At 71.2% G+C, this 55759-nt stretch overlaps 5 protein-coding genes and 1 long non-coding RNA gene across 10 annotated transcripts; 2 read left to right on the top strand and 4 right to left on the bottom strand.

The window, feature by feature from the left end:
• The first annotated feature begins 11582 nt into the window (after positions 1-11582).
• On the top strand, positions 11583-12663 carry LEP (leptin). Its single transcript, XM_075026749.1, has 2 exons — positions 11583-11737; positions 12298-12663. Exons 1-2 carry the CDS (start codon positions 11594-11596, stop codon positions 12661-12663), a joined length of 510 nt encoding a protein of 169 aa, XP_074882850.1. The 5' UTR covers positions 11583-11593.
• Positions 12664-14564: 1901 nt separating this feature from the next.
• On the bottom strand, positions 14565-21182 carry RBM28 (RNA binding motif protein 28). Its single transcript, XM_075024492.1, has 19 exons — positions 21019-21182; positions 20211-20396; positions 20007-20104; positions 19758-19833; positions 19543-19635; positions 19289-19360; positions 18954-19125; positions 18604-18734; positions 18348-18429; positions 18099-18208; positions 17935-18008; positions 17537-17672; positions 17384-17448; positions 17111-17269; positions 16584-16718; positions 16045-16119; positions 15663-15970; positions 15322-15415; positions 14565-15080 (listed from the first exon to the last, which is right to left on the bottom strand). The coding sequence occupies exons 1-19, from the start codon at positions 21167-21169 to the stop codon at positions 14952-14954; spliced, it is 2346 nt and encodes a 781-aa protein (XP_074880593.1). The 5' UTR covers positions 21170-21182; the 3' UTR covers positions 14565-14951.
• An 8285-nt stretch (positions 21183-29467) lies between these two features.
• Positions 29468-33216, top strand: LOC142030461 (uncharacterized). The gene is made up of 4 exons (XM_075026695.1): positions 29468-29970; positions 30850-31203; positions 31911-32620; positions 32721-33216. The coding sequence occupies exons 1-4, from the start codon at positions 29468-29470 to the stop codon at positions 33080-33082; spliced, it is 1929 nt and encodes a 642-aa protein (XP_074882796.1). The 3' UTR covers positions 33083-33216.
• An 876-nt stretch (positions 33217-34092) lies between these two features.
• IMPDH1 (inosine monophosphate dehydrogenase 1) lies at positions 34093-44611 on the bottom strand. 5 transcript variants are annotated; one of them, XM_075024495.1, is made up of 15 exons: positions 44402-44593; positions 42533-42631; positions 42152-42200; positions 41649-41750; positions 41327-41401; positions 41033-41239; positions 40505-40592; positions 40048-40247; positions 39564-39579; positions 38881-38976; positions 38652-38795; positions 37864-38008; positions 37631-37774; positions 37470-37553; positions 34093-34684 (listed from the first exon to the last, which is right to left on the bottom strand). In XM_075024495.1, the coding sequence occupies exons 1-15, from the start codon at positions 44527-44529 to the stop codon at positions 34663-34665; spliced, it is 1599 nt and encodes a 532-aa protein (XP_074880596.1). In that variant the 5' UTR covers positions 44530-44593; the 3' UTR covers positions 34093-34662. The 5 variants fall into 5 exon arrangements, 4 of the variants coding, with proteins under 4 accessions (XP_074880596.1, XP_074880595.1, XP_074880594.1 ...); XM_075024494.1 differs by having other exon boundaries at positions 39564-39624; XM_075024493.1 differs by having other exon boundaries at positions 39564-39654; positions 44402-44587.
• A 1811-nt stretch (positions 44612-46422) lies between these two features.
• Positions 46423-47093, bottom strand: LOC142030510 (uncharacterized). The gene is made up of 3 exons (XR_012650199.1): positions 47051-47093; positions 46772-46792; positions 46423-46510 (listed from the first exon to the last, which is right to left on the bottom strand). It is a non-coding gene; the product is annotated as an uncharacterized LOC142030510 (long non-coding RNA).
• A 170-nt stretch (positions 47094-47263) lies between these two features.
• LOC142030462 (cadherin-related family member 5-like) lies at positions 47264-55114 on the bottom strand. Its single transcript, XM_075026696.1, has 13 exons — positions 55042-55114; positions 54506-54610; positions 53755-53858; positions 53111-53170; positions 52926-53018; positions 52243-52329; positions 52032-52142; positions 50540-50710; positions 50361-50451; positions 49625-49731; positions 48666-48866; positions 47940-48071; positions 47264-47452 (listed from the first exon to the last, which is right to left on the bottom strand). Exons 1-13 carry the CDS (start codon positions 55112-55114, stop codon positions 47264-47266), a joined length of 1524 nt encoding a protein of 507 aa, XP_074882797.1.
• Between the last annotated feature and the right edge of the window lie 645 nt (positions 55115-55759).

Raw genomic sequence — 55759 nt, forward strand, 5'->3', positions numbered from 1 at the left:
CCGGCCGCCGCGGCTATTTTTAGCTCTCGCGTGTTTCCAGGGGAACCCTGATGACGCAGTGACGTCAATGCGGGTCAATCGCCGCCGCCAGGGCTCGCGCCGCCGCGCGCCGGGTCCCCCCCCCCCCAAAAAAAAAACCCTCCCCCCCACTCCACCCCCCCCCGGCCCCGGCGCAGCGCGGCGGGCAGCGGCAGGTAGGACCGCGGGGCGGGATTGGGGGGGGGGGGGCTCCGGGATCCCCCTGTCTGTGTGTGTCCCCCCCCCTCCCGCTCCGCCCCCGGGGCTCCCCCCGCCCCGCAGGACTCCCCCCCCCCCCCCCGCGACACCCCGCAGCGCCCGGGGATGCTCGCCTCCCCCCCCCCGCCCCGGGCCGCCCCCCGCCGCCCCCGGGCAGCACCGCACCGCCGCCGGCCCCCCCCGGGCCCCCCCTGACCCGCGGGCCCCCTGCACTGCACATGGAGGGGGGGGGGAGCGGGCCGGACCCCCGCCACGGCGCCCCAGGGTTCCCGTGCACCCCGCGGACCCCCGCCGGGCCCCCCCCACCGCAGCACCCCGGCACCCCCCGCACCGCATCCCGGGGTCCCTGGTACCCGTCCCCTGCACCCCGGGACACCCGTGCCCCCAGGTCCCGCCCCCCCCCCGCAGCACACTAGGACCCTGTGAAGTGCACCCCACTGCGCCCCGGCCCCCCCCGCCACCGTGCACACCGGGGCCACCAGTACCCCCCTCCCCACCGTGCCCCAGGACCCCCGGGTGTCACCCCCCCACGCCACCCCCCCCCCCATGCGCTGCTTACTGGGCCCACCCGTGCACCCCCCCCCCCACTGCTGCACCCCGGATCCCCGTGCACCCCGCAGCAGGGCCACCCATGCCCCCCTCCACCCTGCGTGGCCCCCCCCGCAATGCTCCCTGCCCCCCAGCCCCCCCAGCCTGCACCCCGGTCCCCCACGTCCCTGCACCCCACCGCTCCCGGTGCCCCCCACCCAGGTCCCCTCCATCCCGGGGTGCGCGGGGGTCCCCCAGCTCCACGCAGCCGTCCGGGGGGCGCGCCGGCCGGCCGAGCCACGGGGGTCCCCGTGCCGGGCTCCATCCATCACCAGGGTGGGGACACGGTGGGGCGGCAGCCCCCTCCCCGCACCGGTGACGTGCCAGAGGAGCCAACAGGCCCCGAAACCGGCCTCGGAGCCTCACGGTGATCTAGAAAGGTCTGTGCCGCGCACGCCACGGGCGCAGGCACGCCGACACGCCGGCTCGTCCGCGCCCTCGCACGCCCGCGCCCACCCCCGGGTGCCGGCTGGCCCCTCGGAGCTGGGTCCCCGGCTCTGGGGGTCCGGCGGGGAGCAGGGGGGGCTGGTGGGACCGGTATCCCCACCGGTCCGCTCGGCTCGGGTGGGCGGCGGGGCGGGATCCGGCCCCTGCTCCCAGGGGATGCTCGGCGTGCCCAGGCTGCATCCCTGCGTGGCTGCTGGCACCCAGCAAGGACACCCTCGTGTCCCCTGCGAGCCCTGGGGTGTCCCTGGGGTGCCCCCGGGTGCAGGTGGGTGCGAGCCATCCCCTCGCCCTCCCGGCACGGCCCGGCATCGGGGGACGCAGGGACGGGGCATCGCAGCCTGCAAAGCGTCACCTTCCCTGCAAAGCGTCACCTTCCCTGCAAAGTGTCACCTTGCCTGTCACCCTGCTTGTCGGGGCTGTGGGATGGAGAAGGGACCGTGGGATGGAGACGATGGAGGGATGGAGATGATGGAGGGATGGAGATGATGGAGGGATGGAGACGATGGAGGGATGGAGATGATGGAGGGATGGAGATGATGGAGGGATGGAGACGATGGAGGGATGGAGATGAGACTGTGGGACGGAGAAGGGACCACGGGATGGAGAAGGGACACGTGTGCTGCTGGCAGGGGATGGTGACATCTTAGCTCGGGTTCAGTGTGACACCCGGTGAGGAGCCGGGCTGCCTCGCTCTTGCTCCGGGAGCCTTTTTTTTCCCCCACTGTCTCCCAGGGTTTGCACCTCTGCAGCAGCCCCGTGCCGTGGGTGGCAGCACCGGTGCTGCCATGGGTTGTCCGGAGCAGGCGGGTTCCTGCTGTGCCACCGCCGGGTGCTCCCCACCAAAAGGCCCTCGGGGAGACCCATGTCACCGGTACCCTGAAAACCTCCGACATCTCTCCTAAGAGCCGAGCCCGGAGGGACCGACACCGCCCGGCCACGGAGCCACAGCCTCATCCTGCCGCCAGCCCCGGGGATATGGCTCGGAGGCACAGAAATTCGGGCGGCCCTCGCCCCGCCGCCCAGCAGCCAATGCCACCGAGGATGGGAGCGCTGGTCAGCAGCATCCTTCCGGAGCTGGAGGATGGTTAAACCCGGGAGCCCACGGTAACACCGAGCACCAGCTATTCCTGCTGGCTCCTGCGCTCCTCCCTGCGCCCAGCTGGGTTTTTCCAGCACCCGAGGAAAAGGACCTGGGGTTTGCCAGCAGCATCGGCGATGCCCGGTGCGGCTCGCGGGGCGACGGCAGGGATTTGGGGAGCACCCCGCTCGCTGCCGATGGGAAACGGCGGTGCGGGTCGCCGCCGATCACGGCTTGTCCTGGGCTGGCAGCAGCTGGCGAGCATCTTCCACCAGCAAAACCCTGTCCAAGACGGGATCCCGCGTTCCTGCCTGTGCCACGGCCACATCGGGCTGGGGCGAGTGTGTCCCCATGGGTCTGTGCCACGTCCCCATCACCCTGTGCCACATCTCCCCTCGGTCAGGGACGTGTCCCCTCGGTCTGTGTGGCTCCAGCAGTGCCAAAGTCACCCGAGGACCCAGGCGTCACGGCTCCTGGCACGAGGGACGCCGAGGGACCGGGAAGCACCGGGACCCCCAGCCTGGGCAGGGTGCTGGGGACCAGGGTGCTGCAGGGACCCACGGTGAGTTCCACCCCCCCATGTCCCGTGGGTGCCTGCGCCACGGCGCTGCACACGTGGGTCTCACACGGGGGGGTGGCACACGGGTGACACCGGCCACCGTCACCCCCACCCACCCACCCCGTGCAGGGGACAGCCTGGGGCTGGCGGGGTCCTCGGGGCGCGGGGGCCGTGTCCCAACTGCAGGACCCATCCCCGGGGGCTCTGCGCAGCATCGGGCATCCCAGACCCCGCGTCCCCGTCGTCCCTCCTTGTCACCTCCCGCCGCCGCAAGTGTCACCGCGGCCGCCCCTGTCTCTCTTGGATCTTTTTGCGGTCTGGGCTTGCTGTTCCTCCCGCCAGCAGTCAGGAAGCCCTTACCCCAAAAAGTATCTGCGAGGGATCACGTCAGCGGGGAGGCCTGGGAGGGACCCGCAGCCCAGGTAAGTGGGGGGGGGGGGGGCTGGGGAGGGGCGGTGAGGGGCTGGGGGGACCCCAACACCCTGCCCTCAGCCTTGGGGTCCTGCACGCAGTCTGGGGATGGAGGGAGGGCAGCAGGCACGGGGCAGGCACAGAATTGGGGGGGTGCACAAAGCCACCCCACTGGCCAGCAGGGCCCCTTGGTCATTGCCGGGGGGGGGTAGCACTGGAGCTGCCTGGGGGACACTGGGCTGGTCGAGAAGCCCTTTCCTTCCCGGGGTGGGGACTTGGGTGGGAAAGGGGGTCCTGGGGTGACCCCCAGCCCTGCAGTGGGGCAGCTCCCCCCGCAGCTGGCACCTGGGGGTCACAGCACCCTTGGGGCACCCCCTCGCTCTGTCACGGTGGCTGCACATCACCACGGGGTGACAGCACTCATCTGGATGGGGATGACCAGCTTGGCCCTACCGATGGGGGGGGGGGCTTCTTCCTGCCCAATTCCCATAGGGGACCCCAGCACCCCATCGTGCTGGTGGGCTGGGGGGGTGCGGGGACCGCTCGGCACGGACCCTTGGGGCAGGACCTGGCACCTTTGGGGACTCGCTGCCAGCGGGGAGGGACTGCGGCCACCGCGTGCCCAGCCATGGCCAGACCTGGCACGGCCACCTCCCGGGGCATTTTGGCCTCCCGGGGCTTCCCATGCCCACGTGTGTGTGTGCACAGGGTGTGCAACACGAGGGTGCGCAGCCCCACAGCGTGCACTGGGAGCTCCACAACCCACTGCACGTACCCAGGGGTGCACAGCCCACCGCAGCGCATCCCAAGGGGCCGTGCTGGGAGCAGACCCACAGTGCCACCAGGTCCCTTGTCCCCACGCCAGCGCGTGGCCCTGGAGCACCTCCTGCCATTGGCGTCCACGTCCCCAAGCAGAGCCGGACTCTCCTCATCCCGCAGCAGCATCCGCCGTGACCTTCAGGCCCCGCTGCACGGCTAATGATGGCTTAATTACCAAATTACGGGATGGAGGCACTGCACAGAAATCGTTGCTTCGCGGTTAATGGGGAGATGTCACCGGGATCGATCGCCCTGTCCCCTGCCCGGGGACCAGAATCGCCCAAGTGACACCCTCTAATTGCAATATTCATTGCCTGGATGCGGCCGGCAGCGCAGCATGCCTGGGGTCTGGCAGAGCTCCCGGCAGCGGGCAGGGGAGGGTGCCCAGCTCCCAGGAGGGGGGGCGCACAGCAAGTTCCCAGTGCTCCCAGTTTGGGTGCCCATCGCATCCCCAATTACCAGCACGGGCCCATCTGTAACCTGCTCGTTAAGGGTTTCAAGTGGCGCTTGAAGCACGCAACGCTGAGCCGTGCTGGTGGCAGAGGGTGGCCCAGGGGACGCTTGTCCCCCCCCAGCAAAGCCCGGCTCTGGGGCTGAGACCTCCCCGAGCGGAGCAAAGGCACCCGGCGCAGGGGGCAGCCGGGCGGGGGGGGGGGTGGCTGAGGGAATTGCACACCCCCTCCCCGCTGCCCCGTCCCCTCGCCACTCACGGGTGGCCTGGCCAGGGACCTGGTGGGGACTGGGAACGTGGGTGGGGGGCGATGCTGGCTGGGAGGGACGGGGATGGGGGACACGAGTGATGCTGGCTGCGGGGGGACAGGGCCTGGGGACCTGAGCCATGCTGGCTGGGAGGGACAGGGCACGGTGACAACGACCAGGCAGCCGTGCTGGCTGCGGGGGACCCCTTTTGGCATCGGTGTCCCCGGGGCGACCGCTCGGGGCCCTGCCAGCAGCTGCCCGGCAGCCGGTGACGCCGCCGCCCTTTCCTGGAAGGGCTGTGTCAATGTTTGCAGAGTCCGGCTCGCTTGGGCAACTCGCGCTCCGGCCACCGGCACCTTCCCGGTGACGGCCCCGCCGCAGGGACCGGAGCCTGGGGGACACTCTGCAGCACCTGGCTGGGTGCCCTGACCCCCTCCCGGGCACCCTGGGGAGGGGGCTGAGGACACCCGTGGGGCCGCGTGCTCAGTTTTGGGGGGGCTGGGGGTGCATCGGGGGGCTGCGGTGTATCGGGGGGCTGTGGCACATACCGTGCTCCTCGGACACCCGTGCCCAGCCGGCTCAGCCGGGAAGGGTGACAGGGACACGGGATGGGGACACTGGCCATCCTCTGCTCATGGCTGTGACCCCAGGCCAGATCCTGTCTGCCTCACCCGCCAGCAGCCAACGCCGTGGGGATGCTCCGCTCCCCCCGTGCCACCCTGGCTGTATCCCCACCCGACCCCGTGTGCGGACCCAGGGATGGGACCCTGCGGGTCTGGGGGGCTCCAGCATCCCTGGGGACACCTGGGACAACGACCAGCCTCCCCCCCACTGCACCCAGCACCCACCCAGGGTGCAGAGACACCCTTAGGGGACCCCCGCCACCCTCTTGGCCTGGGTTTGAAGCCCCCTGGGTGGGCTCTGTCCCTTGTCACCATCCCTGGTTTTGCAACAGGGAACAGCACCCCGTCCCCGTGTCCCCCCGCTCGTCGGGGACCCCGCAATGGGGCCGGTGTCAGGCGGGGTGAGCCCGGCAGCCCCAACCGCAGGAATGTGGGTGCTAATCCAGGCCAGCCGCAGGCTCCCCGGGGACAGCCGGCACTCCGGCCGGCTCCGGCCATCCCGTAAAAGCCATGAATCAGCTGGGGCTTCTCCGCACCAAAAATAACAGGGACAGGGCGGGGAACACGGCTGGAGCACCCGGGAGCATCCCAAGGGATGGGGTTTGCCAGCTCCCGGCACGCTCCCCCGGGCCCCAAGAGTCCCTGCCCGGGGATGAATCTGGCCTCGGTCCTGGCCCTGGAGGGGACCAGGCTCTGGGGGATCCCCCCCTTGTTGAGGGGGTCCGGGGGTGAGGGGCCACAGCAGCCCCAGGGGATGGGGACATGGAGGACTCAGGGAGGTGGGGGCCGGCAGCCTGTGCCCCCGCAGAGCTCATAGCCGGGCTGCTCGGGGCTCTTGGTGATAGCAGGGACCTGTCCGCATCCCTGTCCCATACCCACTCCGTCCTGGTCCCCATTCTGCTCCCCATCCCATCTCTACCCCCACCCCATCCTCACCCCATCCCACCTCCAGCTCCATCCCATCCCCATCCCCATCCCCGTCCTCACCACATCCCATCTCCAGCTCCATCCCATGCCCATCCCCGTCCTCACCCCATCGCATCTCCAGCTCCATCCTCATCCCACCATCCTCCCCGTTCCAACGCAATCCCACTCCCTGCCCTTGCCCCCACCTCATCCCCACCTCCATCCCATCCCATCCCAGCCCCATCGCAGGTCGGCCCTGCAGACAAGGTGCCCGTCCGTGTGTCCTGCCTGCGGTCTGTCCCTGTGCTGCCCAACCTCTGGACCCATCCCAGGGACCAGGCTGGAGCAACTGGGGACCCCACTGCTCTGCGCTGCCCGGGGGCCAGAGCCCCCCATGGGGCTGTGCTGTGCTGGGGGTGCCCGAACACCCACCCCTGCGCCGGGGCTTGCTGCCATTCCGGTGCGGAGCTGGGGCTGCCACTCCACGGCACGGCTGCGTGGCCTTGAGCACGTTCCCCCGCTGTGCCTCAGTTTCCCCTTGGCTGGGGAGGGGGCGAAGGCCAGGGCTTGGCAGCATCAGGCTCCTCGTGCCGCATCCTGCCCGGGCAGCGCCAGCACCGTGTGCGTCAGGCCGTGAGTCACCGGAGAGGGCACGGGCAAGCCCAGCCGGTGGGATCGGTGCTGGGCTCGGTGCCGGGCTGGGATACGTGGGGAGCACACCCAGGGGACTGTCCCCTCCCGGTACCAATGACTCCAACCAACATGGCCCCTGGGCATTTTCCGAGGCTGGACCGGCTGCGGAGCAGGATCGGACCCGCCACAGCCACCGTGAGCTGGCAAGGCCGCCGTGGTGGAGGGGAACCCCTGCCCTTGCACGTCCCGTTGGCATCCCCACTGTCACGGGGCACACAATGTCCCACAGTGGCATCTGGTCCGGAGCAATGGCGAGGGGGACCCCCCCCAGCCCGGGGGCAGTGGTACCCAGCTGGGGGACAGGATGGGTAGTGTGGGGGGTGTGCTGAGCACCCTGTCCCAGTCCTGGGGTGCCCAGCAGCTTGTTGGGGTCCCCAAGCCTTCAGGTACATGGGGTGTCCCATGCTGGGGGTGGCTGTCCCAGGCAAGGCACAGTCCTGGCACTGTGGGACCCCCGGCAGTGGGAGCAGCAGCTCCGGGGGGGTCCCCAACCCCTGGGTCCAGCCTGTCCGTATCACGGTGACAGCCGGGCTCGGGGGTGACAATCCTGGCCCTGGGCAATTTGTCACCGTCTCCATCCCCGGTGTGCCCACAGGGGACGAGCCGCCAAAGCGCAGGGGAGGTTGTGGCCACGGTCGGAGCCCGGGGACCCACCAGCACCCTCCGGGGGGACCAGAGCTGCCGTGGGGCACAGCTGCCTGCCACGGGCAGGGGACCGTCTGCCCAGGTCCTGGTGGCCCCGTCACCCCCCTCCCCAAGCTGCAGCAGGTCCCTGGGGGATGGAGACCCCCAGGGTAATCCCAGCCCTGGGGCGGGGGGGGGGGGCTTCTGTGTTGAGTGCAGAGGGGTGCTGGGGAGCTCGAGTGGGTGGCACTGCCCAGCACCCCCAGCACCGGCCTCCGACCCGCTGCCGGACCCCACAGCTCCTCTGCTGGTTTTGGGGACACCGGGCCAGCCTGGGTGTGCACGAGCGTGCACGTCCCCAGGGTGCGTGTGCCAGGTGAGTGCTTGCACGAGTACGTGTGGATCTCTGTGTGTGCGTGGACCTAGATGTGTGCGTGTGCACAGAAAAGTGTGTGCCCAGATGTGTGTGCCCTGCTATGCATGTGTCCAGGTGTGCGTGTGCCCAGGTGTGTGTGCCCAGGGGTGTGTCCGTGTGCCCAGGGGTGTGTGTGCGTGCTCAGGTGTGCACACGGCCAGGTCTGTGTGTGCCCAGGCGCGTGTGTGCCCATGCCCAAGTGTGCACAGGGGCAGACCTGCGTGTGCCCAGGTGTGTGTCTGCCCAGGTGTGTTTGTGCCAGATGTGCATGGGCCTGGGGGGGTACCCAGATGTGTGGGCATCCGGATGTGCGTGGATCCAGGTGCATGTGCTCGGGGGGGGTGTTGCACACTCCGGACACCTGTGTGCACACTCACGTATGTTCCACCCTGGGTGTGCACTGCTCACCTGCTCCGTCAGTGCCGCCTTGAGTGACCTCGGTGCTGGGACCCCCCCCTCCTCCCTCCACGACCCCCCCCCCCCCAGGGTGTGCGTGCACCCAGCGGTACCTGCAAGGAGCGTGGGTGCGACACGCGGCCCCGCTCAGGCAGGAGCACACGTGCAGCCCCGGGGGTGTGCGTGTGTGTGCACCGTCGCACGCACGCCTGCCCCGACACCCTGCCTGCGTGTGCACACGGGTGTGCGTGCCCGTACCTGCAGCCTGTGCCCAAGCACCCCCGCAAGGAGGGGGGGGGGGGTGCGCCCCACAAAGCCCTGCACACCCACCCGCACCCGGCCCGTGGGGTGCTGGGTCTGGGTGCTGTGGGTGCCCCAGCCTGGGGGCCTCTCTCGCCCCATTGTGTGCCCCCCCCCCCAGCTTGGGCAATCTGGGGCGGACTGGGTTGAAAAAGGGGCAGTTCAGGAGGGACACGGGGTGGGGGGGGGGGGGCACCCCCCGCTCCCTGGGGAGCAGCCGGCCCGGCGGGTGCGTGTGCGTGTGTGCACGGCGCTGGGTGTGCGGATGTGTCACCCCGCACACGGGCGGGGGCTGCCGCTCCACCTGGGCACGTATGCGTGGGGGGGGCTGCTCGGCTGTGGGGCAGGCGGGGGGTGTGCTGGGGGTCACGCTGGGGGGGGTGCCCGGGGGTCCCCGGGTTCTCCGGTCCCGGGCTCTGCTCCCCCCCGGTGCAGCTCGTCCCCTCCGCACCCCCCCGTGTCCCGGCCCCCCCACCCCCCCCGTGCTCGGTGCAGCCCCGGGACCCCCCCCCCCGCCCCGCGTCCCCCGGGACCCTCCTGGCCCCTGTACCCCGGGATTCCCCCCTCCCTCGCTCGGTGCATCCCCGGGGACCCCCCCCCCGCCCAAAGCTCCGTGTGTCCCTGGGACCCCCCCCGTGCTCCGTGTGTCCTCGGGACCCCCCCCCCGCTCGGTGCATCCCCCTGCTCGGCGCAGCCCTGGGGGGCTGTAGGAGGGCGGGGGCCGGGCCGGCCGGCCGGACAGACGGACGGACAGACGGACGGACAGACGGACGGACAGACGGACGGACGGACGGACAGCCAGCCGTCGGGCCGGGGGCGGGCGGGGAGCGGCGGGCGGGGCCGGGGAGCGCCGTTGTGCAACGGCCCCGCTCCGCTATATAGGGGGGGGCCGCGGGGCATGGAGCCACCGCCGCGACGGGACGGGACCCACGGGGCGGCCCAGGTAAGTGGGACATCGCCGACTCCCCCCCCCGGAACACCCCCACCATGGGACACCCCTGGCCCAGGGACCCCCATTCTCCCGGGACACCCCTTTCCCAGGACACCCCCACCGCGGGACATCCCTTTCCCCAGGACCCCCCTTCTCCTGGGGAGCTCCATCCCCAGGGATGCCCCCACCATGGGATATCCCTTCCCCAGGGACACCCATTCTCCTGGGACACCCCCCGCCATGGGACCCCCCTTCCCCAGGACCCCCCTTCCCCAGGGGGCCCATGCTCCAGGACCCCCCGTTTTCCTGGGACACCCCTTCCTCAGTGACACCCCCGCCATGGGACACCCCTTCCTGAGGGTCACCCCACCGTGGGACACCCCTGCCCCAGGACAACCCCACTCTGGGACACCCCCACCCCAGCTCCCCAGGCTGCACCAGCCCAAGGGACCCCCCCGAGTGCCGTGGGTTGCCGAGCCGGGGGACCCCAGTCCCCCCCCCATGACACCAGGGGACACGCAGGGACACTGTCCCCAGGGCCTGGCTGGGGACCACAGCCCCCCCCCCCGAGGTCTGTGCCCCCCCTTACCCCTGGGCAGGTGGGCAGCGGGTTGAACCGGCCTCACCTGCCCGATGCCCGGCACAGCCCCGGCACAATCCTGGCACAGCCGCCGGCCTGGCCCGGCACCAGCCACCTCCGCTGGGCTCAGCACCTTGGGGACGGGATGTCCCTGTTTGTGTGTGTCCCCCCCCGCACCCCATCTCCAGGGACACGTGCCAGCCCCCCGCCCTGGGTAAAATCGGCACTGCCCAGGCCACGGTAGTGCCGCCAGCCGCGTCCCCCAGCACCGGGGGGATGCCGGGGGGATACCTGAGCATCCTGCGCTCCCCAAGGGGCCGCCTGCCCCCCCAGCCCTGACGGCCCCCCCCGTCCAGGCCAGTGGGGTGGTGACACTGTGGGGGTCCTGGCAGAGGTCCCCGTGTCACCCCTGTCCCCAACTCTCTCGTTCCAGGCTCGGTGAGTGGGTACGAGTCTCTGGTGAGTACCAGGGTGGGAGCTGCTCCGCTCCCCCCCTGTCCCCGTGTCTCCCCCCCCCCCGGGCTCTGTCCCCATCCCCAGGCAGCGGGTGATGGGGACACATGCCATCCAGGGGTCCCTCCACTACCCACGCTCTTTTCTTGGCCTCATCCTGCCCACAGAGGATGGGGATCCCCAGGGAATGAACACGGCGCTGGGGAGCCAGCACTCACCCCCGGCCCTCCGAGACTTCCCCCCCCTCCCCGCCAAAGCAGTGTCCCCCGGCCACGTTGTCACCAAGGCTCCGGTGGCAGCCCTGCATGGTCACGGCCACGGCTGGGGACACTGGGCCGTGGGTGGCCGGGGCGGCGCTTGCGAAAGGGCAGCTCCGGGAAGGTGGCGGGGCACGGCCACATCGGCACGTGCTGGCGGGGGCACGGCGGCACGGTGACGAGGACCCGGCTCCGGTTGCCCCAGGGCTGGCACAGAGCGGGGACGTGGCCGTCCACGTGCCACCCTGGCACCGCTTCTCCCCCGTGTCCCTGGTCATGTCACCGCACCCCTCTGTTCCCATCCCCTGGGGAGCACCGGGGGTGGGGGGGGGGGCACGCACACACACAAAGCTTGGGGACACCCATCTTAGTGTGTCCCCCTCCCTGTGACACCCCGCCACGGGAGGATGCTCCCCACGGCCCCCAGGATGAGGATGTGTCCCCAGCGAGGGGGTCAGAGCATCCTCCGTGTCCCCTCTCGGGGAGGGGTGTCTGTGGCATTTTTGGGGTGCAGGGGACCCCCCCCCCCCCCGAGGCACCTGACACCCCTGTGCCACCCGGCGCAGAGCCCGGCAGGATGCGGTGGCCCGGCGTGTCCCTCTGGGGTCTCCTCTGGCTGTGGGTGCCGCTGGCCGGTGGCCGTCCCGTCCGGCTGGAGAAGGTCCAGGCGGACACCAGGAACCTCACCCGCACCCTCAGCACCCGCATCCAGCAGCTGCAGGTGAGGCCCGGGGGGGGGGACGGGATGGACAGGGGGGGCTTGGGGGGTGTCCCCCCTCCTCCCAGGGCCACCCCATAGGGTTCACTGCATGCCCCGTGTCACCCAAGGGAGGGGGCTGGGCTGTGAGGTGAGGGGCCCTGCGCCCCAGGGTGGTCGCTGGGGGGGGGGATGATGACACCCAGCGTGGGGTGGGGGGGCTCTGTGCTCCAGATTGGGGGGGGCGAGTCCCCAGAGAGGGACACCCATGGCTGGGGTGGGGGACCCTGTGCCCCAAAGGGATGCCCAGGGCTGGGGGGGGACTCTGTGCCCCAGGTGGGGGGGTCCCCAAAGAGGGATGCTGGGGGGGTGTCTGTGCCTCAGATGAGGGGGGCTCCCAGGGAGGGATGCCCATGACTGGGTGGGGGACCCTGAGCCCCAAGGGATGCCCGGGGCTGAGTTTGGGGGGGGTCTCTACACCCCAGCTGGGGAGGGGGTTCCCCAAGGAGGGTCTCCCACAGCAGGTGGGGCAGGACCCCTGCCCGAGGAGCGGGCAGTGGGTGCCATGCCTTCGCCCCCCCCAGCTCTTCCCCCTGAGAATGAAGATCAGCGGGCTGGAGGCCATCCCGGGGGAGGGGGCTCCCGAGGGGCTGGGGGCCATGGACCACCGTCTCCAGCTCTTCCAGCGCCTGCTGGGCGGCCTGGCGGCCGGCAACCTGCCGCTGGCCCAGATCGCCAACGACATGGAGAACCTCCGCAGCCTCCTGGCCGCCCTGGCCACCCACCTGGGCTGCCCCCCGCTCCGCACCCCCCCGGGACCCCCAGGACCCCCCGCTTTATCCGACTTGCTGGTCGAAGCACCCCACACCGCCGCCGGGCTGGCCCTGGCGCGGCTTCGCGTTTGCCTGGACGGCATCGCCGCCCGCCTCGACGGCCTCCCCGCCTGCTAGGGACGCCCTGGGGACCCCAGCCCCAGGGTGTGGGGGGGGGGACACGGGGACGGGACACCGGGCTGACCCCCACCCCGGGGCCATGGCTGTCCCCATGCACCGGCATGGCCAGCCCGGCACAACCAGCACCAGAGGGAACTCCAGTCTTGTGATTGCCTCTTTTTCTATTATTATTATTATTATTTAATGTTATTAATTATTATTGTTATTATTTAGTATTTGTATTTATTTCTCCCATGTTAATTTAAAATAAAGCAAGTTTTCCAGCAGCCCTGTCCCGTGTCTCTAACATCCCCGCTCAGCACCAGGCTGGGTGCGAGCCGGCAGGCTGGGTGCTGGTGTCACCATTGCTGGGGTCCCCAGCAAACGGGGGCTCGGTCGGGCCGGGGGGCGGATATCAAAATGTGTCCCCATGGATGTGTCGGGGCAGGGAGGGATAAATCAAACCCAAAATATAACCCATGGGGTGAGCTTGGCTGCTGCGACCCCCCAAGACCCAGTGGCTTTGCCGGTGGCTGCTGCAGCTCCAGCTACGGCACAGCAGCGGGGTGCAGGGGAGGGGGTGTCCCCCCCCCCAAACCACAGCGATGCCCCAGGCTGGACCGGGGTCCGTGCTCCTCCTGAGCCCAGTGATGGGGGACAAGGGACCCCGGGGACACGGGAGCGTGCGAGGACATGGCACCGGCTGACTCAGGCCCCGGCGGCTCCGCGGTGGTTTACGAGCTGGTCAGTGGCTTCGCGGCTCAGCTCCCCCCCCCCCGGCCTGGTGTGACCCCAACACCTCCGGCTGCTGGGGGGGACGACCCGAGGGGACACGGGGACACACAGCAGGAACCCTGTGGGGTCCCCGGGGCTGGCGAAGCAGCCGTGGGGCAGGGGTCTGGGTGGTGGGACGGGTGGCACCCAGCGCCCAGCCCTGGAAAAGCTGGGGCAGGGATGGGGACAAGGAGGGGACAGAGCCCAGAGCCGATTCGCTGCCACCCGGGCACAGGGGGCCGTGCACACGCGTGTGTACACGTGTGTCACTGTGTGTGTCTGTGCGCTGTCCCTCGTCCCCAGTCACTTCTCCATGGTCACAGTCCCCATCCTCCATCTCTAGCTCTTTGTCCCTTGTCCCCAGCCCTTGTCCCTGTCCCCAGTGCCACCCCCCCAGCCCGTGCCCCCCCCTCACCCTCCCCAGCAGAACCACAGGAGGATTTTTTCCCCCCGACCTCAGCCGGCAGCTGGAAAGTTCCTGCTGCGGTGGCCGAGCCAGTGTCCCATCCCAGAGACCCCCCCGCAACCCCCCAGTGTGGACACCCCAGCTCGGAGGGCTCCCCAACTGTGGGGTCTGGGGGGGGCCGTGGGGCAGTGCCGGGTCCCCGTGGCCCTGGCGCACGTCGCTCACGCGGCGGGGGCTGCTGGAGGCTGCGGTGCCGCCGGCCAGGTGAAGCTGGCCTGGCCCCGAGCCCCGGCATGGCCGCAGCGGCCGCTGACTCAGCCGGGACCCCGCCAGCCCCCCTCTGCTGAACCGTGTGCCGAGCGGCACGGGCACCCACCGTGGGGCTGACCCGCGGGCCCAACTTTGTCCTCTCTGACCCCCCCCCCCCAGCTGGGGATGAACCCCCCAAGGCCACAGGCACCTTCTCAACCCCCCAAAAACCCCTCTTCATCATCTCTGCCCTCCACTCCCACTGCAACAGCCTTAAGCAATGAGGCACCCCCCTTCCCTCACCCCAGAGGCACCCCAAACACTCCTTCCCCCCCCTCCAGAGCACAGCACCCTCCCTGGGGGCACCCCCAGACCCTCCATCCTCCCTTCTGCCCCCCCAACCAAGACCATGGGGCTGCAGCCTCACAGCACCCTGAGCAGTCAGGGCCAGGGGACTGCTAGCACCCCAGGGTGGGTGATGGCGAGAGGATTCTTCCTCCAAAAAGCTTTTTATTAAAATATATTCCTATACTTTTACAACACCCTGTCACCGACAAGGTGGGGGGTGCTGGGGGTAAGGGGAGGGTGCCTGCCCCTCCCTCCAGCCCTGCCCCAGAGGGTCCCAAACCACACAGCACCCCTGGGAGAGGAGGAGGAGAGAGGGGGGCACCCCCAGAGCCCAGGGTGGGGGACAAGGGGAGATGCAGGACTTGGTCCTTCCCCCCTGCGGGGTCCCGGGGCTGAAACAGAGACCCTAGGGTCCCCCCACGGAGCAGCACCCTTACCCCCCCCCCACAAGGGGATCTGAGGCCCATGACTCCCCCCCAAACAGCTCAGCACCCAGGGGTGGGGGGGTGGGTGGTGGAGGGGAGGGTCCTCAGCTCTCGAACCACTTGCTCCTCTTGGGTGCGGGGGGGTCGCTGCCCAGGATCTTCCTCTTGTACCGCTCCACCAGCTCACTGAACCGGGCCTCGGCCCCCCCGCCCTCCCACCGCCGCCGCTGTGCCTGCGGGCAGAGGCGAGAGGGGAATATGGGGGTCCCCAGACCCCCCCATGTCCCAGCACCAAGCTGGGCACAACCAGAGCCCAGGAGCACCGCTGAGGGGGTGCGTGAGGGGAACAGGGGAGCCCACAGGGTGCAAGGACATGGGATGAAAGAGAGAGCCCACAGCCCCCCCTAATTAGAGGGATCTGACCCCAAAACCAGCCCGGGGGTGGGGGGAGCGTGTGACCCCCCATGTCCCTACCTGGGTGGGGGCCACCTTGCGCTTCTCCTTCCGTCGCTGGACTTTGGCCTTGGGCTGCTTGGGGAGGGGCTTCACCTTCCCCTTGTCGCGCTTCCTGGGTGGGGGAGAGCAGAGGGGGCACCCATGGGTGCCAGGTACGCCCGTGGGCGCCTGCATGCACCCATACGTGCTGCCCGCCCCCCCCCGGCACCCAGAGGGGACGACGTGGCCCAGCCCTGGGCCCCAGGGGAAGGAAAGGAAAAGCCAGAGACACCCACACCAAGGGGGAAGGACCCTGGGGGGACGCTGAGGGTGGAGGGAGAAGGGAGTGTCCGTCATTCCCCCCCCTCCCTGCCCCATACCTGATCTTGGGCCCACGGTGCGAGGGCAGCGCTAACACCTTCTTCCTCGTGGTGCCATCCGGCAGCTCCACACGCTCCACCTGCGCCTCCGTACGGAAACCGGACCAGGGCATGGCAGGAGCTGGGTGTCCCGGGGGAGCCGGGGCAGCCTCCTGCCCCCCCGCCAGTGGTCCCCCGGAGCCGTGGGAGCCCTCAGACCCCTTGGAAAGGGGTTTTTTCCTTCCCTGATGCCTCTTAGGGGGTTCCGCTGGCTCAGCTGCCCCAGCAGCAGCCGGCTCCTTCTCCGCTGGCTTCGGTTTCAGCTTGAGCTGTGCCAAACACCGGGTCAGCGCAGGGGAGAGAGGGCCAAGGGTGGGGACACACACACACGCCGCGCTCCTACCAGGCTGCGCTGCGCTCGCTGCTCCTTCAGCTTCAGCTTCCGCCGATCCTCCAGCGAGAACTCCACGATGGGCCTCTGCAGGCAGAGCCAGGGGTGGGTGGCAGGCCTGGGGGGGCTCCAGCCCCCCAGTAACACCAGGAGCACCCCCAAGAATCTCCCTGCCTGTGGCCCCAGGGGAGGCAAGTGGGGTGATGGGGAGAACCCGTGGGGTGAGAGCCCACAGGGCTATAGGGTGATGGGTGGAGGGCAACCCAAATGAAGTGGTGGGCAACCCCATGGGCAGAGAGGGAGGTGTTGGGGAGACCCTGGTGCTGGGGGGGCTGGATTGGCAGGGCCTAAGGGTGGGGTTATGGGAAAGACCCCAAGAGGGCCAGCCCGTAAAGTGTAGGGTTTTGGGGGGACCCTACAGGATCCCACACAATGGGGTTATGGGTGACAGGGAAGATGTGGAAAGAGGGGGACATGGTAAACCCTCTGCACCACCCCACGGGGGTCCAGCCCCTCAAGATACCACCCCAACCCTCCCCTCAACCACCCACCTTCTGAGCCCCGAAGAGACGAGGATTGTTGTTGATGCTCCGCAGGGCGGCCAGCGCCTGCTCGTGCTCCCCAAACTCCACGAAGGCATAGCCCAGGGACTGCCCCTTCCCTCGCAGCTCCCGCATCACCCGGCACTTTTTTGAAGGGGTGGGGGGCATGGCACCAGCTCACCAACCTGCGCTGGGACCCCCCGCCACTGCCGGGACCCACAGGTCCACCTCACTGTAGGACACCCGCCTCCTCTGCACCCCCAAACCCACAGCAGAGGGGACATTGGGGGGGACAGCCACCTCCTCTGCACCCCCAACCAGCCCCCAGAGGGGACACTCACCTGCTCTGCACCCCCAAACCCACCCCAGAGACAATGTAAGGAAACACCTAACTCCTCTGCACTCCCAAACCCTCCCCAGAGGGGACACAGAGGGGGACACCCACCTCCTCTGCACCCCCAGCCACCCCCAAACCCTCCCCAGAGGGGACACAGAGCACAGGGGGACACGGAGTGGGGTGGGGGGATGACACCCACCTCCTTGATGTGCATGGCCTTGCCCCCGCCAGCCACCTGAAGCAGCAGACGCCGGAGCCGGGCACTGTCCACGGCCTTGGGCAGGTTGTGGATGCAGAGCCGGGTACGGGACACAAAAATGTTCTGGTCCCGCAGCTTCTGGTACTTGAGCTCCTCAAACTGGGAGAAGCGGTGCCATGAGGGGGGAGTCGTGCCCCCCACCCCTCCCAGGAGGGCCAGACGTGCCGTCCCTAAGCTGTCACAGCCCCCAGGGTCTGGGGTCTGCTCACTCACCCGCGCTCGCTTGGCCATGTCAGCGTCGCTCACGCCCTCCGCAGCCTTCGTCCCGGCCCGGATCACTGCCAGGGGGGGCGAGATGGGGGATGTTGGGAGAGCGAAAAGGGGGTGTTAGGGGTGCCCAGGACCCCCACCAGGGCCGGTACTCACAGCCTTCGCGGGCCAGGTAAAGGTTTCGGGTGCCCGTCGGCTTCTTTGCCTTCTGCCCACGGAGTTTGTGGGCCTCCTCACGGCTCACGGCTGGGTCGATGCGGAGCAGCCGCCCATCCAGCCGCAGACCCCCGCCCTGCGAGAGGACAGAGCTGGGGCCGGGGGGCACAGCCAGGATCCCACACCGCCTGGGCTGAGGGTCCCAGGAACTGAAATGACCCTGGAGAGAGGGGGATGAGCCCACAGGCATCCCCCAAACCCAAGGCGGGAGGGCTGGTGCTGTCCCCAAACCCCTGGGAGGTCCTTTGTTGCCCCTGGGGGCGACCCTGGTCTCCCCATGCCCCCAGGGGGGGTTGCCCCTGGTTTCCCCTGGAGGGGTTCCTCATCACTCCGCTCACCTCACTCTCCTCCTGGGCAGCCTGGAGGCATTTCTGGGCGGCTTCTTGTGTCAGGAACTGAGCAAAGGCACAGCCTGGGGACAGAGGGGAGTTTGGTGAGGGGACAGGGACAGGAGAGGGTGTCCACCCCCCCCCCGCTCCATGGGACCCCCCACCCAGGTTACCTTTGGAGTGCTCTGTGTCGGGGTGCAGGACGACACGGACGTACTTGAGGTCCCCAAATTGCTGCAGCATCTCCCCCAGCGCCTCCTCCTCCGTATCGAAGGAGAGGTTCCTGTGATTGGGGGAGGGGGGACCGTTGAGGGCAGCCATGGGGCTCAGCCCCCCTCCCCGGCATCCCCCTGGGCCCAGATCCACCAGCGTGGCAGAGAGGGGGCCCCCCCGCTCTGCCCTCCAAGAGACCCAGTGCTCACCGGATGAAGACGGTCCTGCCCTCGTCCACGTCTGAGGGGGGCTGCCGCCCCTTCCCCTGTTGCTTCTTGGGCACGTCCCCCCCTGCAACCACAAAGGAGCCGGCAGTCGGTGCCTGCTGGCCACACCGCAATGGCTTCCAGACCCCAGGGGAGCCCCCCCAGACCCCAAGGAAGCCCCCCCCAGTCACTAACCCAGTCACCCTGCCTGCAGCAGCCCACCCTACCAGCCTCACCCACAGAGCAAAACAGACCAGACCTTCCTCCTCCTCTTCCTCCTCCGAGCCCTCCTCCAGCTCGCTATCATCCTCGCTGCCTCCTTCGTCATCATCTTCTTCCCCATCTTCCTCCTCCTCGCTGCTGTCTGCAGCTGCCGTCCCCTTCCCAGACCTGCAGGAACCAGGGCAGAGCTGGCCTGGCCCCACAGCAGCCCCAAGCAGTGGTGGGGGGACAGGACAGGGCTCTGTCCGGGGGTCCCACAGGGGGACAAGCCCAGGGCTCTGTCTCAGAGCCCCACGGGGGTGGGCGTCTGCATCCCAGAGCAAGGCCAAGACCCCCCCAGATCAGCCCCATTCCTCCCTAGTTGGCACAGCCCCTTCTCTCGCTCACCGGCCTCGTGCCTGAGATGAGGAGGGCTTGCTCTTCTTCATCTTTCCAACTGCTTTTTTGTTTTCCTCCTCTTCCTCTTCTTTTTCCTCCTCCTCCTCCTCCTCTTCCTCCTCCTCCTCAGCATCACCCGGATTCTGCTCTTCAGCCTCCCCAGGTTTCTCCTCCTTGATTTCTGCAAGGCGGGACAAAGAGACAGGGACGAGGGGACAGTCACCCCCAGTGACCCTCTCTCTCCCCTCAAGCCAGAAGCAGGGTGCAACTGCCTCCGACACTGCCAGTGCGGGGCACCCAGCTGGGCCCAGAGCTGTGCTGGGAGGGGGGGTTAGGACCCTCACTGTCAGGCTGGCTGCCCTGCGTCGCCCGGTACTTGTCCTTGGCCACGGCCCAGTCCACTGCCACTGGCCGCCCTGAGGAGGCAAATGGACACGGGGACACGCCATCAGCATCCCCCCCTTCTCCCCCTTGCAAACCAAAGCTGCCCAGAGAGTCTCCTGAAGTTCCCCAGGGAAGGGGGAAGAAGGCAGGGAAGATGGGGCACCCCACAAAGCTCCCCCTGCAGCAGGAGAAGTGGGGAGAAGCACGGTTGAACCTTTGATCTCTTTCATGTTCATCCCCCGGAGCGCCTTGGCTGCTTCCAGCATGTTCCTCAACTGCACGAAGGCGAATCCCCGCATCTTCCCGTCTGCAAGAGCCAGGAATGCTGCTCCACACCTGCCGGCAGCTGCTCCCCACTCCACAGGCAGGGCCAGGTGGCCGGCATGGAAATGCCACCACCCCAAAAACGGTCCCTGGCATGGGGCTCACCTGGCTTCCTGGGGATGTTCACCTCCAGCACAGTGCCGAAGGGCGAGAAGAGAGATCTCAGGTCGTCCTCGGAGCACTGGGGAGGGACCAGCTGGGTGAGGGAAGGGGCTGGGGGGGCCCCAGGAGCCGGCAGTGCCTGCCGGGATGCTCCCCTGGGACAGGCAGGGATGTGGGGATCCTCTCCCTGCACCCCTTGGGGTCATGCCAGCGCTGGCTGGGGGCAGGGTGTGGAGCTGGACCCCCCCGTACCTTGAAGCTGAGGTTGCGGACGATCAGCCGGGCCTTCCTGGAAGCGGCTCTAGGCTTCTTCGGTCTCGGGGGGGCTGCGGCGGTGGCCTTGGGGGCACCTGCAGTGGAGAGAGCAGGTATTTGGGGACAGCACGGCCTGGGGACAGACCCAGGGCAGCTGCTGGTCCCTGAGAGCGCAGGCAGGGGACAGGACTCGCAGCTCACCCGCTGCCGCCTCCTCCTCCTTCTCCTTCTCCCGCTGCGGCTTCTTCCTCCCCTCCCTGGGCCTCTGCCGGGCTAGTGTCACATTGAGCCGGCGGCCACCGAGGGTGGTGGCCTCCTGCAGAGCTCGCTGGGCATCCTCGGGCAGGGAGAAGGTGACATAGCCGAAGCCACGGCAGGTCTTGGTGCCTGGGGGTAGTGGGGGGGAGCAGTGAGGCCCTGCAGCCCTCCCCCATGCGCCCCCTCCCCAGCTCTCGCCATCAGACTGTCCCCGTCCCACGGGACCACACTCAGCCTGGTTCCCAACTGCCCCTGAGCCTCCTCCTGACAACCCCCAATCTACCTGTGTCCCACCCCCAGTCCCTCCCAGTGCTCACCAGTCCGCCCTGAGCCTCTGCACCTTCCCTCAGCCCTCACTCCCCGCCCCCCCAAACCCACCTCTGTCCCGCCATCTCTCACCCTGGATAACTGATACTCCCGACCCACCCCCATCCTGCACCCCAACACCCCCCCAACTCCTGACACCCCCCCCCCCAAATTCCTACTCCCAAACAGTTCTTCTCCCAGCACACACACCCCTGCACCCCCTCCCCCAATTCCCAGCCACCCCCCCTCCGCACCCCAATCCCAAATCCTCCCAACCCACGGCTCCCAGTATCCCCACGACCCCAGGCCTCCTCCCTACCTCCCCAAGGCCCCCTCAGTCGCCCCCCAGACCCCGGTCCCAGGCCTCCCCAGGCCTCAGCCCCCGCGTCCCCCCCGCCAGGCCTCAGCCCTCGGCTCCCCCACGCCGCGTCCGGCCTCCCCCGACCCTTCTCGGTGACAACAAAGCAGCGGCGGAGGGGCCCGAGGCGGCCGAAGAGGCTCTCGAGTTCGGCGGCGGTGGCGGCGGCGGGCAGTCCCCGCACCAAGACGGTGCGACCCGAGACCGGGCCGGAGCCGCCGCCGCCGGCCGCCGCCATCTTGGGCACGCGCCGCGCGGGGGCTGCCGGGAAGGGGGCGGGCAAGAGCGGCGCACGGCGGGACCTGATGGAACGGGGTGGGAGGAGAGCGCCCCCTGGCGGCGCGGCGGACAACTGCAGGGTCAGGGAGGGGCCGGGGGGGATTTGGGGGTCCCATGGAAGGGGGGGGGGGGGGGCTTGGGGGGTCCCTTCCCAGGGGCTGTGGGGATCAGGGGGGCTTGGGGGTCCCGTCCCAAGGGCTGGGGGGGATCAGGGGGTTTGGGGGTCCCAGCGAAGGGTCCTTGGGGTTGGGGGGGGGGCGCTGGGGATCTTGTCCCAGGGGCTGGGGGGGTTCAGGGGGGCTCGGGGGGGCTGATTCCAGGGGCTGTGGGGCAGCAGTGGGGTACAGGGGTCCATCCCAGGGGACATGGGGACGGCGGGGGTCGGGGGTCCCGTCCCAAGGGCTGTGGGTTCGGGGGAGGGGGGGCTCAGGGGTCCCATCCCACTGTGTGGGGCACAGTGGGGCCGGGGCGGGGGGGGGAGTCGCGGGGGTCCCACGGGGTCACACTCACATCCTTCGCATGTGGCACTTTATTGGGTACACGGGGGGGGGGGGGCTAGCCCTAAATGCCCCCCAGCACTGGGGGTGCGGGGGCCTCAGCAGAGGGGGGGTCCCTGGGGCACAATGGGGGACTCAGGGGTCTCCGGAGTGTGGCATGTGGGGGGGTCAGTGATGTGGTGGGGGGCCGGGGGGGGTCCATGGGCCATGGCGGAGGGCCAGGGGGGCTGTGGGGTGCCTCTGGGGCCTGGCATGGAGCTGGGGGGGTTTCAAGGCACGGCAGGGGGGAGACTAGGGGGGGCGCTCAGGGACCTGGGGGGTGCCCAGGTTGTCACCAGGACTTGGGGGTCTCAAGGACCTGGGAGCGGCTGGAGGGGTCCCCAGGTTGCCACCCGTATTTGGGGGTCTCAGGGATGTGGGGGCTGGCCGGGGGTCTCTGAGGATGGGGGGGGGCTCTCCAGAGTATGGCAGGCGTCTGGGGGTCCTGGGGGTCTCCTGGGCATCACCATTTGGACGGGGGGTCCCCTGGCCAGGCGGGTGCCAGGGGTCCCGGAGGCAGCGTGCCATGGGGGGCCGGGCCGGGCTCTCTCCATTGCCCCCCCCCGGGACAGTGCTGACCCCACTGGGGTCCCACAGCAGCCGGGGGGGGGTGGGGAGGGTAGGGGACACCCCACGCCCTACAAGTCTATGGTGTCGCTGCACTGGCTGCGGCGGTCGGCGCCAGGGTCACCGGGGGGCTCGGGGACACCCCCGGCAGCGGGGACCCCCCCCTCAGCCTGTCCCCCTTGGGATCGGGGGGCCGGCGGGGGATGGGGGCTGCCCCCTGCCCAGCTCCGGGAGGGCCGCAGTGCGGGGGCTGCCTGGGGGGTACCCCGTGGCGGGGGGCTGGGGTCCGGCACCGCCGCCGGCCCCCCCCGGGACAGTCCCTGGGGTGAGGGGCTGCCACCGCCACCGACGCCCCGACGCCCTCGCACCCCCGGGGACGCGGCGGACCCCCCCCCGCAGGAGGCGGCACGCTGCAGGGTCGAGGGTGCCGGCGGCGGGGGGTGGCCCGCGGTGCCGGGCTCCGGTGTGCCGGGCTCCGGTGTGCCGGTTGTACTGAGATCTGGTGTAGCGGTTGTGCCGAGACCCTGTGTGCCGGTTGTGTTGGGCTCCGATGTGCTGGTTGTGCCGAGATTCGGTGTAGCGGTCGTGCCGAGACCCGGTGCGGTGGTTGTGCCAAACCCTGCTGCACCGGTTGTGCCGAGGGCCGGCGTAGCGGTTGTGCCGAGCCCGGGTGTGCTAGCTATGCCAAGACTTGGTGTGCTGGTGGTGCTGAGCTCCGGCGCGCTGGTTGTGCTGAGCTCCAGCATGCTGGTTGTGCCAAGCCCAGATGTGCTGGTTGTGCCGAGACTTGGTGCGGCGGTTGTGCCGAGACTTGGCGCAGCGGTTGTGCCGAGCCCTGATGCGCTGGTTGTGCTAATCCCTGCCGTGCCAGCAGCGCCGAGCCCCGGCGTGCCGGTTGTGCCGAGCCCCGCGATGCTGGTGGCCCCGAGCGCTCCCGTGCCGGTTGTGCCGAGGCTTGGCGTCGCGGTTGTGCTAATCCCCGCCGTGCCGGCGGTGCCGGGCCCAGGTGTCGCGGTCGCGCCGAGCCCCGCCGCGCCGGTCGTGCCGATTCCCGGCAAGCCGGTCGCGCCGATCCCACGCGGGCCGGTGCCGCCGCTCCCCGCCGCGCCGTCGGTGCCGGTTCTCGCCGCGCCGATGACGCTGATCCCCGCCGCCGTGCCGGCGCCGTGGCGGAAGATGCCGGGCCGCGCTCCCAGCGCCTCGTCGATGCTGCGGCGCAGGTCGATGGGCGAGGGGGGCCGGTAACCGGCGGTGGGGTCCCCGTCGGCCTCGGGGGGCTCGGGGGGGCCCCCGCAGAGCGGCAGCGCCTCGGCCTCCCCCCGCGGCCGGGGGGCGCAGCCGTTGGGGGGGTCGAGGGGGCGGGCGTGCCGGGGAGGGGGGGCCGCCACCAGCGCCAGCACGGCGAGGGGCAGCCCCATGGCGGCCTCGGCCAGGCGACAGCCCAGCTGCAGCCCCCACCAGGCCCAGGGGCCCGGGGGGGCCGGCCCCCCCCAGCCCAGCGCCTGCAACGCCCCGAAAACCTGCAGCCCCGCGCTCAGCACGGCCCCCGCCGCCGCCACCCCCACCGCCGCCGCCGCCCCGCCGGGCCCCCCCCGCCCCGCGCCCCCCTTGCCCCGGGGTCCCCCCCGGGCCCCCCCCCCCCCGCAGCGGGGCAGCACCCAGAGGGTCAGGGCGGCCGCCAGCCCGGCGAAGAGCCCCCGCGGCAGCAGCAGCAGCCCCGGCAGCCGGCCCAGCGCCGCCACCGCCAGCACGGCCCCCAGCACCCCGCCGGCGTGCAGCACCCCCAGCGCCGCCACGGCGGGGGTCCGGCAGCGGCGGGGGGGCCGCGGCAGGCAGAGGGCCAGCGCCAGCCCCCAGCCCAGGCAGGGGAAGGGCAGCTCGAAGAGGAGGCGAGCGGCCGGGGGGGGCAGGCGGCCGCGCCGCTCGTAGGCGTCGAAGAAGAGCGGGAAGGCGCGGGCGGCTCCCGCCACCGCCAAGAGCCCCCCCAGCAGCCGGGCGGCGGGCGGGCGACCGCGGGGACCCGCCACCAGCACCAGTAGCCCCAGCAGTCCCAGTAGAGCGAAAAGGCATCCGACCCCGTAGACGTGAGCGTCCCAGGCCGGGCCCCAGGCGGCGGTGGCCGCCGACCAGCTGGTCTGCAGGGCCACGAAGTGGGGGGGCCAGGAGAGGGGAGCGCCGGGGGGGTCCCGGGGATCCGGCCCCCCCGAGCTGCAGGCGGAGCCCGGGGTGCAGGCGGAGGCGGCAGCGGGGGGGGGTGCGGCGCCCCGGGAGGGCTGGCGGCCGGGGGGGTGGGCTGCGGGCGAGGAGAGGGGTCAGGGCGGGGGGCGGCGTGCGCCCCGCGCCCCCCCCGCGTGCACCCCACGTACGCCGTGCGCCCCCCTTCCCCGTATCTCCCGTACCCACAGGCTCCCCGTGCACCCCCCACGTCCCCCCAGCTCCCCACCCCGGGTCACACCAGCCACTGTGGGGGTGTCAGGATCCCACACACCCCCCCCCCCGCCGGACCTGACCCCCCTCACCTGGCTCAGCGCCGCTGCCGGCCTGATCCTGCTCCTGGGACCCGTTGCCCCCCGGCGCCTCGTGGCTGACCCTGGGGGGCACCGTGGGCACCAGGAACCCTGTGGGGACACACACACACACATGGTGGGGGGTCCTTCAGTATGGGGGGGCCGCGTCCGGGGACCCCAGCCCGCCTCGGCCGTGGGGCACTCACCGGCGGCGCTGAGTTTGCTGGCCAGCTCCGAAATGCCGGCCTTGATGCCGGGGATGAGCGGGATGGGGCGGCGGGGGCCGGGGGGGACCCGCAGGAGGCTGGTGGGGGGCACTGCCCCCCCCGGCCCCGCTTCGGGGTCCAGCCCCGCCGTCAGGTCGATGGCGATGTCCAGCTCCAGCTCCTTGTCCCTCTCCCCGGCCGGGGATGCCGGGGGGGCGATGCCGGCATGGCCGGAGGGGCCCCCCCAGCCCCCCGCTTCCTCCGGGGGGGTCCCGGAGCCCGGCTCGTCCCCGGCGTCAGGCCAGCCCGAACCCGACGGCGGTGGCAGGGTGGGGGGCACGGGGGTGCCGGGGGGCAGCGGGTGGGGGGGCCCCGGGGGGGCGGTGGGGGCGGCGAGGCGGGGGCTGCCCTGGCTTCGCACCTTGATCTTGAAGTTGAGGCCGAGGTTGAGGGAGAGGACGGGGGCTTCGCTGCGGGGCGCGGGGGGTCCCGGCGCCGTCCCCGGGGGTCCCGGGAGGCCGGTGGGGGCCGAGGGGGGCGGCGGGGCAGCGGCGGGGGGGAGCAGGCACAGCAGCAGAGCCAGCAGCAGCAGGCGGGGGGGGGCCGCCCCCAGCCCCGTGGGGGACGTCGGGGACATCGGGGACGGCGGCACGGCGGGAGCAGCGCTGCGGAGAGGGGCAGAGGGGACGGTTACCTCGGCACCCACCGGCACCATAACCCGGCACGTGGCCCACCCCACGGCACCCAGCCAGCCCCCCCCCGGCCCCACGGCACCCTAAGCACAGCCGGCCCCACGGGGCTCAGCCGGCCCCATGGCATCGATCCAGGCCCCCCCCCCCACGGCACCGTCCCAGCCCCAACGTCCCCGGCAGGATGGTGACATGTCGGGGCTGATGGCAGCTGGGGTGGCTCTGCTGGGAGGGGGGGGCATGACTGGGGACATCGGGAGGACAGGATGGGGACAGGAGCATCCCTGAGGACAGGAGCATCCCTGGGGGGGGGGGACAGGAGCATCCCTGGGGACAGAAGCATCCCCGGGGACAGGAGCATCCCTGGGGGGGACAGGAGCATCCCTAGGGGGGGACAGAAGCATCCCTGAGGACAGGAGCATCCCTGGGGGGGACAGGAGGATCCCCGGGGACAGGCAGCCTGCCTGCACCATGCCCTGCCTGCGCCAGCAGCCTCTGCCCGGACCGGATCAGGCAGGACAGACAGACAGGGTGCGCCGGGTCCCTGTGGCACCCCAGGGCTCCCCCCCCCCCCCCCGGGCCTGACGCTGCTCTGCCTGGGTGGCTCCGGCACCCGCCACCCCCCCGGGGCTGAGGGCAGGGCAGGCAGCGTGGGCCCCGGGGGGGTGTCGCGGCTCGTCCCGCCACCCTCGTCCCGCCACGCTCCCGCCACCCCCGCGGCACACGGTGGCACATGGGGATGGGGGGGGCACATGGGGCAGGCCCCCTCCCTCAGGATGCCGAGGGTGGGGAGGTCCCCTAACCCGAGGACACCCGAGGGAGTGGGGTGCCCCCCCCCCCCCCCCCCGGTGCCAGGTCCCTAATCTTTGTGACAAGGCCTGTCTCCGCGGTGTCACATCGGGGCACGTCAGGGCGGCGGCGGCGCGGCGGGGACGGATGCGATGTGACGGGGGCTCACGGGGCACGCGGGGACCTGTCACACCCGGCACCCACCGCTGCCAACGTGCCCCAGCACCGCCGGCGAGGGGGGCTGCCGGGTGCCCGCGCCAGGGACCAACCCCCCCCCAACCCAGCACCCACCACCCCCCGCCGCCCTCGTCGGCGCTGGTCCCCTGGGTGTCGCACGCCGGGTCACGCTCGTACGCGCCCTGGCACGGCACCCGAGGGTGACACACGGCACCTCGCACGGGCATGGCCCCCCGGCCCCCCCCTCCCCCAAGGTGTGCACAGGCGTGTGACAGGGGAATCGCAGCATCTCCCGTGCGCGCGGCGTCGCACGCCTGCCCGCGCACACGCACGCAGAACCCAGGCTGCGCGCACCCCCTTGCGCGCACCTACGCACGCCCCCGTGCACAGCCCGGGCTGCGCACGATGCACACCCCCGCCGTGCACACCCCCGTGCACACCCGCGACCGTGCACGCCCCCCAACACGCTCCTGCCACCTTCTCCCCCGGCCGCCCAGCGCAGCGCAGGTGTGCGGGTGCGGGTGCGCGTGTGAGCACGTGCGCGTGAGCCAGCCTGCGTGGGGGTGCGGTGGGGGGGCCTGTCTCCGTGTGTGTGTGCGTGTGTCGCTCGGCTCAGCCCGAAGCCCTGGGTGTTCAGCACGGGATGCACGCTCACTCGCACTCGCACGCGCTCACCCCCAGCCCTGCTACACCCACTCGCACACCGTGCACACTCAGGTCCCGCACGGTCCCGCTGACCCAGCACCCCAGAGCACCCTCAGCACCCCTGTGTCCCTGCGACCCCCCTACCCCAACAACCCTCCACCCCGAGCACCCCAGCACCCTGCACCCCAGGCACCCAGCGCCCTTCACCCCAGCACCCTTCACCCCAGCACCCTGCACCCTGGGCACCCAGCACCCTTCATCCCAGCACCCTTCACCCCGGGCACCCCAGCACCCTTCACCCCAGCACCCTTCACCCCAGCACCCTGCACCCCGGGCACCCCAGCACCCTGCACCCTGGGCACCCAGCACCCTTCATCCCAGCACCCTTCACCCCAGCACCCTGCACCCCGGGCACCCCAGCACCCTTCACCCCAGCACCCTTCACCCCAGCACCCTTCATCCCAGCACCCTTCACCCCGGCACCCAGCACCCTTCACCCCAGCACCCTTCACCCCAGCACCCTGCACCCCGGGCACCCCAGCACCCTTCACCCTTCATCCCAGCACCCCGTCCCCCGCGCACCCCACTCAGGACTGTGCGGGACAGACCCGCTCAGCACCCCCGCCCGCACCCACCGGCCTCCGCGGCGGCTCCAGCCCCGGCCCCGGCCCCGGCCCCGGTCCCGGTCCCGCTCCGTTCCGCTCCGCTCCGCCACCGGCAGCACCGGCAGCGGCACCGGCAGCACCGGCAGAGCAGCGGCGGGCGGGGCGGGCGCGGGCTGCCCCCCTCCTCCTCCTCTCCACACCCCCCTCCTCTCCAAACACCCCCCATCCTCCTCCTCCTCCTCCTCCTCCTCCTCCTCCTCCTCCTCCTCCTCCTCCTCCGCTCCCGGCCCCGCCGCGGTGGCCGCGGGCAGCAGGACCCGCCGCGTTTCGGCTCGGCTGGGTTCGGCTGGGTTCGGCTGGGTTCGGCTGGGTTCGGCTGGGTTCGGCTGGGTTCGGCTCGGCTCGGCTGGGTTCGGCTGCGTTCGGCTGCGTTCGGGTCGGCTGGGCTGGCGCTGGCACACGGACATCGCTCCCGCTGCACGTGGCGTGGGTGCGCCGCTCACGCTGCGTGCACGCGCCGCTCACGCTGCTCACGCACCTTGCACGCGCTGCTCACGCTGCTCACGCACCTTGCACGCGCTGCTCACGCTGCTCGCACACCTTGCACGCGCTGCTCGCACCGCCTAGAGACGTTGCACACACCGCACGCACGGACACAGAGCCCCTGCTGCTCACGCTGCGCGGTCACACACTGCACACGCTGCTCGCACACGTTGCACGGACACACGCTGCACACAGACGTGCCGCGCACACACGGTACAGACACGGTGCTGACACACACACTGCCTGGACACGTGCTGCTCACACGCTGCTCACGCTTGCGTGCTGCTCACACGCTGCTGACACATTGGCATGCTGCTCGCACGCCGCTCGCACGTGCGCTGCTCACACCCGTCCCATGCACCGCTCCCCCGCCACACGCCCACGCTGCGCACAGCCCACGCTCCCTGCACACGCACCCCTTGCACATCCCACACGCGCTGCATGATGCGCTGCCCGCTGCCCACCTACAGCGCGTGCACCCTTTCTGCGCACGCTGCGCACGCCCGCTGCGGGCACTGCATGCACGCCCTCACTGCAGGCACACGCTGCACGCATTCACTGCACACCGCGCGCACTCGCTGCGGGCCTGCGCCGCGCACACTCGGTGCACGCACGCACTGCGCACGCTGCAGCCAGGCACTGCGTGCACACACTGCATCCGCTGCGCGCACCCGCTCATTGCAGGCACACGCTGCAGGCATGCACTGCTTGCACGCACTGCGCACGCTCACTGCACGCACTGCAGGCGTACACTGCATGCACACCCTCACTGCACACACCGCACACACTCACCGCATCCCCTTGCTCACTGCGCACACTCACTGCGCACACTCGCTGCCCCCTCCCCGTGCCCCCCAGCAGCCCCCCAAACCCTCCGGCAGCCCCCGGGGGTGGGTGACACGGGGCAGGGCCGGGGGGGGGACAGAGGCGCCGGGGTGGGCGCAGCCGCTCGATGGCCCCGCCGGAGGGGACCTGGGAAGTGGGTCACCGGCAATGCGCGGTGCACGCTCGGGCGAGCCGCCACGGCCATCCAGGCCGCGCCACGGCACGCCGGGCGCTGCCAGCCCCCGAGGGGGGCTGCAGGGGGGGGGCCGGGACGGGGACACCCGCTGGGGTCACCCCTGTTTGCGGGCAGCCCCGCCGCGGGGGGAGCGGGGGCAGCGCGTGTGCCATCAAGCGTGCCACCACATGTGCCACCGCGTGTGCCACTATGTGTGCCGCCACACGTGCCACCGTGTGTGCCGCCAAACGTGCTGGCGCCTGTGCCGCTGCATGCCCCCCCCCACGTGCGCTGCCGTCTGTGGCAGTGCGGGTGCCACCGCGGGTGCCACCACGGTGGCCCCTCCGTGCTCACTCTCGTGCTCCCGTACCCGGCAGTCAGGACCCCAAAGATCCAGGGGGGCCTTCGCTGGGGTGCTGAGGCTGAGCCCCCCCCCCCAAGCCCTGGCCTGGGACCCCAAGGCAGAGATTGTGGGGGTCCCTGGAGGGGGTGCAGGGTGGCACCCTGCCTGTTGCACACCCTGCTTGCACACCCCTATTATACACCCCCCCGCACTTCTCCATTGCACACCCCCCCACTGCACACACACCCACCCTTGCACACCCCTCCCTTGCACACCCCCATTATACCCACCCCCCCTTGCACACCTCCATTACACACCCCCATTGCACACCCCCCCCTGCACCCCCCCATGACATAGACCCACCATTGCACCCCATCACACCCCCCCCTTCCCCTCCCCCTTTGCACACCCCCCATTGCCCCCCCCCCTTCTCAGCCCCTCATCAAGGTGCCGGAGCAGGGGGGGCACTGAGGACCACGCGGGCTCCCAGGGGACAGCGGGGGGGGGCTGGGGGCCACGGGGACCCCGGGGGGGCTGTGCCTTGAAGCCGTGGGGTCCGTGGGACTGAGAGCAGGGGGGGCTGGGGGGGCTGGGGCTCTGCCTCCAGCATTGGGGCGGGGGGGGATGCTGGGGTGGGGGGGTGGCAGTTGTCACTGGGTCACCGCTGTCCCCCGGGACCACACAGTTGGGGTTGACATAGCAGGGGGGCATGGGGGGGGGCGGTGGGGAGCTGTGGGGGTCCGGGGGGGGCCAGTGGGGGGCCATGGGGAGCTGTGGGGGGCCATGGGGGCAGTGGGAGTCTGGGGGGGGCCATGGGGAGCTGTGGGGGGCAGTGAGGGTCTGGGGGGGCCATGGGGGGCTGTGGGGCAGTGGGGGACCACGGGGGCCGTGGGGGGCCACGGGGGGGACAGCGGGGAGGCCGTGGGGAGCCACGGGGGCTCGTCGCCACGCCAGCGGCGGTGGCGCGGTGCCCGCTGGCATTGTGTAAGGTGTTTTGTAACCGCGGCCTGGCCTAATCCGGGCTGCCGCCAGCACTGCCTGGCGTCTCCGGCACCCACCACCACCGCCGGCACCCACCGCCGGCACCCGCCCTAACACCCACCCCGACACCCACCGCCGGCACAGCCGGACCCCGGCACAACCGGACCCCGGCGCAACCGGACTCGAGCTCAGCTGGATGCCCCCGCACAGCCGGACCCCCAGGCACAGTCAGACCCCCCCAGCACCGCCGGACCCCCACGGCACACCGCAGCCTCCGCCGCAGCTGGACCCCCCGCCGCAGCTGGATGCCCATGGCACAGCGGCCCCCCCGCCGCAGCCGGACCCCCTGACGGAGCCGGACCCCCTAATGCTGCCGGACCCCCCCGGCACAGCCAGTGACACCAGGTGAGCGTGGGGAGGGGACACGGTGGCCGGGGGGGGGGACACTGGGGCAAGCTGCAGGGACCTGGGTGCCCCCAATGCCCCCCCCCCCGGACCCAGCCTGTGACGGGTGCCCCCAGGGTGGGGGGACATGCTGGGGTGGGGGTGTGCGGCCCCCAGGGTAGGGTACATGGGGGGGGGGGGGTCCAGGCTGGCAGTGCTGGGGCACACGGGGGGGGCACAAGGTGTGGGGGTGTCACCAAGTGCCTGCGGGACACAGGGAGCTGCCTGCAGGGTGCAAATGGCCCCACAGTGGTGGGGGGGGGTGTCCCATGGGGGGGGTCCCAGCCGGTCCTGGGGCAGCACAGGGGGGCCAGACCCTGCCCTGGGGTGGGGGCCAGCAGGATGGAACCCCCTGGCCCCACCCCCCCGGGGTGCTGGTGCTGCCTCGCAGGGCTCCAGATTTGGGTGGTGGTCCCACACTGGGGGGGTGTCCCACGTTTGGGGGGGTGTCCCACATTTCGGGGGGGTCCTTCATTGGGGAGGGATGTCCCACATTTGGGGGGGTATCCCACGCTTGAGGGGGGGGGTCCTTCATTTGGGGCGGTTGTCCCACATTTGGGGGGAATCCCACATTTGGCAGGGTGACCCATGCTGGGGGGGGGTCCTTCATTTGGGGGGGGGAAGTCCCACATCAGAGGGGTCCCACCCCCCTGCCCTGTCTCCCGCAGGGAGGACGAGGGGCAGCACTGGGCCCCCCCCCCGTTGCCCCCCGTCACGGTGACGTCCTTCTCGCGGACCATCCGCCTCTACAGCAGCGCCGTCGGGGGGTCCCCCCCCGGCAAACCCCTGCTGCTGCTGCTGCCCTGGCTGGGGGCGCAGGCGCGGGGGCTGGCGCGGTACCTGGCGCTCTACCTGCGCCGCGGCGTGGACGTGCTGGTGGTGGGGACGACGGCGTGCCATGTCCTGTGGCCGTGGCAAGGGCAGCGCCTGGCGGGGCGCCTGCTGCGGCTGCTGGACCACGGCGGCGACGGCGGCGGCGGTGGCGTCGGAGGTGACGGTGGTGGCAGCGGTGGTGGTGGTGATGGTGGTGGCTACGGTGGCAGCGGTGGTGGCCGTTGTGGTGGCAATGGTGGGGACGCTGGTGGCGGAGGTGGCACTGGTGGTGACGGTGACGGCAATGGTGGTGTCGGTGGTGGCAATGGCGGTGGTGACATTGATGTCAGTGGTGGCCCCGGTGACACCGGGGGTGGCGGTGGCGGCAGCGGCCTGGCCACCCGCCCGCTGCTGGTGCACGCCATCTCCGCCGGCGCCTACACCTTCGCCCAGGTGCTGCTGCTCCTGCGCCACCGGCCCCGGCAGTGCCGCCGCCTGGCACCGCGCTTCCGCGGCATCGTCTACGACAGCCTGGTGACCGGCGGCATCGGGGACATGGCGCGGGGTGAGCGTGGCCGGGGACGGGGGATACCCGGGACGGGGGATACCCGAGGCGGGCGCCGCCGGGGACCACCGCCGGCACCGACGCGGCTCTCTCCCCGCAGGCATCGCCGGCGCGGTGGGCACGCCGTACCTGCGGGCCCTGGTGCGCGCCGGCGCCCGGCTGTACCTGGGGGTGCTGGGGTGCTGGGGAGGACGGGAGTTCGAGCGGGCGCGGGGCGCCTTCGCCAGCCCCCCCCTGCGCTGCCCCCTCCTCCTCTTCTACAGCCTGGACGACGGGCTGTGCCAGCCGGCGGTGCTGCGGGCGCTGCTGCGGGGCTGGCGGGCGCAGGGCATCCGCGCCCACGCCTGCGGCTGGCCGCGGTCGCGCCACGCCGCCCACCTTCGCCAGCACCCCGCCGAGTACCGCCGGGCCCTGCTCGCCTTCCTGCGCTCGCTGGAGGGACCCCCCAAAGCCAGGCTCTAGGGGGGACCCCACCCCAGGACGGACGGACCGACCGACGGACGGAGCGACGCAACCTGCCCGCGCGGGGCCGTGGGGCTGCTTTGCCCCCCGTGCCCGGAGCGGTCTGGGGGGTAGGGCAGAGCCCTGTGGGTGTGCAAAGCCATGGCCATGGTGTGCGAGGCTGTGCCCACGGTGTGCGAGGCTGTGCCCACAGTGTGCGAACTCACGCCCATGGCGTGCAAACCTGTGCCACGGTGTGCAAAGCCGTGCCACGGTGTGCAAAGCTATGCCCACAGTGTGTGAACTCATGCCCATGGCGTGCAAACCTGTGCCACAGTGTGCAAAGCTGTGCCATGGTGTGCAAAGCTATGCCCACAGTGTGTGAACTCATGCCCATGGCGTGCAAACTTGTGCCATGGTGTGCAAAGCCATGCCCATGGCATGCAAACCTGTGCCACAGCGTGCAAAGCCATGCCTCAGTGTGCAAACCTGTGCCACAGCGTGCAAAGCCATGCCTCGGTGCGCAAAGCTGTGCCCACAGCGTGCAAACTCATGCCTGTGGCGTGCAAACCTCTGCCATGGTGCGCAAAGCTGTGCCGTGGTGTGCAAGGCCATGCCCGCAGTGTGCAAACCTGTGCCACGGTGTGCAAGGCCATGCCACGGTGGGCAAAGCCGTGCCAAGGAGTGCAAGGCTGTGCCACGGTGTGCACAGCCGCGCCGTGGTGTGCGAGGCTGTTCCGTCGGGTGCAAGGCCATACCCACAGAACGCAAACCAGTGCCCCGGTGTGCAAGGCTGTGCCACGGCGTGCAAACCCGTGCCAGGCTGTGCCAAGCCGTGCCCACGCTGGCCACGCTGTGCCACGGAGGCAGAGCTGTGCCAGGCTGCGCCAAGCTGGGCCATGGCATGCAAGGCTCTGCCACGGGTGCCACGGTGTGCCGACCCGTGCCGCGGTGTGCCGACCCGTGCCGCGGTGTGCTGACCCGTGCCCGGCGCTGCCGGCGTGGGCAGGGAGACAGGCCGGAGCAGTGCCAGATGCTCCATTACTTTATTAATACCTGGATACAGTGCGGTGCCGGCCCCGGCGCCCCCCCCACTCCAGCCTGATGGGGGGGGGGGCGCGGGGATGGGGGGGTCCCCCAGGATGCAGGGGGGGCTGCTGCTGCCCCTGCAGTAACCCCCCAGGATGGGGGGGACAGGGGCAGCCCCCCCAGCCCCCCCAACGCCGGCAGGGAGTCCTGGCGGGGGTCTGGGGGGGGGCAGTCCCTTTCCCTGCTTCCCCCCCCCAGCAGGGGCGAAGTGGGGTTCATGGGGGGGGGCAAGCAGCGGGTGCTACGTCCTACCCACCCCTAGAGGGTGCAGCACCCCGGGGCCCCCCCAAAAGCCCCGTGGTCCTAGGTAGGTGCCGGGGGGGGCAGGCGGGGGGGCCCCGGCAGCCCTATAGCCGTGGGGTGCCGGCAGAGGGGGGGCTGGCCAGGGGTCCAGCCCGTAGTGCAAAGCCAGCCCCCGCGGCATCCCGGCACGGCACTAGCGGCGGCGGTGGCGGGGGGCCGGGGGGGGTCCGGCGGGGTCCGGGCGGGGGGGCCCGGCACGCGGCCCCTCCTCAGTACAGCCGCTTCTCGTAACTGTGGGGCAGAGGAAAGGGGGGGGTGAGCGGGGAGGGGGGGCCTCCTGCACCCCCAGATCTTGCAGTTGCCCCCCCCACTGCCACCGGCACCACGTCAGATCCTGGCTGGGAAATGGGGGGGTTCCCCCCCAGCACCTGAAGCCCCCCCGTCTCCATCCGGGGGGTGGGGGGCTGCAGGTCCCCCCATCGCCGGCAGCCCCCCACGCCCCCCGCCTGGCCCCCCCCCCCGGTCACCCCGCAGCCCCGGCGGGAGGGGGGCATGAGCCAGTACTTACGTGGCAGAACCGTAAAGCTATGGCGGCGGCATGGGCAGGAAAGAGAGAGAAGGTTACACGGTCACCCCGGCCCGGCACGTGGCAAGGCAACCCCCCCGGCCCCCCACCCGGCCGCACCGGCACCGGCACCACAATCTGGCCAAGCCGCCTGGCACCAGCACCGTGATCCGGACGGATGGCAGCACCGCGGTCTGACCCTGTGACCTGGCACTGGACCCCGCTCCGATCAATCCTCCCAGCACCGGCACCACCCGGCATCGGCACCGCGCTCTGGCCAAGCCGCCGGGCACCGGCACCGTGATCCAGCTGGACATCAGCACCGCGCTCCATCCCTGTGACCTGGCAGCAGCACCGTGTTCGACAGAACCTCCTGGTATTGGCACCATTTGGCAACAGCACCACGCTCCAGCTGAGCCGTCCGGCGCCGGCACTGCGCTCAACCCAAGGCTCCTGGCACCGGCACCATCCGGTACTGGCACTGCACTCTGACCAACTCTTTAGGCACCAGTACCATGCTCTGACCGAGCCTCCCGGCACCGGCACCACCCGGCACCGGCACCATGCTCCGACCAAGCCTAGCTGGCGCTGGCACCATGCCACGAGCAAGCCACCTGGCACCGGTAATGCACTCTCACCGGGCTGGCTGGCCGCCAGTACTGGGCTCTGAGTCACTCAGCACCGGCACCATGGTCCAGCCAAGCCAGCCGGCACCACGCTCCGACCAAGCCACCCAGCACCGGCACCCTGGGTCGTTCCCCACCGAGGGAGATGCCAGGCAGGTGCCACAGCCGCGGGGCTGCCGGTGAGGATGTGCCACCTCGAACCACTGCTCGGCTTCACCCTGAGCAGCGCCGGCAGCGCCACGACCGCCCGGGCCTGACCCGGCCTTGTCTGGTCATGGCTCATGGAGAACACGGCCAAGGCGGTCAACTGGCCAACCAGCATCCTGGTCAGCAACCAGCCAACTAACGAGCAACCCAGCCAGCTGACCAGCCAACCAGCTGCTAACCAGTATCCTGGCCAAAGAACCAGAGAGCTAACCAACCAGCATCTCAACCAGATGACCAACCACAGCCAACCAGCATCCTGGCCAGCCAACCAGCACCTCAACCAGCCAGTTGACCAGCATCTCAATCAGCCATCCAGCATCTTGGCCAACGAGGCAACCAACCACAGCCAACCAGCACCGCAGCCAGCCAACCAGCATCTCAACCAGCCAACCAACCACAGCCTACCAGCATCTCAACCAGCCAACCAAACATCAGCCAACCAGCACCGCAGCCAGCCAACCAGCACCTCAACCACAGCCACCCAGCATCCTGGCCAGCCAACCAGCATCTCAACCAGCCAACCAACCACAGCCAACCAGCATCCTGGCCAGCCAACCACAGCCAACCAGCACCGCAGCCAGCCAACCAGCATCTCAACCAGCCAACCAACCACAGCCAACCAGCGTCCTGGCCAGCCAACCACAGCCAACCAGCATCCTGGCCAGCCAACCACAGCCAACCAGCATCCTGGCCAGCCAACCAGCATCTCAACCAGCCAACCAACCACAGCCAACCAGCATCCTGGCCAGCCAACCAGCCAGTCAACCAGTATCCCAGTCAACCAACCGCAGCCAACAAGCACAGCAGCCAGCCAACCAGCAGCCCCACCGGCTGGCCAACCAGCGACTGGCCACGAGCCCGCCACCCAACTGGCCAACCAGCTCTACCAGCCACAAGAAGCCCCGCCCACCTCACACAAGCCCCACCTCCCCACGCACCCCAAAACCTCCTGCACCATCTCGGGGGGACCCAGAGGAGAAGCCCCCGGTGCAAGCGGGTGCCGCCGAGGCGGGGGCAGACGATGGGGGGGTGGGATGGGGGGACCCGTGGGTGCTCCCCCCCAATCCCGGTGCGGGCACCCCACGGGGTGAATTAAAGCCATCGCTGCACCCTGCCTGCTCCCCGACTGTCACCTGGGGGGGGCAGGGGCAGCGCTGACCCCCGGCTGGGGGTCTCCCCTTCCCCCAGCCCCCAGGCTTTGCCTGGACCCCGCCGTGTCCCGGACCCCCACTGCGTGCCTCTGGCTCCCCATCCCTCCAGGCTGCTCCCCCCGTCCCAGTCTGGACCAGCACCTCCAGTATTGGGGTGTCCCCACACTGGCACAGCCCGGGGGTGCCCCACAGATTGGGGGGGGTGGGGCTTGGCTAGGGGCTCATCTGATCCTGCAGCCCCCAGTATGGCCATGCTGGCACGCACCCGGCACTGGGGCAAGGGGGGGCTGGGGTCCCCCAAAAGCCAGTGCTGGGGCAACGGGGCACCTGCCCCCCCCAGTACCTGTGCAAAGGGGGGCCTGGGACCCCCCATACCCAGAACGGGGGCAACGGGGTACCCGACTGCCACTGCACCCAGCACTGGGTGCCCCCCTCAACACTGTGCCCTGGGGGGGGCACACGACCCAGATCTGACGTGGTGCCTGCCGCAGCATCCCCGTGTCCCCCCCCCCCGATCCCCCACTTACGAGTGGAGCCCGTGGACCCCCCCCTCGATCTGCGCCGCCATGGTCCTCTTCTCGAACTTCAGCTCCCCCGAGTACATCATGGACCTGGTGGGGGGTGGCGGGGGGTCAGCAGGAGCCGGGTGACACCCCCCCGTTTCCCTTGTCCCCCCCCCCCAGCTCACCGCAGCACGGAGAGGCTCCTGGCGCCGATGTCCTGGCAGCCGTGCTGGATCCCCGCGATCAAATAGGGGACGAATTTGTGGATGGAGCCCTTGTCCTGAACGGAGCCCGACACCCCCTGTGCCACCTTCACCTTGTCACCCTCGCTGGTGGGGGGGGGGGGGGGGGCGGAACAGGGGTCAGGGCTGGGGGTCAGAGACCCCCCTGGACCCCCCCCCACCCCGCCGTGATGTACCTGAAGTAGCGTTTCTGGCTGCTGCTGCTCTTCTCCATGGCGTCCAGCGAGCCCATGCCCCGGTACTGCTTCAGCCGCACCCCCTCCGAGAAGAAGAACTCCCCCGGCGCCTCCGTGGTGGCCGCCAGCAGGGACCCCATCATCACTGGCGGGGGGGGGGCAGCCATCAGACCCCCCCAGGGTGGGCACCAGTATGGGTGCAGAGGGGTGACGGCCGGGAGACCCCCAGGGTGGGCCCAGTACGGGTGCAGGGAGGTGGTGACTGGGAGACCCCCAGGGTGGGCACCAGTATGGGTGCAGGGGGTTGATGGTCAGGAGACCCCCAGGGTGGGCATCAGTATGAGTGCAGGGAGATGATGACTGGGAGACCCCCAGGGTGGTCACCAGTACGGGTGCAGGGGGGTGATGGTCAGGAGACCCCCAGGGTGGTCACCAGGATGGGTGCAGGTGGGTGATGACTGGGAGACCCCCAGGGTGGGCACCAGTATGGGTGCAGGGGGGTGATGGTCAGGAGACCCCCAGGGTGGGCACCAGTATGGGTGCAGGGGGGTGATGGTCAGGAGACCCCCAGGGTGGGCACCAGTACGGGTGCAGGTGGGTGATGACTGGGAGACCCCCAGTGCGGGCACCAGGATGGGTGCAGGGGGGTGATGGTCAGGAGACCCCCAGGGTGGGCACCAGTATGGGTGCAGGGGGGTGACATGCAGGAGACCCTCCCCTGCAGGATGGGCACCACTGTGGGTGCTGGGTGCCCCTATCACCCCCCCCCCAGAACCCCCCCCGCTCACCGGTGGAGGCCCCCAGCGCCAGCGCCTTCACCACGTGCCCCACGGTACGGATGCCGCCGTCGGCGATGACGGGCACGCCGAAACGCCGGGCGTACTCGGCCACCTTGTAGACCGCCGTCCCCTGCGGCCGCCCGCACGCCATCACTGCCGGAGAGGGGGTCAGCGCCCACCGGGGCACCGCGACGTGCCGTGGGGAGGGGGACACACGCGCCGGGGCAGCACCACGCACCTTCCTGGGTGATGCAGATGGAGCCGCAGCCCATGCCCACCCGCAGGGCATCCACCCCGGCGTCGATCAGGTTCTTGGCCTGGGCGGCCGTCACCACTGTGCCCCCCCGGGAGAGGGCGCCCGTCAGGCACTCGGTGGGCCAGGGGTGCCCCCCACTCCAGGAGACAAACACCTCCACCCACCCCTGCAGCACCCCGGTCCCTGCACCCCAATTCCCTGCCGCATTGCACCCTAGTTCTTCCCCCTGCCCTGCTCCCCATCCCATGGCACCCCAATCCTCTCCCTGCCCAGCTCCCCACCCCACGGCACCCCAAATCCTGACCTCATGGCACCCCAAATCCTTGTCCCATGGCACCCCAATCCTCTCCCTGCCCAGCTCCCCACCCCACGGCACCCCAAATCCTGACCTCATGGCACCCCAAATCTTTACCCCATGGCACCCCAAATCCTTACCCCGTGGCACCCCAATCCTCTCCCTGCCCAGCTCCCCACCCCATGGCACCCCAAATCTTTACCCCACGGCACCCCAAATCCTCCCCTTGCCCTGCTCCCCACCCCACAACACCCCAATTCCCTGCCCCACAGCACCCTCCCCCACCCTTCTCCGCTCCCCCAGCAGCACTCCAGCCCCTCATGCCCCCCCCGCCCCCCCCAGTGGGGTACCCCGCACCCCCCGGGCTCACCGTTGCCCCCGATCACCTGCAGGTCGGGGTACTTCTGCTTGATGTAGTGGATCATGCTGATCTGGTAGATGGAGTTGCCCTGGGACGAGTCCTGGGGGGGCACGGCATGGGGGGGGGGGCACGGTATTGGGGGGACATGGTATTGGGGGGGGCACGGCATGGGAGGGCATGGCATGGAGGGGGACACACGGCATGGGGGGGGCGGGGAGAGGATTGGGGTGCTATGGGGTAAGGATTTGGGGTGCCGTGGGGTGGGGAGCAGGGTGGGGGGAGGATTGGGGTGCCAGGGGGTAAGGATTTGGGGTGCTGTGGGGTGGGGAGCAGGGCAGGATTGGGGTGCTGTGTGGTGGGATAAGGGGTGCCATGGGATGGGGTGCAGCGGGTTGGGATGCAGGGAGCGGGGCACGGCAGGAGGGGTGTCCATCCCCAGGGTCCCCCATCACCCCCCATTTGGTTTTTTTTTTGGGGGGGGCCCCCCACCCACCAGCACCACCAGGTCGACGCTGGCCTGCACCAGCAGGTCCAGGCGGTACTTGTCGTCCTCGCGGGTGCCGATGGCCGCCCCGCACAGCAGCTGCTTGCGGGCGTCCTTGGAGGCCAGCGGGTGCTCCCGGTTCTTCTTCAGGTCCGTGCGGGCGATGATGGCCACCAGCTCGTCACTGTCGTTGACGATGGGCAGCTTCCCTGGGGGGGGGACACGGGATGGGACTGTGGGACGGGGTGATGTGGAGGTGACCCCATGGGATGGGGGGGGTGTGGAGGGGACCCCAGGGACAGGGATGGGGTGACACAGAGGTGATCCCGGGGATGGTGACGGGGTGATGTGAAGGTGACCCCAAGGGATGGGGTGACACAGAGGTGACCCCAATGGATGGGGTGACACGGAGGTGACCCCAGGGATGGTGAGGGGGTGCTGGTCGCCGTGGCGGCGCGGCCGGTACCCTTTTTGCTGCGCTGCAGGATCTCGTTGGCCTCTTTGAGGGTGACGCCGGCCGGAGCCACCACCAAATCGTTGCGTTTTGTCATCACCTGTGGGGCCATCGTCACCCAGGAGGGGACCCCAGGGCCACCATGGGCTGCACCCCCCTGCCCTGCCTGCTATCTGTGCTGGACCTGCCCACTCATCCCTGCATCCCACCCCACCCCATCCCTGTCCCCCATCCCATCATCCCTGCATCCCATCCCCGTCATCCCACCCCACCCCATCCCTGTCCCCCATCCCATCATCCCTGCATCCCATCCCCATCATCCCAACCCACCCCATCCCTGTCCCCCATCCCATCATCCCTGCATCCCACCCCTGTTATCCCGCCTCCTTCTGCATCCCCGTGCCCCATCCCATCCCTCCATTCCATCCCATCCCTGCCCCGCATCCCACCTTCTTCTCCCACCCCTGTCCTCTTCCCCACCCCAACCCTGCACCCCACCCCCCTGCCCCACACCCCACCCCTCTCCCCCCGCCCCCCCACCTCGCCCAGGCGGGTGCCGTGGTCCCTCTCGGCGAGGAAGTCGATGTCGCGGGAGGTGACGATGCCCTCCAGCTTGCTGCCCATCCTGCCCGTCTGGGTGACGGGGATCCCCGAAAAGCCGTGCCGCAGCTTGGCCTCCCACACGTCCCCCACCGTCTGCGTGGGGCTCATCACCACCGGGTCCGTGATGAAGCCCTGCTCGAATTTCTGGGGAGGGGGGGGGAAAGCACAGGCAGGCTGCAGGCAGCAGGCGGGGGGGGGGGGGCACAGTCTTGGGGGACCCCCCCCCCTTACCTTCACCTTGCGCACCTCGTTGGCTTGGAACTCGGGGGTGCAGTTGTGGTGGATGATGCCGATGCCGCCCATCAGCTGCCGGGGGGGGGGAGCAGGGGGGGTGTCAGCGGGTGCCCCGCAGGCGGAGGGGTGGGCATCCCCACCCTGCACCCCCATCATGGGGGCGAGCACCCCAACCCCCGCTGGGGCGGGCACCCTGATCACGTACCCCCAACCCCTGCACCCGTGTCCCCCCGCACCCACCCTGGGGCTGGGCACCCCCCCACCCCGCGCCTCCCCCCCTGCCCCCCAGCACCCCGGGGTGCTGCCCCCCCCCGCTCACGGCCATGGCGATGGCCATGTCGGCCTCGGTGACGGTGTCCATGGGGGAGGAGATGAGGGGGGTCTTCAGGGTGATCTTGCGGGTCAGCGCCGAGGTCAGGTCCTGGGGGGGGGCAGAGACCCTTCTCCCTCCTGGCCACCCCCCCGGTGGGGTAGGGGGACCCCCTTGTCTCCCAGTACCGCCCTGCTGGGGGCACCCCAGCTGGGACCCACCCCCCAGCCCTGCCAGGCCCCTGCCCACCCCCACACTGGGGGCCCATGGGTGTCCCAGGAGACCCCCCCAGTGGTTGAGCTGGTGGGGGGAGCAGCCCCTCCCACCGCACCCCCAAAACCCCAGGGTGGCCCCAGGCCACATCCTGCCCCCATCACCCCGGGGGGGGACACAGGGGACAATGACATCACCCATAGGGGAGGGCACAGGGACATCACGGGGGGAGGGCATGGGGATATTCCCCCTGGGGGGGCACGGGGTCCCTGGGGAGGTTGGGGGGGGGCAGGACTCACCACCTCGTCCGCAGTGAAGTCGATGAAGCCGGGGAGGATGAGGAAGTCACTGCGGAGGGGATGAAGGGAGGGAGGGGGTCACCATGGCTGGGACCCCCCCCCAACAGCTGGGAACTCCCCAAATACGTGTCCCCCAGCCCCCCCAGCCTGACACAGCCCCACACAAGGGGGGGACACACATCCTGAGGGGGTACCCGAGCCGGGGTGGGGGCACCTGAGGGGGTGCCAGGGTGACAGTGGTACCCAGGGACCCCGATCCCATAGGGGACACTGGTACTGGGCTGGGGACACCCCAGATGGGCTGGGGACACGGCGGCTGCCCCATAGGGATGGGGGTGAGGGGACCCCCGGGTTGGGGGGGCCGGGGGGGCCCGCACGTACTTGTAGGTGAGGCCGTCGGAGGTGGCGAAGAGCTGCTGGGCGGTCAGCCCGTCCTCGGGCACGTAGCCGGTGCCCCCGCTGATCAGGTAGTCGGCCATGCTGCGGGACAGGGGGTGGCACCGGCACCGGGACCCCCCCCCACACCGGGACCCCCACCCGCATCCCCACTCGGGCTGGCCGGGCCGGTGCCGGTGGGGGTCCCGGGCCCGGGGGGGGGACCCGGCAGGGGTGTCCCAGTGCCGGGGGGGGTCCCAGTGTGGGTCTCGGTAGGTTCCTGGGGCGGGGGGGGGGGTCCCGGGGCGGGGGGGGGGGGGGGCGGGGAGGCGGCCGCGTTGCGGTGCCGGTGCCCGCAGCGGCCCCGGCGCAGGGCGGGGCAGGGGGCGGGGCAGGGGCGGGGCGGGGCAGGGGCGGGGCCGCCCCGGAGGGGGTGGTGCCGGGACCGGGGCCGGCCGCCGCAGCCCCCCCCCTCCCAGCCTGCCCCAGCACCTCCCAGTGCCCCCCCCCCCCCCCCCGCCGCCCAGCAGCCCCCAGCGCCTCCCAGTAACACTCGCCGCGTCCCAGTAACCCTCCCCGCAGCCCCCAGTGCCCTCCCACTACCCCCCCCCGCAACCCAGCAAGCCTCCCCCATCCCCCCCCTCCGCCTCACATCCCCCAGTAACTTCTCGGACCCCCCCCATTACAGCCCCCCCCCATGGCCCAGTAACCTCCCAGTACCCCCTCACCCCTGCCCCTCCATCTCCCCGTCACCCCCCAGTACCCCCCCACTGCTGCCTTCCCAGTGTCCCCCCCCCACCCCCCCCACGCCCCAGTACCCCCCCCCCGGTGCTCCCCCATGCCTCAGTAACTCCCCAGTGCTGCCTCATCACCCCCCCAGTAACCTCCCAGTGCTCGCCCCCGACGCCCCAGTAACCCCCCAGTAACCCCCCCCACCCCCCCGCCTCCTCATTACCCACTACCCCCCCACCCCACCATGTCCCAGTAGCCTCCCAGTAACTCCCCCCGCGCCCCACCCGGTACCTGGGCTCCCCCTCGCCCATGGCGCTGAGCGCCGGAGCGGGGCGGGGCAGGTGGGCGGGGAGGTGGGCGGGGCGGGGTTCCCCCGCCCCGCCCACCTCCCCGCCCACCTGCCCCGCCCCGCTCCGGCGGCCCCGCCCTGCGCCAGCATCCCCCCCCCCCCCCTCCCTGCCCACAGGCAGGGTGCAGGCAGCAGCGGGATTAGCGCTGCCCGTTCCCTGCCTGCAATAATCCGCAACCGGCCAAGGTCAGGGCGGTGGCAGGGCACACGCGTGTGCAAGGGCCGCGAGCGTGCGAAACGCCTGCGGGCCCACCCGGAGGCCGTGTTGCGCGAGGGGGGGTGGGGAAAAACACGCACACGCACACGCGCGTGTGTTCACACGCATCGTGTGTGCGGCGTGTGCCCGGGGAGGGCGGGGGGGGCGGGCTCACGCGTGGGGGCGCGAGCGCGTGCCCGTGGAGGGTGTGTGTGTGTGTGTGTGTGTAAGGGGCACAGGCGTGCGGGACACGCCTGCGGCTGTGTGCACACGCGTGTGCATGTGTGTGTGCGCACACCTACCTGGCGAGGGGCAGCCCCGTCCCCAGCGTGTCCTGGGGTGCCACAGGGACCCCCCCCACGCCATGGGGACACCCCCTGTCCCCTGGGGGCCGTGTCATGCCGTGGGGACCCCCATGCCACGGGGATCCCCCCCACACACACCCCCTGGGTGACCCACGGTGGCGCAGGGACACCCGGGACCCCCCCCACACTCCCTGGGTGACCTACGGTGGCACAGCGACCCCCACGCCGTGGGATCCCCCCACCCCGTGGGTGACCCCCGGGACCCCCAGGCCCCCCGGGACACCCGCCCCTACCTGCCCTCCTGCCCAGCCCGCAGCAGCCGGGCGCTGCAGCGCTGCGCCGCCGTCTCGTGACCGTGTCCCGCGTGGGGGACCCCGACATCCGTGGGGGACCGCGCCGGAGGGTCGGGGGGGGCCTCCATGGAGTGGAGGGGGGTGGAGGGCACGCGTGGGGTGGGGGGGGGAAGGGGAGGAAGGGGAAGGGGGGGGGCGAGGGGGAAGGGGGTACCCCGGGGGTGCCGAGTCCCGTAGGGTGCCCGGGGTCGTGGGTGCCGCTGCCGGCGTGGGCCGCCGGGGCCCCGGCCGCTCCGGTTGCTCCTTCCTCGGGTGGGCGTGGGAGAGGTCGGCCCCGCCCCCTCGGCTCCACCCACCGCCGTGGGGGCCCGCCCACCGCACGGGGGAAACTGAGGCACAGAGGGGGGCTGGGGGCAAGGGGAGGTTTGGAGGGGGGCGGCGCGCACTGCCGGCCCCTCTCCGAGCCCTGCATGAGCCCGGACACGCGTGGGAATACAGCAGGCGGGGGGGGGGGGGTAGGTCGGTCCGGGGGCGGGGCTGGGGGGGGACACTGTGTGTCCGCCCCCCCCCCTTCCACGGGCCTTTCTCAGCCGTGGCAGCTGCCGGGGATTAGCGGGGCCGTGGGATTAGCGGGGCTGCCCGGCTATTTACCGGGGGGGGGGGGGGGAAGGTGGGTGTGCAAGGCGGGCAGTGAGTGTGCAAGGCGGGGGGGGGGGCTGCAGGGGGCGGCCGGGGGTGTGCGAGGGCCCGCACCGGCCCTGCCTGCTCCCAGGGCTCCCCGTACACCCCAGCGCACGTGCCCCCCGCAGCGTCACGCGCGTGTGCCCGCAGTCGTGTTCCAGCCGCGTGCGTTTGCACGCCCGGGGGTGTCACCCGTGGGTGCTGCCCGGCACAGGGCGAGTGCTGCTCGTGGGTCCCCGGGGGTGACGGTGACGGTGACCCCGGGGGATTAATGACAAACACCCGCGTAAGCCTCTTAGCAAGAGCCGCCCACGGCCACTCGCAGCCCCGGGGTCACGAGTGGGGGGAAGGGCACCCCCCCACCCCGCAGACATCCCCCCTCCCCGGGCACCCCGGGGACCCCCCACGGCACCCAAGGGACCCGATACCCAGAGACCCCAAGGCCCTCCACACCCCGGGGACCCAGGACCCAAACCCCACCGCCCTCCGACCCCACGCACGGGACAGGGACCCCACGGCACCCCCACCCCACGCCCGGGCTGTGGGGCACCGCCGGGGCAGGGCACGCTTAAGGAGCGCGGGACCTTTAAGGGGCGTGTCCAGAAGAGGGCACCGCCCACCCCGGGGGCGTGGTCACGGGTGGGGTGGAGCGCGGGAGATGCCACGTGGGGGCGCCCGGAGTGCGAGAGGGGGCGGGGGTCCCGGGTGGGAGGGGCTGTAACCCTCCCAGTGCCCCCCCAGTGGAGTGGGGCCGGAGGCTGTAACACCCCCAGTGCCCCCCCAGGCGAGCGGGGCTGGGGGCTGTAAACCCCCCCAGTGCCTCCCAGTGCCCCCCCAGGCGAGCGGGGCCGGGGGCTGTAAGACCCCCAGTGCCTCCCAGTGCCCCCCCCGCCCCCAGGGAGCCCCCGCTGCCGCTCCGGGTCTTTATTGGTGCCATCCCGACAGCAGCCGCACCGAAGCCGTCCCGCGCCCCCCGACCCCCCCCCAGCGCCCCCCCCCTCAGCACTCGATGGAGTCCTCCAGCAGCTGCAGCAGGGTGGGGGGCACCCTGGGGTCCCCCCCCGCCCCCTCTTCCAGGCTCTCCTCGCTCACCTCCTCCAGCGCCGGCAGCCCCCCCGGAGGCCCCCCCCGCCGCCCCCCCGAGCCGGGGCTGCCCCCCCCCGACGTCTCGGCCGGGCTGGGGGGGCGGGGGGGGCTGGGGCTGGCCGGCGGGGGGGGCGGGGACCCCTCCGGGGACCCCGCCGGGGACCCCCCCGGGGATCCCCCCGGCCGCCCCACTGAGTTGGCCTGAGGTTTGGGGGCGGGGGGGGGCTGGGGGGCCGGGGCTGGGGGGGGTGGCGGCGGGGGGGGGGCCTCGCCCCCCTCGCTGTACCCCTCGTTGGGGTAGTAGAGGCTGGAGGGGCTCGGGGATGACTTGCTGGCAGGGACCTGCGGGGGGGGACGACAGAGGGGTCAGTGGGGGAACCCCCCCCCAGCACCCAGCGCCCTGCTTGGCACAGGGACCCCCCCGGGACCCCCCCCTCCCCAGCACCCAGCAGCCTGCCCGGCACAGGGACCCCCAGCACCCCTTCAGGGAGGCTCAGGGCAGGGTGACCCCCCCCCTCAGCGCCCTTTGGGGGGAGAGGCGCTCAGGGCTGCCCCCCCCACCCCGGGGGGGGTCACCGCCCCCCCCCCCCCCCCCGCACTCACCGGCTGGAACCACCTCAGGCTCTGTGGGAGCGGAGAGAGGGGGAGAGGCGTCAGATGGGGAAACTGAGGCACGGGCAGGGTGAGGGGTGGGGGGGCTCCCTTTCCCAGCCCCCCCCCGACCCAGGAACACCCCCCACACACCTTACAAGCCCCCCCCCTCTGAGCTGTGGACCCAGGAGTTCTGGCACTGAGGGCGGGGGGGGGGTCTGGGGATGCAGGGGGAGGCTGGGGGCCGGGGGGGGCTGGGGGTGCAGGGGGGGGCGGTTGGGGGGCCCCTACCACGTTGGGGTGCTTCTCGATAGCCAGTGCCGCCCGGTCGGCCGTCTCCTGCTGCCGCTGGCGTTTTTTCATCGCCCTCATGATGAGGAAGAGGATGGCGGCGGTGAGGAGCAGCAGGGCCCCCAGCCCCCCCGCCAGCACCCCCATATTCAGGGGGGTCCGGCCTGGCCCCACCTCCGAGGGGTCCCGGGGGGCTGCGGGGACAGGCGAGAGTCAGGCCGGGGGGGGGGGACACCCCATCACCAGGGGACGTCCTGGTGCCATGGAGCAGGAGGGGACCCCCCCTGGGGGGGGGTGCATGCAGTCCCCCCCCTGCTCCGTACCCGCCTGCCCCGGCCACAGCACCTCCAGCTCCACCGTGGTGTTCGAGGTCTCCCCCGACTCCTCGTCCCTCGCCAGCACCTGGGGACATTATGGGGTGGGGGGGACACGGGGGGACAATGGGGGGGGGGACAGGGCCCCTCTCACCCCCTCCTGCCCCACTCGGATGCCTGGGTTCCCCCCCCCAGCTCAGCACGGTGCTACCGCCCAGCCCTGAGACCTGCTGGGGGGGGTCTCTGGGTCCCCTGGGGGTCTGGGTCCACCCGTGTCACCCCTGGGGTCCCTCCCTGCCCCACGGGTGCTACCCTGGGGGTGGTCCCATGGGTGCTGCCCCCGGGGTTGGTTCCTGCCCCTCTGGTTTCATCCCCCCCTGCCCCCCATTAGCCCCCCATCCCACCACCAGCTCCCCACTGTGTCCCCAGCCCCACCATGCCCCCCCAGTACCCCCAACTCCACTGGTGCCACCCCCCAGCCCCCCTGGTACCCACCTCAGCCCTCCAGCCCCTCTGGTGCGCTCCAGGACCCCCCCCCAGTGACACCCCCCCAATGCCCCCCCCGGGACCCCCACCTGCAGGCGGTAGGTCTGGGCAGGGCGCAGGCGGTCGGCGCGGGCCACCAGTAGCCCGTTGGGCATCACCTGGAAGAGCTGGCTGTGGTTGGCACCGGGGTGCAGGCTGTACCGCACCTGGGGGTTCACTCCCTGAGGGGGGGGGACAGGGACGGGACATGGGATGACAACACCCTGCCTGAGCCCCCTGCCCGCACCCCTGCCCGCATCCTTTTCCCACATCTGCCTGTGCCCCTGCCTGCATCCTCACCCATACCACTACCTGCACCCCCTGCCCACACCCCCTGCCCGCATCCCTTTCCCACATCTCCTGCCCACACCCCTGCCTGTATCCTCACCTGTACCCCACCTGCATCCCTGCCCGCATCCCCTGCCCACACCCCCTGCCTGCACCCCGTACCCCCATCCCTGCCTGCACCCCCTCCCAAACCCCTGCCCGCATCCCTTTCCCACATCTCCTGCCTGCACCACTGCCTGCATCCTCACCTGTACTCCTACCCAAATCCCTGCCCACACCCCCTGCCTGCACCCCATACCCGCACCCCTGCCTGCATCCTTACCCGTACCCCTACCTGCATCCCTACCTGCATCCCTGCCCACATCCCCTGCCCAAACCCCTGCCCGCATCCCTTTCCCACATCTCCTGCCCACACCCCTGCCTGCATCCTCACCTGTACCCCTACCCGCATCCCTACCCGCATCCCTGCCCGCACCCCCTGCCCGCACCTCGGGGAAATCGGGGTCGTGGGCCCGCAGGGCCAGCACGTGGCCGCCGAAGGTGAGGAGGAGGGCGGCCTCGCGGGCGCCGGCGGGGACGAAGGCTCGGTACGTCGGGTGGGCGAAGCGCGGCGGGTGCCGGTTGGCGGCCAGCACCCGCACCACCGCCTGCGTCACCGCGTACTTGTTGGCGTCGTTCACCTGCGAGGCCTGGAGGGGTGCGGGGGGGGGGTACCCAGGTCCGACCCGCTGCCACCCGGCCTCCTGCACCCATGGGTGCCGCCCGGCATCCCCCTGGCACCGGCACCGTGGGTGTCATTCACCCCCGGCCACCACCCACCACCCCAGGCGTCCCCCATCTTGCCAGTGCCCCCACCTCCCCGGACATCCCCTGTCTCCCCAGGTACCCCCATTTCCCCAGACATCCCCCACCCAAGACAACCCCCATCTCTCTGGGTACCCCCATCTCCCCAGACACCCCTCACCCCAGCTACTCCCATCTCCCCAGGAATCCTTCACCCCAGCTGTCCCCCATCTCCTTGAGTACCCCCCATCTCCCCGGACATCCCCCATCTCCCCGGGTACCCCCATTTCCCCGGAATTCCCCCACCCAAGACATCCCCCGTCTCCCCAGGTACCCCCATCTCCCCGGACATCCCCCACCCCAGGCATCCCCCATCTCCCCGAGTACCCCCAACTCCCCGAGCATCCTTCCCCTTGGGCATCCCCCGTCTCCCCTGGGCACCCCCATCTCCCGTGGGTACCCCCATCTCCCGTGGGTACCCCCATCTCCCCAGATACCCCCCACCCTGGCTACGCCCATCTCACGGGGCATCTTTTGCCCCAGCATCCTCCGTCTCCCCAGGTGCCCCCATGTCCCTCGGCATCCCTCACCCTGGGTACCCCCATCTCCACCAGCGTCCCCCACCCTGGGTACCCCCATCTCCCCAGCCCCCCCCAGCCCCCACCATGACGCTGAGGCTGATGGCGGGGGTGCTCCGGCTGCTCTCCACAGCCCGCAGCAGCGTGATGGCCCCCGTCATGTTGTCGATGTGGAAGCGGCCGCTCTCCCGGCCTGGGGGGGAGTGTGGGGGGGGGGGGCAGGGGCTGAGCTGGGGACCCCCGGACCCCCACCCACCCCCTCTGCTGTGGGGAATTGTGGGAAACTCCCCCCCCACCCGGGGCATCCCTGGGGGAAGGTCCCCAATGTCCCCCCCTGCACATTTGTACCTGGACCCTCAGGGCTGGGAGGGCCCCCCCTGCTAGCTGGGGGGGGCACATGGGGAGTGGTGAGGGTGGTGTCGTTATTAACCCTTTGAGCACCCATGGGGGGGGTTTAACCCCTCAGGGGCTGGACCACCCTTGGGTGCACAAGGGCATGATCCCCCCCCCACCCTGCAGCCACCCTGTAACAGGGGTAGGGCAGGATTAGGGCCCCCCCGCTCAATCCCTTTATACAATTTGCACCCGCAGGGCCCCATTGGATCCTGGCAATTGGATTGTGCTGGCACAGACCCCCCCCCCCAGCATGGACACCCTCCCCACCCCGCTACAGCCCCCCCAGCACTGCCTGCCCCAAGGACTGAGGGGGATGGGGGGGGCACTGGCCCTGTGACCCCCCCCTTCTCCGGGCACTGCAGCCAGCTCTGCCCACCCGTGTCCCTGCCCACCCGTGTCCGTGCCCACCCGTGTCCCTGCCCATACCTGCCAGCAGGGAATAGGTGATGGCCGCCCTCAAGCCCCTGTCCCCATCCTCGGCGTAGACGGAGCCGGGGCTGAAGCTCAGGGGACCCCCCTGGGGTGGGGGGACACGGCCAGCTCAGCCCTACGGGACCCCCCCTGGCCCCGGCCACCCCCCGCCCCCGGTGTCCCCATGTCCCCACCTGGAGCTGGCCCTCGGTGACGTTGGCGGTGTAGATGGGGCTGGTGCAGATGGTGAGGCCGTGGTGGGTGCGGGGGGTGCAGGGCAGGAACTGGGGGTACTGGTCATCCCCGTCCAGCACGTTCACCCGGACGCGGGCGGAGGCGTTGAACCGCTCCTTGGTGTTCATCTCCTGACGGATGGACACGCGGATGGATGCCGGGGGGGGCCGAGAGCCCCCCAAACCCTGCTGCGGGGCAAGTCCTGCCTCCCTGAGCCCTGCCAGCTGGGGAGTGGGATGGGTGATGCCCGGCCAGGCACAGGGACCCCCAGGGTACAGGGACCCCCAGGAGAGAGGGACCCCCCAGGCACAGAGACCCTCAGGGCACAGGGACCCCAGACAAAGGGATCCCCATGGGATGGGGACCCTCAGGGGACAGGGACCCCCACGGCACAGGGAACCCCAGGCACAGGGACCCCAGACAAAGGGACCCCCAGGGGACAGGGACCCCTATGGCACAGGAAACCCCATGGGACAAGGACCCCCAGAGGACAGGGACCCCCAGGGGAGAGGGATCCCCACGGGATAGGGACCCTGACGGGACACGGACCCCCAGGGCACAGGGAACCCCATGGGACAAGGAGCTCCAGGGGACAGGGGCTCCCAAGGGACAGGGACCCCCATGGCACAGGGAACCCCATGGCACAAGGACCCCCGCGGCACAGGGACCCCCATGGCACAAGGACCCCCGCGGCACAGGGACCCCCGCGGCACAGGGAGCCCCAGGGCACAAGCACCACCACACCACAGGGACCCCCCAGGCACAGGGACCCCAATGGGACAGGGACCCCCAGGCCCAGCCAGGAACGGGGTCAGCAGCTCAGGGCAGGGGGGGACTCCCCGAGGACAGGGGATACCGGTGGGTGCCCCCCCCCAGCGGTGCCCGCTGACACGGGGGGGGGGGCCGGGCGCCCATTAGGGAAATAAGGGGGATTGAGGGCAGGTGTCGGGGGCTGACGGGATCACGTCACCCCCAATTAGCAGGGCCGGCGGGGATCGGCCGGCGGGCACGGGGAGGGGAGGGCACGGGGGGCTGGGGGGCCCGCGTCGGGGCAGGGGGTCGCACCCACACGTGTGCGCTGTCCCCGTGTCACGGCAGGGCCGGGGCTGGGCGTGGGGTGGGCACGGGGGACCCCGAGGCCGTGGCATGGGCACGAGGTCCCCAGACCCAGGGCAGTGGGGCTGCACGGATGTGGGGTGGAGATGACACGGGCAGAGGGGACGCGGGGACGTGGGGTGGGCGCAAGGTCCCCGCACCCGCGGCGCCGGGGCTGCACGGACAGCGCGGGGGGGAGATGGCACGGGCACGAGGGGCGCAGGGACACGGGATGGAGATGGCACGGGCACGAGGGGCGCAGGGACGTGGGGTGGGCAGAAGGGCCACGGCACGTCCGCCGGGTCCCCGTCCCCACGTCGGCGGGCAGGGGTTCCCTGGGGGCGCGGGGGGTCTCACCACGGCGGTGACCACCACCTCCAGGTGCTGCCTGCTCTCGAAGTCGAGGGCGCGCGCCAGCACCACCTTCCCGCTGTTGGGCAGGTCGATGCGGAAGAACCTGGCGTCGGGCTGGGGACCCGGCGGGGGGCTCAGCGCCGGCAGATGGCCCCGGCCCCCCGCCGCCCCCGCGCGACCTCGTGTCCCCCCTCATCCCCGCCCCCGGGCTCACCGAGGCCGTGTCGATGACGTACATCAGCGTGTCCCCGTCCGCGTCCTCCGCCTGTGTGCTGAACACCACCGAGTGCACCGCCGCCAGCTGACGGCACCGACCCGTCACCACCGGCACCCCCGGACACAGCCCGGTGTCCCCAAACCTGCCTCGGTGTCCCCATCCCTCCCGGATATCCCCATCCCTCTTGGGTGTCCCCATCCCTCTTGGGTGCCCCCATGTCCTATTGGGTGACCCCATCCCTCTTGGGTGACCCCATCCCTCCTGGGTGACCCCATCCCTGTTGGGTGTCCCCATCTCCTCCTGGGTGACCCCATCCCTCTTGGGCATCCCTGTCCCTCCTGGGTGACCCCATCCCCTCCTGGGTGACCCTGTCCCTCCTGGGCACCCCACCTTCTCCCAGTACCAGCCCTGTCCCCATCCCCACCATCCCTATTCCCATCCCTGTCCCTGCCTCCATGGCCAGCCCCGTTCCTGTCCCCACGGCCATCCGTGTGATGCCCCTGTCCTGGTACCCAACTCTGTCACTGTGACCATGACCATGACCCTGACCATGCCTGTCCCCACTTCTGTCCTGGTGCCCGTCCCCGTCCTTGTCACCGTGACCATCACCATGCTTGTCCTGGTGCCCATCCCCATCCCTGTCTCCATCCCTGTCCCCATCCCGGTCCCCATCCCGGCACCTCGCTGACGTTGTGGGTGAGGACGGTGGCTCCCTGGAAGTGGGGCCGGTTGTCGTTCTCGTTCAGGACCTGGACGATGATCCGGTACTCGACCTGCCGGGGGGCACAGGGGTGACCCAGGGTGGGACCGTGCCCCGCGGAGGTCCCGGTGCCCCTTGGGGTCCCCGCGGGCGCGGTGGCCGTACCGGGGAGAAGCCGTCCTCGGTGCACGTCAGGGCCACCATCAGCACTGGGGACTCCAGCTCCTGCAAGAGATGGGGTGTTGGGCAGGGGGACACGGGTGAGGGGGCTGCCCCACAGGGACACCCCCACCCAGGTGGGTGCAGGATGGATGGAGGTGGGTGCAGGCAGGGGCAGGATGGGTGCTAGCTGGGTGAGGGTGTAGCAGGTAGATACAGGATGGACACCAGATGGAAGGCAGTGCAGGATGGACGCAGGATGGATGGAGGATGGACCCAGGATGACCAAGGATGGTAGAAGGATGGACACGGGATGGATGGAGATGGCATGGGTGGATGCAGGATGGACACAGATGGATGGAGGATGGAGGCAGGTGGACGCACGCGGGATCCAGGATGGACGAAGGGTGGTCGGAGGATGGACCCAGGATGGAGCCAGGTGGACCAGGGGTGGTTGGAAGGTGGACGCGGGATGGATGGAGACGGGATGGACCCAGGACAGAGGGCAATGTGGTGGTCCGGAGCGGTGGCAGCACCTCGCGGTCCAGGGCCCGCCCGGCCGAGACGTTGAGCCGCACGCTGCGGCCGTCCAGGTAGAACCAAGCGGCGTCGGCGCCGGCCAGGCAGAGCTGGAGCCCGGCGCTGCCCGCGTCCCCCGCCGCCGGCAGCCGGGCCACCAGGCTCCCGTGGGCGCTGTTCTCCGCGATCTCCGTGAACAGGTTCCCGAAGCCGCTGCACCCGTCACCCCGGGCTGCTGCCACCGCGGGGTCAGGGACGGGGACACGCGCCCGGCCACCCCGTGTCACCCTGCCCGTGGGGTGCACGTCCCCGGGGGACCCCAGCCCCCGGGTCCCCACCCCCTGATCGCCATCTCCAGGGTCCCTGTCCCCTAGATCACCATCTCCAGGTCCCCATCCCCAGGTCTCCACGCCTTAAGGTCCCCATGTCCCACGTCCCCATCTCCAGGGTCCCCACTCCCAGCTTCCCACCTCCCCGCTCCCCATGTCTGTAGGTCACCATCACCCATGTCCCACTCCCTGGAGCCCCCCAACTCTGGGTCTCTGGTGTCCCCACCCTTTGGTCCTCACGCCCTCAGGTCCTCACCCTGAAGTCCCCGTCCCCGAGGGTTGCCATCACCAGGGTCCCCCCTACACCCAGGTGCCCATCTTTGGGTCCCCTTCCCCAGGTCTCCATTCCCTGGTGACCCTGTCCCCTGGGTCCCCATCTCTCATGGTTGCCACCCCCAGCGTCCCCATGCCTTAGGGTCCCCACCTCCAGGTCCCCAAGGCCCAGGTCACTGTCCCCACCAGCCGCTGGGTCCCTCCCACCCCTGTGCCCTGACTCATCCCCAGTGTCCCCAGTGTCCCCAGCGTCCCCAGTGCCACCCCTGCCCGTGCTCACCCGTGGCCAGCTGCAGCGCCAGGCAGGTGGCCAGGAGGGCTGGGCAGGACGGTGCCGCCATGGGGAGCGGGGACCGGTGATGGGGACGGGGGCCTCGGTGGCAGCCTGCAGCCAGGGGTGGGGGGAAAGGAGCGGGGCTGGCACCCCCGGGTCTGCGTCCCTGTCCCTTGCCCCCTGCGCCCAGACCTCCGTGTCCCATCAGCCACGGTCTCACGGCTGCCGTCCCCGGGACCCCACGCTTGGGTGCCCATGTCCCCACCCCTGGGTCTCCATCCTTGGGGTCCCCACCCCGGGACCCCATGCCCGTGTCCCCACCTCCAGGGTCCCCTTCCGCTGGGGTCCCCATCCCCGGGTCCCCACCCCCTCCATCCCCTTTCCCCGGGGTCCACATCCCTGTCCCCGTCCCGGGGGTCCCCATCCCTGGGACCCTGTGCTTGGGTGCCCATGCCCGTGTCCCCATCCCCAGGGCCCCCCCCCCTCCCCAGGACCCCGATGTCCGGGTGTCCCCAGGGTGTCCCCGTCCCCGGTGGTCTCACCGGCCTCGCTGGCTGGGGGTCGGCCGGGCCCCGGCGATGCGGGGGGGGCGATGCGCCCGCGCCAGGCCGGCATCGCTCCCTGCGGGACACCCGTGTCCCCCGTGTCGTGTGCGTCCCCCCGCCCCCCCCCCGCCGTATCCCACGCGTGTGCACACACCCCCCCCCCCCGCCGTGGGGTCTGCAGAGGTGGGGGGTCCCCCACCCCCCCATCTGTGGGGAGTGGGGACCATATGGCGACCCCCCCCCCGCCAGCCAGACGCTGGTCCTACCCACCCCCCAATTAGCTGCGGGTAATTAGGGCAGGGGGAGGGTGGGGGCCTCTCCCCATCTGCCACCACAACCCCCCCCCCGGCACCGGCATGGCTGGTGGGGGGTGACCCCATGCTGCCCCCCCCCGCGATCCCCCCCTCCCCCGTTGGGGGGCAGAGGGGGCAGCCGGGGGGGGTGCGTGTCCCCCCCGGGGGTCCCTCGGGGGGCTCCCCCCGCCCTGCCGCGGCCAGACACCCCCCCCCCCCCCCGCCCCGGGCAGAGGACCCGGGCGGCCGGGCTGTGTGTCCGTCCGTCCCCCCCCCCCGCGCCTCATCCCGGGGCAGCGCCCGCCCCCCCCCCCCCGGGACCCCCTCCCCGGGACCCCAGCCCCCTCCCGACCCCCCCGGCCCCCCCTTACCTGCCCGGCGCCGCCGCCCCCGGCGCTGCTGCCCCTGCCCGGGCCGGGACG

The sequence above is a fragment of the Buteo buteo genome, chromosome 4 (genome assembly GCF_964188355.1).
Source record: "Buteo buteo chromosome 4, bButBut1.hap1.1, whole genome shotgun sequence".
Classification (NCBI taxonomy): domain Eukaryota; kingdom Metazoa; phylum Chordata; class Aves; order Accipitriformes; family Accipitridae; genus Buteo; species Buteo buteo.

Bases quoted from the DNA above. Each gene is read 5' to 3' on its own strand.
- LEP (XM_075026749.1), top strand. From the start codon at position 11,594: ATGCGGTGGCCCGGCGTGTCCCTCTGGGGTCTCCTCTGGCTGTGGGTG. The intron at 11,738-12,297 runs GTGAGGCCCGGG...CGCCCCCCCCAG, and splicing joins CCCGCATCCAGCAGCTGCAG to CTCTTCCCCCTGAGAATGAA.
- RBM28 (XM_075024492.1), bottom strand. From the start codon at position 21,169: ATGGCGGCGGCCGGCGGCGGCGGCTCCGGCCCGGTCTCGGGTCGCACC. The intron at 19,126-19,288 runs GTGAGGGTCCTA...CCCGCCTTGCAG, and splicing joins GCAGGGCAGCCAGCCTGACA to AAATCAAGGAGGAGAAACCT. The intron at 17,449-17,536 runs GTGAGTACCGGC...CCCCCCTGGCAG, and splicing joins TTACCTGGCCCGCGAAGGCT to TGATCCGGGCCGGGACGAAG.
- LOC142030462 (XM_075026696.1), bottom strand. From the start codon at position 55,114: ATGCCGGCCTGGCGCGGGCGCATCGCCCCCCCCGCATCGCCGGGGCCC. The intron at 53,019-53,110 runs GTACGGCCACCG...GCCCCCCGGCAG, and splicing joins CCGAGGACGGCTTCTCCCCG to GTCGAGTACCGGATCATCGT. The intron at 48,867-49,624 runs GTGGGGGCTGGG...GCACCCCTCCAG, and splicing joins CCATCAGCCTCAGCGTCATG to GCCTCGCAGGTGAACGACGC.
- LOC142030461 (XM_075026695.1), top strand. From the start codon at position 29,468: ATGCGCGGTGCACGCTCGGGCGAGCCGCCACGGCCATCCAGGCCGCGC. The intron at 31,204-31,910 runs GTGAGCGTGGGG...TGTCTCCCGCAG, and splicing joins GGCACAGCCAGTGACACCAG to GGAGGACGAGGGGCAGCACT. The intron at 32,621-32,720 runs GTGAGCGTGGCC...CTCTCCCCGCAG, and splicing joins CATCGGGGACATGGCGCGGG to GCATCGCCGGCGCGGTGGGC.
- IMPDH1 (XM_075024493.1), bottom strand. From the start codon at position 44,529: ATGGAGGCCCCCCCCGACCCTCCGGCGCGGTCCCCCACGGATGTCGGG. The intron at 41,240-41,326 runs GTAAGGGGGGGG...CCCCCTCCCCAG, and splicing joins ACGAGGTGCGCAAGGTGAAG to AAATTCGAGCAGGGCTTCAT. The intron at 38,796-38,880 runs GTGCGTGGTGCT...CCTCTCCGGCAG, and splicing joins CATCTGCATCACCCAGGAAG to TGATGGCGTGCGGGCGGCCG.